This window comes from Amblyomma maculatum, chromosome 6, assembly GCF_055883805.1.
Source record: "Amblyomma maculatum isolate TAMU_Amacu chromosome 6, ASM5588380v1, whole genome shotgun sequence".
In the NCBI taxonomy this organism is placed as follows: Eukaryota; Metazoa; Arthropoda; class Arachnida; order Ixodida; family Ixodidae; genus Amblyomma; species Amblyomma maculatum.
The window spans coordinates 77,725,002-77,785,949 of NC_139349.1; the positions used below are offsets into that span (position 1 = coordinate 77,725,002).

At 46.1% G+C, this 60,948-nt stretch overlaps 2 protein-coding genes across 2 annotated transcripts; both read right to left on the bottom strand.

Annotated features, from left to right (window-relative positions):
* Positions 1-11,946: 11,946 nt before the first annotated feature.
* On the bottom strand, positions 11,947-58,542 carry MED16 (mediator complex subunit 16). Its single transcript, XM_084606974.1, has 22 exons — positions 58,387-58,542; positions 58,120-58,266; positions 56,824-56,929; positions 56,652-56,744; positions 56,217-56,351; positions 55,854-55,959; positions 53,901-53,984; positions 53,749-53,829; positions 53,586-53,657; positions 52,782-52,885; positions 46,682-46,824; positions 43,752-43,816; positions 36,012-36,140; positions 33,762-33,857; positions 33,238-33,349; positions 31,524-31,663; positions 30,190-30,380; positions 24,755-24,869; positions 24,050-24,136; positions 23,847-23,912; positions 22,953-23,142; positions 11,947-12,170 (listed from the first exon to the last, which is right to left on the bottom strand). The coding sequence occupies exons 1-22, from the start codon at positions 58,446-58,448 to the stop codon at positions 12,056-12,058; spliced, it is 2,439 nt and encodes an 812-aa protein (XP_084463100.1). The 5' UTR covers positions 58,449-58,542; the 3' UTR covers positions 11,947-12,055.
* On the bottom strand, positions 17,215-17,994 carry LOC146186059 (uncharacterized). The gene is made up of 3 exons (XM_084605619.1): positions 17,811-17,994; positions 17,540-17,737; positions 17,215-17,291 (listed from the first exon to the last, which is right to left on the bottom strand). Exons 1-3 carry the CDS (start codon positions 17,992-17,994, stop codon positions 17,215-17,217), a joined length of 459 nt encoding a protein of 152 aa, XP_084461745.1.
* Positions 58,543-60,948: the final 2,406 nt, after the last annotated feature.

Genomic DNA, 60,948 nt, shown 5'->3' on the forward strand with positions numbered 1-60,948 from the left:
CAAAGTATTTATTAGCAAGGCTCATGTTCCCTTCCATCTCGTCACACCTACTACACCAGTTTTGTTCGCAAAGTTTTACTGCGTAATCTTCAATCTCTTTGTTATATCTTGCTCTCCTTCGCCTAAGGTTCCTGTTCCATCTTTGAGACCGGAGACGCCTCTCCATGCCGCATTTTGCTTCCCACATATGAAGGAGTTTGCTGTCAACCGTCACCGGCGCATCGTCCTCCCGTAGGGTCGTGGTTGCTTTCTCTACTTGTTTCTTAAGCGTCTCTGCCCATTGCTCTATGTTTTGGATTTCATCTCCCGATTCGCAGTTTTCTCTGATTTGCCTAAACCTGTCCCAATCGGTGATTTTGGGTTTTTTGAGGCGACGCGTTTTGACGCTCCTGCTGAGGGTGAGAGCCAGAACAAAGTTGTCACTGCCAAAATTTTGAGCTGTGTTTTTCCAGACTGCGTCTCTCGTGTTTTTTCCTAGGGTAAGGTACGGGGTGGTGTCTGCAGAGACGCTGTTTCCCATCCTGGACGGACAGCTAGGGTCCGTCAGGAGGGTGAGGCCGAGCTCGTGTATGTCCTCCCACAGTTTCCTACCCTTGGGGTAGTGTCTGTTGTAGCCCCATTCTTGGTGGGCGGCATTGAAGTCTCCTAGAATTATAAGAGTATTGTTTCCTGCTGTTTTGATCGCTTTGCGGAAGAGGGCGCGGAAACGTACCTTTCTCTGCTGGGGGGTGCTGTACACGTTTAAGATGAAGAGACTAGCCTCTTCCTTGAGACCAGTGATAATTTCTATTAATACAGCTTCGATGTCTCGCGAGTTGACCTCATGATCGACTACCGCTATGTGTCTTTTAACTAGCGTGGATACGCGGGATTTTTCTCCCCGGTCAACGTGGAACGCCTGAAATCCCGATAATTTTGGTAGACCTTTTCGTGTTTCCTGAAGGGCTATAGCTAAAGGTTTTTCTTCGCTCTGCTCTAAGTGCTGTTGCAAGAGCGCTCGCTTTCGTTGGAAGCCGCGGCAGTTCCGCTGCCACACCAGAGAGTCTTCATTTTTACTGCACCTGTCCATTTTGTTGCATTTGGGTCAGTCTTTTCTAATGTAGTTAGCCTCTTGGTGAAGGCGTTCAGCATCGCGGTGAATTGCGTCTGCATTTGATTTACCGCACCCATTGATTGGGTGAGGAGGGTCTCGATTCTTTCAAATCTTGCTTCGTATTTAGCGTCCAGTCTCCTTTCTAATGCCACCAGCGGATCCGTCTCGTCCCCTTTACGTTTTTTGCGGGGGTGGCCTGATTGTTTCAGTAATCATTTTCTCCTCTTCATTATCCCTCGGCTCAGGGCGCGCGACTACGACTCATGTAGGCGGGGGAGAGGGCATCTGTTTCTGTACCTGTTTTTGGGGTACCAGTTGGTTCCTCGGTGGAGGAGGGGGGGGGGGGGGGGTACTCTTTTCCATTCTTAAATTTTGAATCTCTAGTGAGCGTGCTGAGCATGCTCTTGAGCTCTCGATTCTCTTTTTCTAGTTTTTTAGTTCTCTCGTCTGCCTCCGTATTTATCTGGGAACTGCTAACCGTGAAGCTTACCGTTTTTCGATCTCCGCTCGGACTGCGTCTGCGTGCAGGTGGTCCCCACGACGTCTTGGGGTCCCATGTAAAGCACTCGGAGCTGCTGGCAGTGGACGAATCGGCCAAGGTCCTCGGAACTGGAGCGCCTTCGTCCAGAGCTGGATCGGTCCCTGGTACCGGAGCTCGAGCGGCGTTGCGTAGAGTTGACTGTGGCTCCTTCCTCCAGCCTTGGGAAGTCTCCCTCTTTGGCTGTGAAGTGGTGGCAGTCCTTGCTGTTTGATCTCGATCTCCTCCTTAGTAGCCGGGAGTCCTCTTCACCATTTCTGGTTCTTGAGCGTCCCTCGCGCTCGCAGTTTTCCGTTGCATCAGCCATTTTCAGTTGTTCCTGCTGACCCAGTTTTTTCTCCCAACGTCTTTTTTTGGTGATGTATGGGGTTCTATATATCTCCCGGCATCGCTTGTCGCCGAGGAGGTGATTATTTCCGCATAGCTGGCACCTCGGTTCGCACAGATGACCTTCTTTCGGGTTTTCCATGCCGCATCCGCGGCACTTTTTATTCGTCGGATCCGGACAGACGTCGTCTCGGTGTCCCATGCGCCCGCACGCGTGGCAAACTTCATATTTCTTCTTGTACAAGACGCATCTTTGCACGAAAGGATATAGGTACACCCAGCGCGGTACCTTCTGATCTTCGAAGAGGATTAGTATTGTCTTGGAGGTTGCTCCCAGTCTGCGAACACTGAGCACTGAAGGGTTCTCCTTTCTCCTGCGTATTCGCTCCAATAGCTCTTCGTTGGAATAGCGTAGGGGGACGTCGTGCACGACTCCCTTGCCGCAATCTTCAGGCATAGCGGGATAGGCCTCTACTTCTATATTTTCGCTGCCGCAAAGAACTACGCGCAAAGCCGCGTACCTTCTTCCACGCTCTTCGCTAGTAGTGGCGATTAGTATGGACTGTTGCTTTATATTTGCCGAGAAGATGTCGTTCTCGGCGTCCTTGAGCTCGATGCCGGTGGCGCAGGCGATCGATTCAGCCAGTTCAATCATTCCACGTTCTATTAGGCAGCTGACTCCGCCCCGGGGGCGTATTATTTTTTCGGCGTCCTTCGGTATCTGCACGGACTGCTTCTCTACCGATTTTGCCTCTAGCTTTCTTCTGATGGCGGCCTTGTGACCTGTAGTCCGCCGCTCTTCCTCATTTTTGGTCACGGTTCGCGTTTCCTCTTTGAGGGGCACTACGCGGCCTTTCTTTTTCGTAATAAACCACGTACCCTTAGTTAGCTCCGCGGGGTCGATAGTCTCTCCCTCCACCAGCTCCATTGCGTTGCTCATACTCTTCTGTGGCTCCCGCCGCCGAGAGCGTCTTTCTTCTGCTAGGCCTACGGGTAGGCCTAGCGGTCCCGCGTGGGCCGCCGAAAAATAGGCAAATTAGTGTGCCTACCTCCGAACTTGCGGTCTCCTCGGACTCCACTTCACGTGTGTAGTCGAATCCAGCGGTATAATGCACGCCGTAGGTCGAAACTTGGACTTGAACGGCTGCGTTCGACGGAGCTCATCGAACGCGCGGCCGCTCACTCCTGCTGCCTAAAACCCCTTGATACTTTGAAAGTTACGCCAACGATTGAACTTTGCCGCCGCCGCCGCGCTACCTCCTCGCCTCCTCCTCGCCCCTTGCGCGCCCCTTCGCTGAAGGCCGGCTCTACGCCCGATTTCCTGAGCGACGATTGGTCTCCCTGCCGTTGCCCTTGGAAACCAACGCGCGTCCGGCGTTTTCCTTGTGTTTTTTTTTCCTTCGCGCCATTTTTCTCCTTGTCTCGGCGAGCGAATATTGCGCGCTGTACATTTATTGCAGCGTGCAAGCTCTATGCCGTGCTGTTGCGCGTACAACTGCAGCAAGCGGCCTGAAGATGGTTATGCGGTACTCATGATACCCCAAGGCAAGCGTGACGGCTTGCGCACGAGTCAATGAATTCAAAAGATTAGTCGAAAGAAGTTTATTCCTAGAAATAACAGAGTTGTTTGCGACGTAAGGTGCCTTTCTCACTCCCCGTAATAACGCGTCACCTGACGCTGCGTTTTTTATTCCTGCTTGCTCCTCAATATTTTTGCGGCGGCAACATGTTCATTGTATAAAAATAAGGTTGTCCTCTGCAGCATGCTGAATATTCTGCGAGGCTCCGAGGCTCCATCCTTTAACACGCTGTCGACTTCTTTAAGGTCAGAAATATGGCACTATAATCTGTTTTTTGCTGTCAGAGATAACTGGAAAATTACAGTCTCACGATTGCATTTGTCGCGATTATGCTAGGATCCCTGGCCTCCTTCACTAAAAATCAAAATTCGGGCTTGTAGAGGACCTAGTCTTTCCAGCTTGTACTTGTAGTGTGCGTCGGTTACTCGGGAGCAATGAATGCTGGCCCTGAAAAACTCTTTGGCAAGTAAACCCGAGGTATTGCGGGTAATCTGCACTAGTTAGGTCGTACGGCATTTTTTTTTTTTCAATTCTTGAATGTGTCTTGCCATGCTTCGACGCACGCGTGGGTTAAAAAGTATGCGTTCGTTTTATCAGGGATAAGGCCAATGTGCGGGAGGTGTTCACATGATCACACACGCTTCTTTAACCATGACTACTAGGCGTTGGCAGGTTACCTTCGCTTTGAAAGCTGGAGCTCTAAAACCGCGATTCCGCGTATTCATTTACTGCGAGAAATGTTTTCCCATCGATGTCAAATCAGCCGGAATCATTGCATCAATTTTCTGTATTTACGAAATTTAAACAATCAATAATGATTATAGTTATGATGTAAAAAATAGGGGAACATTTTTCGAGCAACTATTCTTAGCACTGTAACATATTACTCATTTCAATTGTATGCAAGAAGATTTTTTTCACCTTGCCTGAGTGATTAACTCATCGCTTTATATGTTCTAGCTACATTTCACTAAAGACCAGTTTGAGTCGCCAATATTGCACGAACTCGGAAAAACAAAAACTGAGGCCCAACGCAGTTCCATCAATTTTCTCTCACCGACCTGTCCTGATGTAAAGGAAGCCTCCTCGACAGAGACATGAACCTCGCGCTGATAGTAGTCAGTTATTTCTGTGGCTTGCTCTTTTCCCACCTTCATTTATGAGCAAACAAGAAAGTATAAGAATTAAAAGTCAATGTATAGTTGTCTCGTCAGATATTATGAGATAATAGAGATATGACTGACAACTAAGTCAATAAAAATTGAAGTATATCAATGGGTCATGGGACGGCATCAGATTAAATAGTGATGGTTATGAATAGTGATAGGTAATGATGGTGGCTGTTACGGATAATAGTAAATGATAATAATAGGCCCGGATAGTGAGGTGATGTTACGATAGGTCACTGGCATTAGTAGATATAGTGATAGATAGGATAGCGATAGTTAATGAATTGGCAGTTATATGCTTTCTCATTTCCGCACGTTGAAGACCTATGTGCACCCTGTAATTTTTTTATTTGATTGTTGCGTTCAATGAAATCACGCTCTTTTACATAGCGCATGAGGCCGCAGCATGCTTGCCCCAGAACTTCAGTGTGTCAGCAATAGGGCCCACCACTTCTCCCAGTGTACCCTGCTGTCCTTTAACCACACGCGAAGTCAGTGAGTGGCCACGTACTCATAAAATTATGTAATTCCTACATCAGCATCATATCAAGACTGCCGTGGCAAACCTGTTCCTTACCTCGAAGCGGCAAAGAACAGCTCAAAATTTGGTTTTATACAAAATGAACTAATTAACGCAGATTATCGCGGATCGCTAACTAGCACAGTGCCATTACACTTGGCCCAAGCTTGCCAACAGTATACGGTTCGATGTTGCAGCTAAAATTTAGATTGTAATTGCAATTTACTAAATATCAATTAATTTGGCTAAGTAATTGATCAAAATACAGGTACAATTAACCAATAATCAAATCTCATGGTTGATCACGTGACATATACTATGCTTAGAGAGATAGCTTGACAGTAGCGAAATAGACTAAGTCCTGCTTTGACCTTCTCTGATCTTGAAGTTCAAAGCACCAGCCTGGATCATTTTCCGAAGTTTTACCGTGGTGAAAGATTTCACGCTCTAAAAAAACACACATTAGGTGCACAAAGTAAAACCTTATCATGTGACTTAAAAAGTGTCTGCAGCACAGAACTCGCCCGAAAGCTTTGTTTATCAGTGTTCCCCATTCAAACAGTTCAAAGAAGAAACTAATCAATTCATGAACTTTACTTTCGGCATTCTCAATGCTTTTCTCGCAATTTTTCAAAAATTTTGTGCACTCCTGGAGCGCAGACCTGGCCCAAAAGCTCGCGCTTCACTCACTGGTGCGGCCGGCCGGCGGGCGACAAGGAGAAAAAGCGTGTCGTGCGCAGCGCTCGCCGCCGCCGCGCGAGGAGAATCGAGGAGGAAAGCGCGGCGCGGAGGAGTGTCGCTACTTTCAAATTATCAAGGGATTTTACTGCTGCCTGACCTGGAATCCTTTATGGTAGCCCATCTCCTCGCTTATGACGTCACACCACCTGTTAGACTACAGTGTACCAAGTGGGAGAAGCGCGAAACGCCCGGCGTGGCTACGAGCCACGCTACGCTGAAGAGCCGACTTGGTAGCCCAGCTAGTGGCTAGAATAGCCACTGTAGCACAGCTCTCGCGCTGGTATGACGTCAGTAGTCACGTGGTGAAAGCGTAACTACCGGACCACGCTACGCTGAAGACTCGAAACCTGGCGTAGTATTGCTTTCGCAATAAAAAACTATTGCGCAAGGTGCTATCAGAGTACAGCCGGGAAGGATCCAACGCACGTACAGTAATACAAGCTGTCTAGCGCCCGCACAGGCAGCAATACCAGCTTGCCCTTATGTGCGCCGCGGCCGCGCAGCTCGGCTCCCAGAGCCCGTCGAACACTAGTCGGCAAAAATAAAACGGATCTTACCGCTTTCTTCCTAAAGCTCCCTTAAAGGCCCACTGTCCACCCTCCGGTCGAAAATATTTTCTTCCCCGGTGACTGTGAGACTTCGCCCCTGGAACGCAAGGCCGCAAAATGTTTTTGAAAAGAGTAACTAATAACGCAGTTACAGCCACCGCAATCACCCGATTCTGTCATGCCTCTCTCCTTCCGTTCCCTCGCAAAGGTTTTTCACTCTCCTGCCCGAGGTCGTCTAGCCTCCGCAATACAAATTCCCCTTCCTCCTCCGCGTTTGGCGGGAGGTGGGGCGTGGCTCTCCGCGAGCGCGAAAAAAAGAACGGTCGAGGGAGCGCGCGCCGCTGGATTCAGTCTGGCCGTGGCGAAGGAAAAGCGCGCTGCGAGCGGTAGACACCCATCCTTCTTCCGTCAGTCAGCGAGACGGACCAATGGACGTCGTTCCCGGTACGTACGTCATTATCGGGGCCCGTCGGGCCAGCGCAGGAAGCGGTGAAGCTGGCTTCTCAAAGGAGAGCATGAGGGAGCTTTGAATTGTATTTTCGATGCTTTGCGGCGCGCGTGTCGCTGTAGAATTTTGCACAGACTATCTCCGGTACCTGATCGAAACACTGGGCTCCTTTTCTTAAAATGGCCTTCCCTGGACAGTGGCCCTTTAAAGGCCCACTGTCCACCCTCCAGTCCAATGTTATTTTTTTTTTTTTTTTCGCGGTGGCTGTGAGGCTTCGTCCCACAACGCAAAGCCGCAAGAAGTTTTTGAAAAGAGTAATTAATAACGGTGTTACAGCCACCGCTATCAACCGATTTGTCGCTTCCCTCTCCTTCGTCCCCACTCAGAGGTTTTTCACTCTCCTGTTCGGTCATTTAGCCTCTGTAAGCCAAATTTCCCTTCCTCCTCCGCGTTTGGCGGGAGGTGGGGCGTCTTACAGAGAACGTCACTCGCGTATGTCATGGCCCCGCCTTTGAGACTTTTTCTTCGCTTTTGCTGTCTCGCTGACGTTGGGCCGAGTCGCCGAACCTCTCTCCTAAAAGGGAGAGAAAACGAGAGGTCACGTCGGAGTGAAAGCTTCAGGTTGCGCGAAAGAAGGGAAGGCTGTAGAAACTGCGCAGCACACAGTCTCTTTACACGGCCGGCTTAACCACGGTTACGATTAACCGAGGTTAACGAACTTGACCACGGTTAACCGCCAATCGCGGTTAGCTGTGCTTACACAGCCCGCCGCCGTACTCGGTTACGGCCGCCATTGCCCATAAAGTAAAACCGAAGCGACGCGGAACGAAGCAGCATTTACAGATATTTCATTTATAATGTAGTTTCGGTAGTGCCGTCCGGCAAGGCGTCAACAATGCGGTTAAGCCCTGCACGATGGCAGCACCTCATCGACCATCGTAAACACCGCCGCGTTGGCCCCTCCTCCCGCAGACCGTACGCGAACGACATGGCGGTTCGCTAGCGCCGACGTCAGAAACAAAGCGTGCTATATTTATTGGCATCTGGAATACTGAGCCGAATATCAGAATTGAATCACTCCTGATCACTGACCAGCGGCAAATTGCTGGCAAGACCGATAACCGCGATACTATCAAGTGTCTGTCCAGGACAGCTGCCGCCGGTACATTGCGGCTCACCGTTCTGCTTGTACTAGCTCTGCGATTAATATATCGCCACAGTTTATCATATCGTTATTTTACGGCGGCAGAATAGGATTCACAATAAGGATGTTTCATGAGTACACCATTTCGACAGCGTTGATCAGTTCCAAAGCGTCGAGCGCCGCGCTTCGAAGAGAAATAATTTAGGCCTATGGACGACTAGGGGGTTACGCACCCCGCCGTAGTTCGCCGCGCTCACTCGCTTCACCGCCGCGGTAAGTGTAACGTACTACCTCAGCCTGCTCGCAGCATCCCGCACTGCAAGCGTTGCGAACTTGTGCACTTTCATTATAAAGCTAAGACCGCGCATTTTTGACGTTCCGCGCTCAGCACCAAGCCGCACAAACGATACTGCAAACACAGGACGGGGCTTCAGTACGCAGACGCTTGGCTGTAGGCCGTAACCGAAGACGCCGGACGGCACAGTAGACACCGGCTATTCAATACGGGCAAACGAGTAGACTGCTGAAGCAGACACGCTCGTACACTTCACGCACTCGAGTGCCGACGAGCAGCCTCCGTCAACAGACGCCGCCATAACCTCGGTAAACGACGCAAACCGAGGTCGCCAAACTCGGTTTGCGATAATCACGGTTAGGGGTGTAACTGTGGTTTATTCTGCCGTGTAAATGGGCTAACCATGGTTTCGCGTAACTGCAGCGAGTGGTGGACACAATTAGTGGTGTACGCCCATCCTAGCTTCTCCCGTCAGTCAGCGAGACGGACCAACGGACGTCGTTCTCGGCAAGTACGTCATAACTGTGGATCGACGGGCCAGCGCAAGAAACGTGGAAGCTGGCTCCCCGAAGGAGAGCATGAGAGAGCTTTGATTTGTATTTTCGTTAATTTGCGGCACACGTGTCACTAGCATTTTGCACAGCCTATCTCCGGAACCCGACCGAAACACTGGGCTCCTTTGCTTAAAAGGTCCTTCCCTGGACAGTGGGCCTTTAAGGCTGACTAGGCTTCCCACTGCATCGATGCAATTAAAATGGTCACCATGTCTGTGCACGTTAAAGAACCCCAGGTGGTCGAAATTCCGGAGTCCTCCACTATGACGTCTCTCATAGCCTGAGTCGCTTTGGGACGTTAAATTCTGCAAACCAAACCAAACTTACACCTAGGGAAGCCGGGTAGTCCGTCCCTTCTCTGAGGCTGCGAGCTATCGCGACAAAGTAGCTAACGGGCTCGACAGAACGACCATCAACGTGCACGCACAAAATTGCATACGCTACAGCATTGTCCGTCCTCCCATAGAGCATGGTAAGGTCAAAACACTACCAGAGAATGCCCATCACGCCAGCGTCCGCGTGTCCCACTGCTGCAGAACGGTGGAGTCGTGTGACCTCCAGCTCTCGCAGAAAATTGCAAGATCACAGTCACTAACGTCAGCTCCTGAGTTCTCGCAATAATAAGTTAAGGTGGTTTTGCACTTCTGCCGTTGTGCACTCACCACTGCAGTATTAGAAGCTACTGAAAAGTCAGTCCTGCTCACTTCCATGGCTAGTCTATGTCACGATAGTCGGATACACACAGACACTCGATTTGTCACACCTTTGGCCCCACGTTGGGCGCCAAGCATATGGGGGTTATTCTCGCAAGAATGCGCCACACGGGCTAGACGCTACAGTCGCCTTCTAGCCTCGCCATGCCAGCCCTAGCAGAGAGCTGTGACCCCCAACCCGCGGTGCGAGAAGTCGCTACTGTGGCGGGTTCGGGCCAGAGGGGACAAACACCGAGTTACGTACTCGAACAGTTTATTATGCTGGAGTACACGGCAAGGCACAGCGCTCAAATAAAACCGCCGTAGCGAGCGAACGTCCCGCTCGCGTACGGGGCGAAGTAAAAACCACGAAAAGCACAAACAAGAAGGTGAGAGGAAGAGTCTGCTCACCTGGCGCGGCTTCGCGTTCACAGCCCGTTGCGGTAGGTGCGTCTCGGTGATGGCGGTGGTCTCCTCGGCGGAAATCATGAGCCGCGCGCGTGCGCGCTCATCCGCCGAAAAGCCCCGAGCGAGTTGCGACAGACCGCTCCTTGACTCGGACTGGGGAAAGGTTTCCCGAGAAGGCTTGGAGAGAGGGAAACCCGCGCGGTGTCGCCGCGGGAGACTGAGAGGCTGAGGGGTGGCCAGTGTGCCCTCTCCTAGCAATCCTCCTTAGCAGCGTGCGTAATCACGCGTTAATTACGCGCGGCCTTTATAAAGGGGCGGGGGATTCATGTGTATCCCCACAACCTTGACCTCCTACTTTTGATTTTCAGACGATGCTTCCTGGAGGGGGTAAATTCCGCTTAGAAGACGATGCCAAAGATGGCGACTGGGACCACAAGCGAGAGCATGGAAGAAAAGGAAGTTTGAACGCGACTCGTTCTGGTCGATCATTCAAACCCTCTTATCTTTAGGCCCTCCTTGGCGTTCTATGCAGACATGACAATATATTGTTACGTACTGAGTACGTAACAAGGCATTTATTTCCAGTTGTAGAAACCGAGTCCCAAGGCCCACTAGCTTCCGTTTTTTTTTTCAACTTCTTTCTTCTCCTCTTCACTTCCGATCCTTCGCAGCAAGGTTTTCCAGGTTTCTCTACTTGTTACATTTTGTCCTATCCCTGGGGATTGTGGGCACTCCCAAATTGTGGTCGAGGGTCCTTCTTGCCCCAGTGTTTGCACTGGTCATTGTCCCTAAGCCTGGTAGCGCGTGAAACGCCCAGACCGGATTCATGAAGGTATTCTTTGTAGCCGCCTACACGCGACAGCCCCTCTATTATTTAGGCTAACATCTGGCGGGGGTACCAGTCTACGTCCCAATTTATAATGGCAGCCAAAATCCTCACCCAAATCACACTGAACAGGAAAATTCAGTCAATTTGGACACCCACTTGCACTGCCGACCCTGGTAACGAGGCGGCTCACGAGCTAACCAGAGTTCTCTGCTTCCGTTTAGCCGTCGAGGCCATCGACGGTTCGCCGTCTATTCACTTGTGACGTCACATATCGAAATGGCGCTCGCTCTCGGTGAGAGGAGTTTCCCATGATTTCCATTGCTTTTAGGGCGCAGCTGTGACGCCCGTTCCCGAGTTTCGCGTCGTCGAACCGTCGGCGTCGGCCTTGAAACCAGCTCCGCCACCCCTCTTCTTTCGTGGCACTAATGAGTACTAATGATTAACCAGTAATAATGATTAACTAGTCATTAACTACTTCTGATTAGTCATTAGTCATGAGTAAATAGTCATGAGTAATGACAGATGACTTGACTATATATGACGCCATCACATGGTGACGTCATTGGGCTGTGACATCACGACCGGATATGACGTTATGATGTCACATCCGGCCATGTCTAATAACTGGAAGCGATAATGCAGGGCGTTCGATTCAGGCGTCCGTGCAACGCCTTTCATTTGGCTCTTCCTCGAACACCGCACCACAGAGCATACAGAAAGGCGCTACAGTCGCAACAAACAGCAGCAGGCATCAGTGGCGTTTACAACTGGTTGACAGCAAAGAAACAGCGCAGTATCTGTCACAAATCTGCGCGTACACATTAATCGAGCTGTAAAGAAAAGGAGAAAGGTGGCAGTGAAAAAAAGAGAGAGATGCCGTAGTGGAAGGCTTCGGACGACCGCAGAGTTCCTTCATGACAGTCAAGAACTGTTAGTAGTGTTTCTTGAAGGAATGGGAGGTCGTCTGCATAAATGGCAAGTTGTATACATCACCAAATATATGGAAATGAGGGGCTGTTATGAGATGCATATAAAAGAAGCCACAGCCATCAACGCCAAGGAAAAGCATACAGTGCTATGCATTTTAATGCACAATGAGTGACAGTATGTACAAGGAATGAACAGTAAATGACTGGTGATATCCAGGGAAAGTGAGCAGCAATTCAGAGCTAGGCGACAAGTCTCCATTGGCCCCCACACGGACAGAATCGCACCCACCGCTGCTCCCAAGCTCGAATCGTGCCTGCTTTCACTCCAGGTCGCACCATCGACATGGAGAAGCACCTGCAGATCAACCAGCCATGGCCCAACATGTTATGCTGGCTATTCTGTTATAGCAGCAGCCACAGCTGCAGAGACTATGAACAAGATTCACAAATATATATCTTCCAGAATATTGCAGTTTGCATGCAAAAACTATGTGCAGCATATGCATATGTAAGCAAATAATCAGCCCACTGTCATGTGGTAGTGACAAAGCTGTCCACAACCAACAAAGACATTGGCATGGCACTGAAAAAAACGCTTTATCGGGCTGGCGTGCACCCTCAGATAAATAAGAAACTCGGCAGTGGTGATGGCAGCAAAAAGTCCGGCAGCTCCCAATTTAAACTCTGCGAAGAAACATCTAGGTAACCCGGCCAAAGGTGACGAGAAGAGCCTGGAACAATGTGGAAACAGATGCATGCAGTGGCAATCATTCCACATACATCTTGGCGCATGGTGCGTAACAAAAAAAAATGGTAAAACCCGCTCTCAGCGACACTGTGTGCAAACAAACCAAGAGCACAAGTGTGTTCTATGTGGTACAAGCAGTGATCAAATAAGGCCGCGTGCTGCCAGCTCTTGAAAGCAACAAATAAAAATTAAAATGGTTCATGGCAATACAATCAGAAATCTCATTCAAAATCCCTTCCCATAATGAACCCGCCACAAAATCATCGTATTACTATGCCTCTAACATATACAACAAAAACCCCTTCAGATTTCACAGGAGCAGAGAAAATTCCATGTTGAATTATTGTTATATTAAAGGATGTTCCAAAAGAAGAAACCATAAAGTGTCCCACATCAACATACTTTTATTTCTTGAAAAATCTGTAATCACAGGCTCCTTCACGTGAGAAATCAGCAGGAACACTATTTTTCATCTTTTGCAAAATAGTGAAATGCACAAGCACTAACGGATGAACGAACATATTAAATTATCCTCTAGGATACTGACATCATCGACAGCCTCTTCTATCAAACACACATAAAATAATAAAAAGTAGAGCATGCTTACATACACATGAGTCAAATTACGATTACTGACTCCGCAATGACCCAAAGAATGCTGAGAGTGAAACCAAAGAAAATGGCTGATAAACAAATTGTAGCACAACAGAAGACATAGATGCGTCACTATCAACCATGCATGAACAAGCCATGCTGCTGAAGAAAATTGCACAGTGCAGCATAAAACTAAAACATATTCTGTCGTACTTTCTTGACCGATGACGACAGCAATGAGTATGGCACCCTTGCATTTCAGAACTTTACCAATGGCCCTCTTGGTAATGAAAATTTTCATGATATCACGTCCTGTGCTAATTGAACTCACACAGGGTCTGAATTAACTGAAGTGATCAATTCCTACAAACTAACAAAAGTTTCACATCCCAGAATAAGATAAATTCTCAAATATAATGAACGCAGTGAGGCCGTCTCTTTGTTTCCCATAGAGTCAGTGTTCAAAATGAACACTTTGCACATGCTAACATAACAAGTAAAGGTGAGCTTTCATGGGCAACTTCACCTCCCCATTACCCCGAGCGAAGTTGTACTCAAGCATCTGCTCGGCACTTCTGAGGAAGGAACGCAAAAAAACGACAAAAATTAATGCCTTTCGGTGCAGGTGACACACGGGGACGCGGCATCGGCATCAGTAAATGCTTCTGCAAGGCGAAAGGGCCACTGTTTTGGCCACGTATTTAGGTTGGAGTCACTATCTATTTGCCGGAGAACCGGATTAATTGTCTCGCTCCCGTGACGTGGTGCGGCCATAGTCTTACTGCGTGTCCTGGTTGCCTTCATAGGCACACTATATTACCTTCTTCTAGAACCACTTTGAGGCTACGCAGGTACGTTTTGTCGCATAATTTACAACAAACATGACATGACACCAAGGCAGCTCGCAAATATTTTATTATGTGCTCAGTAAATGCTGCCAACTTTATTTGTCAGCATAGAAAGACCGAAGGAAGAGGAAATTATTGAGGGTTGTTGAAGTCATCTGGGTTCGATAATTACGAGAGGATATAATTTTGTACAGAAAATGCTCTCTCGACGACGACTTGTGTAGATGGCACAGCAAGCACTACTGTAGCTAATGAATACAGTTCTGGGTGCCGCAACTTCTCCTCCTCCCAAAATTTCAAAGCACTCGAGTCTTTGCTTATTTTGACTGGAACAGTACTGCGAACCAATTCGTAACTGTTTCCCCGATTTGTTGCAGTTAGGGATCAGTTCCAAGATGGAGAAAAAAAATTCGGGATCGGCTTGACACACTGCTTGCTGCGCTGTATTGTTGCCGAGGATGCAGTGGCATTTTTTACGGTCAGCAATCCGGCCCCAATCAAGTGCAATGCAGAAGTGGTGACAAGGGATTTAAAAATGCGTCAAGATGCTTCTGAGAGCACGAGTGGTCTTTGTGGTTTGACATTATATTGGATTGGATCTGAGGCACAGTGCAGTCAGCTTTTACATGGAATGCCTGAGGTTTGTCTGTAAAGCATTTCTGAAAACAATAGTTTGGGGCATATTTTTAGATTAACTCCAGTTTTTAAGCAGCCCACTTTTTCTTTCATGTCCAACATGCTTCTGAGAGCACATGAGTGGTCTTGTGGTTTGACATTACATTGGATTGGATCTGAGGCACAGAGTAGTCAGCTTTTACATGGAATGCCTGAGGTTTGTCTATAAAGCCTTTCTGAAAACAATAGTTTGGGGCATATTTTTAGATAAACTCCAGTGTTTAGGCAACCCACTTTTTCTTTCATGTCCAACAACCAGTGTGGAATTATGCTTGAATGCACATCGGATTACCCACAGCTTGGCAAAAGTACTTTAGTCCGTGCATAGGTAGACTAACTATAGAGGATAAGCATTGGCACCCACATGGTGCCCACTGCTCCACCGGACGCATGCTTACAGTGCATGTAGCAGACAAACTCCTGCCAGTCCTGCTCCGAAAGTGTGCTTTCATCGTGTTACGGTGGTTCGCATGCCCCATTCATGTTTTCTCTTAGAATCCGCATGCATCATAAATCATGCCTGTAGTTATTGCACGTCGCAAACAAACACCACTTAAGGTGGGCACATGCGCCGGTTAGTGCTGCTCAAGCCGAGGTATGCAAAAAGGGCGCAGCGACGAACGCTGTTTGTGAATTGGGTTTCACTCTATTCCGGAATGATAGCTCAGAACGAACCCAGGATGCTGCATGTAGTTCAAGCACATTAAAGGGGAAGAAGACGTCACCAGATAGCTTCAGCGGGTCTGCAATGCTCTTGCATTATTCTGGACAATATATTTGCGCAAAACACTTGACTTCCCACTCTACTACATGTATGACCTAGACATAGTATTCATATTTTAACTTCGGGGTTACCTGCGAACATTTGGATGAGGTGCACCCAGTATAAGCGCAGGAAGGGCACCAATTAAACTTGCCCAGAAGCTGTACGAAATTATATACGACCTCATCCTGTTTTGGACCTTGAAATGAGTCCTTGGGGCATGCGCTTTGTTTCTCGGGAATGCCGTGTGCACCTTGCAGATGATTCCTTTTCTTTATTCATGCACAACTGGAAATCTATGCTTGGTATCAGGGCGACAATGCAAGCTCGCCACATAGCTTGGCAACCTGCCAGCTTAACTCTTTCGCTGCCACGGGAAAAAGGGCAGTTTTTACTGGGTGCAAGGAAATATTTTTTGGCGACTAGACACTAATGCCTTATTTACATTGTTTAGTATCAAAATGTAGCTAAGAGAATCTTCTACTCAATAACATAAGCGTTGCATATATATTTATTACACAAATTAGTGAAAAAACGTTTAAAATTCAAAATTTTATACAGTGAAGGTATCATTCTTCTTGAAAAAACCGCAAAACATAAAAAAATATCAAGCGTAAAAAGTTTTGAAGATATACATTTTGTAGCTAATTATGTGACAAAAAGATGGTACAATTGTCGGAGGGTATTGCGCAAAAGTGTTCTTTCAGCAAAAAAAAAAGTTAGCGGGGGTGTGTTGCGTGCCATTGTCCAAAGCAGTCCCTCGTAGGGATGAAACACAAATACACACCACAGGGCTGACAGAAAACTCCAGTTTTCCTTTCAACTTTGCTTCTTTCATAGCAAAGCTTGCAGTTACGGTGCTTTTCATGCACCTGGGGCTTGTGCTCCGACTTCTTTGGAGGAGGGGGAGGGTGAACATATCTGTTATCCATTCCAAAAATCTGGTTGACCAGCTCAACTCGGAATGCAAGGTGGTCAAAGCCACTCTTTCTGGTGAGCTCCTCTCTCAGGGTGATGTTGCCTATGTCCTTGAAATATGATAAAGCTGTTGACAGCAGCAATGTCTATACAGTGAAAAAACAGTGTCTTCCACCACCTGACACACTTCATCAACACAATATAAGAAGCAATAAGCTGATCGGACTTATCGACACCAAGCATGCCATTATTGTAGTCCTCTATCAAGAGCGGCTTCCTGATGGGGATCTTTGTCCATCGGGCTCCTTGCTTTACTTTTCGCATTGCAGTAACGTGACTATTGGCAGTGTGTGCTGTGCTCATCATATTTACAACGCGCTTGTCTTTTCACTGCAAATACAGCACATCATGGCACCGCAGCCAGCGAATGTCCCCTCGAGTTGCTCTTTTCTCCCAAGTGGTGTCTTTCAACTGGGAGGGAAATCCCTGACGATCTTTGCGTGTTGTTCCACAAGAGAGGGTTTTCCTCTCAAGGAGATGTTCAAAGAGGGAGGTGGACGTGTAGAAGTTGTTAAGGTAGATAATGTAGCCTTGATCTAAATATGCATCACACAGGCGGGTTACAACGTCATAAGCTAGACCATTTGAGCTGGGTGTTTCTCGCTTCCCGGTGTAAACACTGAATTGCACAGTGTAGCCTGTGCCTGAGTCTGCAAGGACCCACAGCTTGTACCCCCATTTGACCCCCTTGTCATGCATATACTGCCGAATTCCCGATTGTCCTTTTGATTTAGCCATTCGCTCGTCCACGCACAAATTTCAGTATGGCTGAAATGCTGACGCGACACATCATTCATATGCTGCAGTAGATGTGCGATCCTGTGCAGCTTGCCATCGCGGACGGGGTCGGTCTTCTCCGGGTCCATGACACTGAGAAAGGCAAGGAACGCAAAAAATAGGCTCCTGGGCATAATCTTAGAAGGAATGAGGCCCGAAAATAACTTTTAGGTATTCCAGTATAGATGGAGGCGAGGAAGTTCCACAATTCCCATGTAGATCAGGATTCCTATGCACTGCATCACTTCATCGGGACCAAAATTTTTCCATGAGCTGTCCTTTTCTGCGTACGACTGCCTCTCTGAAATATGCGTCCACGCATATTTTGTTTGTGTTGTCGCAGATCGTGTTGATCAGCTCAGCGGTGAAGAATAGTTTGAAGACATCAAGGGCCCGCACGAAGCGCCGTGCATCACTCCGGACTGCACCGCCAACTTCGACTCCCGGGTTTCGCTTCGGTAAAAACTGCACGCGCTTCACAGCTGCTGGCAAGGAATCACGTCTGTATGACGTTGAGACCCTGAAAATAAATACCACAGCTGTGAGCACATGCTCCGCCGCTCATAACTATTTATTAGTAACCGAAATATGTGCCGCGCATAGAGCCGACACTCACCCCGCTGGGTGTTCCAGCTTGGCTTGACACATCCTCCTCATCAGTGCTGAAATCAGACGTGTCCACATCTTCTTCTGGCTCACTACTGCTGACTGAATCCGTAAAATCAGCTCCCGAAGCACTCAATTGGCGAGAAACACGACGTCTTCTAAGAGCGCCCTCGCGCGATGACGACGGCATGATCGAAGCGCGCGCTCGGCAACCCGAAACTTTCGCGGCACGTGGAGAAGCGCCGCAAAGCGAAAAACCAACAAAACAGGGCGGAGCACGTTGTTTGTTTCCCACTTTATAACCTAGATGGCACTAGGTGCCCGTAAACCGCGCGAGCGTGTGAGAACGCGAAAATTTGAACCGTCAATAAGATTGATCGATTTGAATGGGCGCGGTAGTGAAAGAGTTAAAGGGATCACGAAAAGCTATTTAATTAAATTATAAAACACGCACAAATAATAGGTAACCCATACATCCTCTCCACAATGCAAGAATTTTTAAGCTAGCTTCATTAAGGCCGAAAATATGGGCGATCAAAAATAATGTTCCTCTTCCCTCTCAACTCAGCCCATGCTTAACGTGGGAGTGTCCAACAAGCAGGCATGCCCAGCTGACCCACTGACGTCAGTGGGGAGGTTTGCCCGCGAGGATGTGTTGCCCAAATCACTTACATGTTGTTGCCAGGAGCACTTTATTATTATTATTATTATTATTATTATTATTATTATTATTATTATTATTATTATTATTATTATTATTATCAGCAGCAGCAGCAGCAGCAGCAGCCGGACTAACCCACTGCAGGGCGAAGGCCTCTCTCATTTTCCACAATTAACCCGGTCCTGTGCTAGCTGTTTCCACTTGACCCCTGCGAAATTCTTAAAGGTCCACAGAAACGGCCCCCAAGAAACCACTGATAAACGTGTTCAGTGTGTAGAACACATCCTTTTGAGCATTAACGCAAAGTATAACTCCTTGGAACAAAGCCAGCGATTTATTATTAATTTTTAAAAACAGCGTTTTTTGAAATTCGCGGGCAGAGGAAATGTCGCTTGGCGGTGTCGCATGGAACTATTTCCTAATCCCGTGACGTCACGGGTCGGTTGACTGGCAAGGCTTGCTAGAAGCTGCCATTCGCTGCGGTCACTGCAACCATGACGTCATGAACACACTTCCGGTAGCTGCGAAAGTCGTCTGCTCGTGCGCTGCTCGAACTCTGTGCGGGCTGTTACAGCTCGCCGCCCTTATCAGTTAGGTGGCCATTGCCCATTAAGTGCAACAACCGAACCGACGCAGGGATCGACAGAACGAAGCTGCATTTACAAATATCTTATTTATATAACGTGATTTCAGGAGTATCGGAGTGTCGTCCGACGAGGCGTCAACAGCACGGTCTAGCACCGCACGATGGCAGCACCTCCTTGACCGCCGCAAACATCGCCGCTGTGGCCCCTCCTCCCGCATACCGTTCGCGAACCACACGGCGGATTGTTAGCACCGATGTCCGAAATAAAGCGTGCTAAAATTTGTTGGCGTCTGGAATACTGAGCCGAACATCAAGTATGAAGCCCTCGTGAGGATCGCTGACCAGCAGCAAATTGCTGGTAAGAGCGATAGCCGCGATACAAGCTAGTTTCTGCTCAAGCCAGCTGCCGCTGGTGCATTTCGGCTGATCCGATCTGCTCGTACTAGCTCTGCGATTAATGCGTTGGCAGAGTTAATCATATAATTATTTTACTATGGCAGGATAGGAATCACTATAAGGCAGTTTCATAAGTAGACGATTTACGACAGCGTTGATCATGTTCCAAAGCGTCGACCGCCGCGGCTTCGAAGCGAAACAATAGGCCTAGCGACGACTAGGGACGGTCACGCACGGCGCCGGCGTTCGCCGCGCTCGCACGTTCCACCCCCGCGGTAATTGTGTAACGTACCTCAGCCTGCTCGCGGCATCCCGTGCTGCAAGCGTTGCAAACTCGTGTACTTTCATAGCTAAGGCCGCGTATTTTTTGGCGTTCTGCTCAGCAACAAGCCGTTCAAACGATACTGTAGGCACGACAAGGCTTCAGTACGCAGTCGCTGCGCTGTCGGCAATAATCGAAGACGTCGGGCGGCACCATAATCTATACATCGATCTTTAAACGTGATACAGTGGGCAAATGAATAACTTTGTGAAGCAGACCCGCTCGTACGTTTCGCGCACTCGGGCGCCGACGAGTAGCTTCCGTCAACAGACGCCGTCATAACCTCGGTTAACGACGCAAACCGAGGTCGTCAAGCTCGGTTTGCGGTAACCGCGGTTAGTGGTGCAACCATGGTTTGGTCCGCCGTGTAACATAGGATAACCACGGGTTCGCGGTTACACTAACCGTCGCTGCGCGAACTGGCGAACTCCTCAGGCGTGTGCGAGCGAGGATGGGTTGGCGCGAGCGTTGGGCGCGAGTACGCCAGCGAGCGAGCGCGCGGCAACCGGAAGTTCGTCGAAGTGACGTATGTCTGGGCGGAGCTTTGAACTTGCTTGTATTCTTTGTTTTTTTATGGCTCCCTTCGGCGTACGAGTTGAGGGGGAAAATTGGAAGGGTCATTTTTAATCACCGATATCTCTGGTGTTGCAGGAGCTAGATCGAAAATTTTTGCGGGAGAATGATGGGTGGTTCAATAACTATCAGTGTTATGGCGTTGTTTACCCTTCTTGGTGACCCCTTTCTGGGGACCTTTAATTTCATCCACCCACCTAATTTTCTGCCAATCCCTGCTACGCTTTCCTTCTATTAGGATCCAATTGGTTACTCTTAGAGACCATCGGTTATCTCCTCACACTACATGTCGTGCCCATGACCGTTTCTTCTTAATTTCAACTAGAATGTCAGTAACTTGAGTTATTTCTCTGACCCACTCTGCAAGCTTCCTATCTCTTAACAAAAAAACCTACCATTTTCCGTTCCACAGCCCTCTGCATTGTCCTCACCTTAACCTCCATGCTTTAGCCCCATAGGCAAGTGCTGGTAGGATTCAACTGTTTATACACTTTCCTCTTTAAAGATACCGGTAAGCTGCTAATCACAGTGTGTGAGTACCTTCCAAACGTGCTCAATCCCAATCTTATCCTCCTAGTTATTTCCCTTTCGTGGTCCAGATCCACAGTTACTACCTGCTCTAAGCAGACGTATTCACCTAACCCTTTCAGCACTTCGCTACCTATTTTAAGCTGCTGCTTCTTTCCCAGGCTACACCTCATCGCAGATAACGCTCGCAATGGAGGTGGGGCCGGTTGAGGTATGCCATACAGCAGTTGGAGTTCGTCGCGCACAATCGAACGCACGAGCTCCCGTGGCACAGATGTGTCAATGCCATGCGATAGGAACTCAGCAGAAACAGAGGCGGCGTGCACAATACAGTCGTTTGCCAAAGCTCACAGCTGAAGCATTTTCTCAATTGTGGATGTTTCCGCAAGGAATTCCGCGACAGTTTTTGGAGGGCTGTGGACCAGGCCTGCAAACAGCTGCTCTTTGACGCCACGCATGAGGCAGCACAACTTTTTGTTTTCGGACATCGTAGGGCCCGCACTCTTGAAGAGGTGCGTCATGTCATCGACATATGCCGCAACATTTTTGTTAGGCATCTGGACCCGAGACTGGAGAGTGCGTTCGGCCTGTTCGCGGCGATCTGAGCTACCATAAGTTTCCGCAAGATGATGCTTGAACTCGTTCCAAGAAGACAGCTGCTCTTCACGATTCTCGAACCCCGATCCTCGAACTGAAGTACATGTTTCAAAGCCGGGCGGCGCCGTCTCAGAGGTTGAATATAGCAAACCTTTCGTAGTACTACAACCGGTCGTCAACGATTTCAAAGGTGCCCAGAGAAAGGTTTTTGGGACGTGGGGGTTCTGAAGCGTCACGTAGGTGGGGGTCGCGCCAGGCATTGCGACGTCGTGTCTACCGGTAGACAAGCCAAATAGGAAAAACTCGGGTGATAGGCCTCGTTGTCTGCGGCTGGTGCGGTGAACAGGCATTTCCACGAATATAGGACTAGCATTCCGGCTTAGCAGAGGAGTATGGGACATCAGACCTCACCTCCACCAGATTTGTCACGGTGTTGGCGACTCGGGCTAGCTGAATAGAGCCAGTACAGCTAGTAATCCGAGGTCAGTTTAAAATATGTCCTGCGAGTGCGGAGCTGATCCACTTTGCCTTTGACTCCGAGCACGCCCTGTTATATCACCCTCCCTCATGAAAGTAGAGGCCAGAGTTGGCAGCTCTTGCAAAACGTGATGTCAGGCAATCCTATGGCCAGTCAGTGCTTAGCCATGTCAGCTGCCAGCTACCACCTACCAGCACCATGCTCATGATTTTTCCCTCACAATGCCAACACCGGCAGACAGCCACCGATGACGGATTTTCGGTAAACAGGGCCTTTAACGTTATCACATTAAAATATTTTTCCAGTATGGTAACATTAAGACTTCCAAAATCCAGCTCTCCGATTTCACTGAAGCGCTGCTGCCACGCTTCGGGACAGCCCACGACATCAACGGACCCGTTTCTCGACCTCGGCTCGAGCAGCGCTAAGCAGTGCACTGCCCATCCAGAGTCGTGTTCATTAGCAACATAGCTTTTTGCAGCTGTTGCCATGCACATCATTACCGAAGCATGCTAACAGAGACTGTCTGCTACGAGCACCGCAAGCATGGCTGCCAGCAGCACCATGCTGCAGTGGCGCGGTTGGGCTCCAGAGCATAGCACCTAGAAGTCAACCCCGAAATTTTAGAAAGTCAGCAAGTTTGTTCCTTGGCCTAGTTGGTAGTCTGCTCATTTTGGCGAAGATATGAAAATGCACACACATCCCTTAGTCACAATTTGGAATGCTTTGGGATGACATGATGCCAGCCAAGTAAGTGCTCCAACAGCCTCGTTCATTCCAAATGGTCTGGCCATCGATTAAGGCAAATATCATAACTCTGCATTGCATAATCAAGACATTTAATGCTTCACCCTTAAGCATTTCACTGAGTCTGTGCTAATGCATCGTAAAATAAAGGACGTCGCATGAGCAGGGGGAAGCTAGTATACGTAGTCGATTTAGGCCAACTTCAATTTGTTCTCAGCACCTCTTCCAAGATCGCTAAACTCCGAACTCGGACAACGTACCTGGTACAGTGCCTGGCCGAGGCAGGATTGGTTCCAAGGCTAATGTGACGCACAATGTCCATCTTGCTCGGCATGGACACCGATCCTTCAACAGGGTGCAGCTTGGAAGGCACGTGCAGGAAATCAGGAGGGATGCCAAACTCAAACTGCATGGGCAACGAGTTGAGGAAGAGAGCGGGACTAGCCACACCTGCATTGTTCAAAGAATCAACAATGAGGGCTAGACTTAATTCTGGAAACAAGTCAACACAACTGTACACACTGTATATGTGATTTTATATAACAAGGGGTGGAACCACTTAGATGCAAAACTACAGCTTCTTGGTAACAAATTTTTCATCAAACTAGTGCTGCCCATTTAAAAAATGGAATGTAAGATGACGGCCACTGGAAAGTGACCTAACTTTCTTCGTGCAATGAAAGGGAAGAAACGAAAACTGTTTTGTGCTGTATTCGGTGTTATATTCCTATAGTTTAGCAAACTGAAAACATGAATTATGTTACGACAGAAACTGGCATTGAGAATACTAATCATAAACTGAAAAAAATGAAAATTCTAACGTGCTATGAAAACACATGCGCTATACAGTATTTACTCTTGTCATTTATGAATTTAGGCTGAAATTTGTTCGGATCCACATATAATACAAGGCAGAAATCAGACATGACAAAATCGGGGGAAAAACCTCGTATTATGCGCAGGTTTTTCCAGTATTCAAACAAAACAATTATTCATTTCAAACTGTAAGTTCCCTCTTTACACATGCCTTTGCCTGGCTTTGCTTGCTTTGCTTCCTTTCCTTTGCTTTGCTTGCTTTGCTTTGCTTGCTTTGCTTTGCTTGCTTTGCTTTGCTTTGCTTTGAATTTTTCTTTTGAAATGAAAGCCATACTTGCCCTCTGTATGATTGCCAAGGTCAATGGATGGTATGAGTATCTGGCTGGGAAGAAGGCAGCACTCATCTGAAATGCATCACGTCGTGTTGATGCGCGGCAGCAAATGCAACTAAACAAGGTCCACATCATGACAATACAAGAGAAGCACATCAGTCAAGACAAAAACGCGTCAGTCTTTAAAGGTTCCATCTATCAACACTTACCGAGCAGCGTTTCATCAGGTTCAGAACCATGATTGAGCAAAGTCTTGGTCAGAAGTTTGAACAGAAGAGAGAGCACATCCAGATTGTCTAAACAGAAGGAAATCAAGACATTATAAACAGCCTAGAGAAACAGTACCAAATATATGCTCACAGTACTACTGATTGCATCACGAAATTAAATTTTTTAAACACAGGTAGGCAAAATCCAGTGTACCGGTGAATGGAAAAGGAAGGTTATAGAGAAAGCACTCAAAGCATTATTGGCCATCTGTGTTTAACGACAGCAAAGTTATTCTGGAATGACAGCTCTGGTTTAACGTGCCAAAGCTGCATGTGGGCATGAGGGATGTTGTAATGAAGGGCACATGATTAATTTCAACTGCATGAGGTATTTCCTATGCGCTCACATCACATAGCACGAGTATTTTTGCATGAAAATACCATCACAGCCAGGATTCAATCGTACAATCTTGACCTTAGCAGTGGAATGAAAAGCCAATAAGCCATTGCACTGGATACTAAGTTACTTTGAAGGCAGGAGTGAACAAATACTGGGCAGGTGTTTGTGTATTTCACAAATGATCACCTCCTGCAACTGTCACCTATGAATCCTATGAATTGGCCTCCAGATTTGGCTCAATATGGGTTAAGTACTTCTGCAAATGTTGTAATTTAAATCTGATGGACCTCACAGCAGGTAAATACCTGTCATCTTGGTGTAGGCTGGCAAGCAGCTCTCACTGATGAAGCCCCACATACGAAAGATAACGAGCAGCTCACGCAGCATGTTCAGGGACTTTGCATCTGAGATTAAACCACCCTGCAAAATTAGAGAAAGGCTCATTAGAACACACACCCCCATTGCAAAAAGAAGTTTATCGATGTAGCTTGCACCTTATCCTAAAACAGAAGTTGGTTGGTTGGTTGGTTTGTGGGGTTTAACGTCCCAAAGCGACTCAGGCTACGAGAGACGCCGTAGTGGAGGACTCCGGAAATTTCGACCACCTGGAGTTCTTTAACGTGCACTGACATCGCACACCACACGGACGCCACTCCGTTTCGCCTCCATCGAAAAGCGGCCGCCGAGGCCGGGATTTGATCCCGCGTCCTTGGGAACAGTAGTCGAGCACCGTAACCACTGCACCACCCCGGCGGGTAAAACCGGAGTTCTCCCACTTTTTTGCCTCACAGAACCCAGGGAGAGCTTGCGGGATCTGCCTAATCTTATCTCTCCTCATAAGTCGCTGCTGTTGCAGCTATAGTCATGCCTCGTTAATATGTACACTTTGGTTTCCGACCAAAACTGTCCATAAAGCGAGTCATCCATAATAACGAGTCATGAATAAAAGCAAAAAGGATTTTATTGAGAAAAGAGAATTGTAATTAACGACTGCTTTTGTACAGAATGGTGCGCACTGGACTCAAAATTTCACAAACACCGGCAAATGTGAGTGCATTATCCTTGCCATTGTTGTCTTCGAAAAATTGTAGTGCAGTCTGAAGCGACTCAATCACCATGACACCCGTGATGTTGGGCTTTGTGTTGGTCAAACTTTCGAGCACGAACTCCTCACTGGCCGATGAATCAGCGTCTGATTCTCTACTCACCGCCACTTCCAAAATGGCCTCTTCACTGAGCAAAGTAGCCGCTAAAAGAAGCTGCTTGAGATTCTCCTGAGGCGAGGAAACAGCTGAGCTGTCGATACTAGTCCCTCGCAGCTTGGATTGACTGAGATGGCTTTTGCCGCTTATATTCACAGATTTCTTCGCGCCTGCGTTCAACTATTCTTTTGTGTTTAACTCCCGCCATGCCAAAAGCCAGACTCAAGTTGAGGGTTACAGGCTCCTGATGCTGTGCACTTTTTTGCCCAGTTAACCTTTCTGCCTTTTCGTTCTTCTGATTCTTTCTTTTTTTTTGCCTTGTACTGCTCTGTAAGGAAGCAAGGAAGTCAAGTTGGCAAGCTGCTATGCAGAGGGTTATCGAGCATCCCATCTTCTTGGCGCCGTTTTTATGTGTGCCCATAAAACAAACACTGCAAGCTGAAGTATAGTTTAGAACGACGGCTAGCCGACTACGAAGAGCTCAGACCTTGTCAAGGCTGCATCGTTGACTCAAAGTGAAGCCGACATACGGACCGCCTAGTGTGCATAGTTTGGCAGTTAGGCAGCGCAACAGGGACTAAAACCAGGAGCATGAGAGGGAAGCGCGTCCAGGACGGGACGCCCGGTCCCGGTTGCGTGTTCGTACGTCGCCTTTCTTTTGTCGCTCTACTTTGCGAGTGTGTCTTAACTCTCACCGAAAAGCGTTAACGGCTTCATGGAACACACATTGCACTTTGGGAAAGAAAACTTCAGTTCTCACCGCCACTGTAGGCACTTCTCTTTCTTCCTGTCATTTCTTTCTTACACTTTTATCGGCCTCTCTGTTCACGTTCAGCAGAATTTATTGCAACTACATGTTGCTGTTTTCCCGACTGCGGCGGCACTTCCGCTGCAGCCAGAAATCTCCTGGTTCCCCCCTTTCGGGGTCTTTCTTACGTTGACCCTCGGTTTGCTGTGTACGTTCTTCTCCGCTGTTGCACTCCCCCTCCCTTAGAACGACGACACGCCTGCTTTGGATCTTTGCAACCCCACAGGACTCTTTCAGGCAACCCGCCGTATCAGCTGTCGCGTAGGTTCGCGGGCAGCATGCCCTTCTTTAACTTGCGTTTGAACTCCTCTGCTTTTTTTTCAAACACTCTCCATATTACGAGACAAAAATACATGGGCCCAAGTGGGGCGCATGCATTCTTCCCCTGTCCATTGTCCGGACAGCGAGCTTCCATATTAACGAGGCATAAATACATTGAAAAGGTTTCGTCCCCAGAAAAACTGCCCATAATTCGGGTCGTCCATATTAACGGGGGTCATATTAACGGGGCACGACTGTATACTTAATTTTCTCTTTTCGGATCCACTCCACTGCCGACTCTATGAGGCCATCAGTTATCTGACGTACGCAATACGTCCCTTTCATATCTTGATTTCAGGTAGGATGTCATTAACTTGTGAAGTGCATTTCAGAGAGCCACAATGACACAGTTCTCATGCAGTAGTTGTTCTGCCGCCTACTGACAAGTCCGGCTCCTGTGCCTGCAATAACCTGCCCATCACTTGATGAGATCATGGTCAGAAAAAGCTCGACAATTCATGACATGCAGAACATTCAGAAGACTAATCTACTGTTAGTAGAAGTCGCAACAACTTCATCAGCCAGGTACTGGCAGCGGTGAATGCAGGAAAGCACTCAATTATACATCAAAAGGTGCATGCATGTTTCACATGCTCTTTTTTTTGTTCCCTGTTGACCAGAAGTCTCCCAAAGGCATAAACTGTGCTGGATTAAAGCAGTCACCAAGAAAACAGCACACACAGACACGTGCCACAGGTACACTTGCTCCATGCACAATGCCTCTTCTCCAGCTTCCCCTTTCCACAGCCAGCTGCTTCAGAAAATGGAGAAGGCCCCTACGAGACAATCAGGACATTTCACACATGCAGGACTGCTGCAAGTGACAATCACTAGGCCCACAAACTTTCAGTAAATTTGAAGGGACAGAACACTGGAATTTAGGCATCGAATTCTTTTTAGCGCAATGGAAAGACTGCTCTCTAAAATGTTCAAGTCCATAGCGATTCTGGTAGAAATGCTGTAGAAAATTTTTACAGAGAATTTTTTTATCAGGGCATGAGTGCACGCTCCCGTTTTTTTATGTAGTCCGATGCTGCAAACCCTGAGCAGCAACCACGATGACGACTGGCGGTCGACAATGAAGACGTACCGAAAACAAATATAATTTCACTTGCCACCCAGTAATTAGGCATTTCTTGCGTAGGGTAGCGTCCTTTTCAGTTTCCACACAACGATGTTATGGCACATTAAAGTATGGCTCGTCGACGAAAGTTTTAGTGAGCCCTATCATCGCTACATCCACGCAATTCAAAACACTGTGGTGCTATCTAGTGACCAAAGCTGAAAGCATGCCTCTCGCGATGTGAAAGAAGTGGTGGTTTTTATTTAAAGACGCACTGGAGGGGGCATGCACCCCTTGTAAAATAATACATATATAATAAAATATGACAAGCACTTCTAGAAGAAAAAAGAACAAAGTGCAGTTAGAAAAATCTGCGATATTTTACTGACATGTAGTCACGTGGATATGCGGATGATACCACTTTAATGGCAGAAAGTGAAGTGGAACTCATGAGACTTCTGATGCGCGTACAAGAAGAGAGTGAGGAGTTTTGGCTTAAACTGAACATTAAAAAGACAAAGATCATAGTGCAGTTAGAAAAATCTGCGATATTTTACTGACATGTAGTCACAAGGATATGCGGATGATACCACTTTAATGGCAGAAAGTGAAGTGGAACTCATGAGACTTCTGATGCGCGTACAAGAAGAGAGTGAGGAGTTTTGGCTTAAACTGAACATTAAAAAGACAAAGATCATGGCGTCTTGCCCTATCAAGTCCTGGAGCATCAATGGACAAGAAGTGGAAGCTGTGACAGATTTTCTCTTCTTGGGCTCCAAGATTACCTCGGAAGGAGACTGCAGCCGTGAAATTAAGAGACGCCTGCTTCTGGGAAAGAAAGCAATGGTTAGCCTTGACCGCCTAGTAAAGAGCAGAGACATTAGTCTGCCAACCAAGATCCGTATAACTCGTGCTATGGTCTTTCCAGTTGTGATGTATGGATGCGAGAGTTGGACTGTGAAAAAGGTTGACCGCCGAAGAATTGACGCGTTTGAATTGTGGTGCTGGCGAAGACTCTTGAGAGTTCCTTGGAGTACAAGAAGATCAAATCAGTCGATATTGTCGACCATAAACCCTGACTGCTCATTGGAGGGTCAAATTCTAAAGTTAAAGCTCAGCTACTTTGGTCATCTGATGAGAAGAGAGGAGTCGCTGGAGAAAGATTTGATGTTGGGAAAGGTTGAGGGTCGCCGGAGAAGGGGTAGGCAGCGAACGCGATGGTTAGATAGCATCCTCGAGGCACTGCAGATGAAGTTATGTGATGTTAGGAAGATAGTGAGAGACCGGAAAGCGTGGCATGACATGGTCCATAGGGTCACGAAGAGTCGGACACGACTGAACGACTGAACTGAACTGAACTGAGTCACGTGGGGCACTACTGTGAAAGTAATAGGGTTTCTCTGCAAGATAGTGCTTCAGTTGTTTTTATGCAGTTCTCAATGGCAAATTAAAATTATAAAGCCTCTTTTCTTTGATATTTTAGTGCTAGATCTGTACTATATGAAGCAAGACCTTTTCATATTCATCATAATTTCATGACATATTTTCACCAGTGTTCTGTCCCTTTAAGTAAGCATTTTGCCATTGCAGAAAATGGTAAAAAGAAAGAGACATCGATGTACGATCTGTAGAAAAGAACTTGCTCACAATCTGCTGTTACAGCTGCTTGTTAAATTCATTTTCCACTGAAGTCCCTTAAAGAATGTAACAGTGACAGTGAAATATGCGATGCACCCATATTTCTGTTCCCCTCTTCCAATTCCTCATCAATAATTACTCATCTTTCAAGAATTTCTTAGAACCATGCATGACACATACAACTTTATTTCTGTATGTGTGTTGCTTTTTTGCATCATTTGTATCTTTTTTTTACTGCCAGTACATGCATTTGTGCTCAAAATTAACTTATAATATGCAACAATTAGCATTTGTTCCCTTGTCACTTTTCTTATCCATAGCTTGCACGGTTATATCAGTCCATGCATTTGTGCTCAGTAATTAACTTATAATATGCAACAATTAGCATTTGTTCGCTTGTCACTTTTCTTATACATTGCTTGCACGGTTATACTTTATTCAACTGCAATCGTCAGCACCCATACTTTGTGTTCATGCGTGTGCGTGCGTGAGTGTGTTGTGTTTTTTTGGCGCATCACGCCTGATGCGCCAAAAAATACAGCACACTATCACACTATCACGCCTGATATCAGTCCCCATACTTCGATGCTATTGAAATGACCCTAAACATGCACATTACAAGTCCATCGACGCAGCGAAACAAGGTCTGCATCATGGTGATGACAACCACCAGGAGGAAGAACGCGCAAAAGGAAGCAAGTCACACACCCCTGGGAAGCGCATGTGGTTGTAGACCTGCTGGGGCAGAGACGCCATGAGATGGAGTGTCAGGTCAGCCACCCACTGGGTGAGCTGCTGCAGAGACTGCAGGATTAAGGGCTCCACTGAAAACTCCTTGGTTTCCAGATGAAGCAGCACCTTGTCCAGGTTGGTGATCACCTCCCTGCTGCCCATTACCGCTGCGGGGCCAGAAGCAAGGTCAAGAGAGGAGGAGGCAAAAGCAATGAGATTTGCCCCTTAAGCTTGCTATTATACAAAAGAGAGACGACAAATTGCAATGAAGACACATGATAGGAGTGAGTCTGAAATGCAGGATAACTGATAGCTGTGAAATTATCCATTCGTTTAGGTGCCTTGGAATAGAACAGTTCAGTAACGTTCAAGGAGTAAGACCGACAGGAGCACTGACTTCACTGTTGGGAAGTTCAAGTTATGCTACTGCATCAGAGAAAGCTTTGTGGTGGTTCTGAAATATAGCATTCGGATTTAACATCAACGCTGGGGAAGCATGCAGCCACCACTCCGGCGATTGCATGGTGCCGCTGAGTCTGTCGTCTACATCATGTCGCTTGCGGCACCGCTCGCATATATCCCTCACAGTAACATTTGTCGTTTGCTTCTAACAGCTCGCCTGCCATGCTACACTGACTCCTCCCTGTATGCGCAGGTGCCCATGGAAACAATGTGTTTCACGTCTGTGTTTTCTCTCGTAATCTATAGAGCATTGTCCTGTGAGTATTGTGCACAATCCGTCTACTCTTCGCTTGTTGGTCATGACGGTCATACGATCAGGGCATTTCGTTTCGTGGCAGTATCAAGAGGTGGCGCGTCAATTAGACTTTCTGCAAGGAGGATAGGGTGAGGAGGAAAGTGTGCCCAAAGCCGCGTCAGCGAGCAAACAGGAGCGGAGGGAGAGTTTAGAGTGCGAAGTTGAGCGCAGGACACTGGCTCAGCGTTCAAGTAGCAAAATCGACCGATGTCGAATGCAGCACAGCGCACCGGATTCGGTGCTCCCCTCATCTTACTTTGTGGTCATGTTCCATGCCGTTACTGAAAATTCCTATTTTAGGTCATTTTTTTTATCCTGCAGTATCTCAAACACTCCACAAATGTGAAAAGAAGTCTGACAATTCTGCTTCTTAAAATTCTCTCGAAAATCTGTAACAAATTCTTTTCACCAAATTATACCCCTCATATGCCCCAGCAAAGGTAAAATTCTTTGAAAATAACATCACTGAAGCAGCATCAGCCAGCACCACTCCACTCATCAGATTACTAATAGCAATAATTGTATTATAATAATAAAGGTGGCTGGACTGTACCAGACAGCGTTTCAGCAGGACCTTTCTCATGACTGGACAGATCCCTAGGTCTCAATAATCCCTTCATAACAGCAGAAACGGCATTCAGCATTATCTGGGCATGGCAGTCACCAGCTTTGGGTTGACCATTGCTGAGGCACCTGCACGAACATAGGCAGCAGCGACAGCAGCATTATCAGCCAACAGTAAAAGACATGTTCATCAAAGCATGGACAAGAATGACACTTGAAAAAGTGCAACATAGACGCTGAGCTCTGCAGCCATTTGGTTGTACTACATAGCATTATTTCTATGTACCCACTATGTGTGTATTATTGTGCATGTGTATGTACCCAGCCCACTGCCACCTGCCCACTACAACCTGCCAGAGGTATGCTTAGTGATTTTTGTGTGCTAATGGGGGCATACATTGCTTTATCATTAATAGCGGGATACTATGGGAGTGTGAACGTTCGATATTTCAAACAGGTTACAAATAGTATTCACTATGAAATATGTATGCACAGCCCTTCCAAAGTCTCAACTGTCAACCTCCTAAAAGATAAGAAATTACAAACTTTCTGTACACTGAAACGTTTCCAAATGCCAGTAGCTAACACCTGTAACAAAAGTTGACTTCCTCGTGCCTCACAGAACTAAGTTCCAGCATGCACAAAATTCTGCATGCAGTAATGGTAATGCTAGACTCATACAATGCGCTGACGTCTATCAAGTGGCACTCGCAGGTCAGAAATAAGTGCACCATAACACAGTATATCATCAAGGACAAGAGACGTACACCAGTCATCATGGTACACCGTACATCACTGTGCTGTAGCACGAAGCAGTCAACTACTAGCTGTGAACCAGACTGCTATCAACCCTCTCATTTGAGACCATAAGGCACCGAAGTGATCCAGCTTGGACAGGGTAGCAAAAAAGGCGCGAAATACTCTTGCCCGTTATAAACTAAAAACTGTGAATGTCGGATCACACAGCACAAGAAAGAAGGTATATGACGGAAACATCAAGCACCAAGGCAGCCCGCGCATGCGCACTTCAAACGCATTGCAAGGGAATGCGGCGAAAGTGTGAATGACTTAGAAAGAAACTTTTTCACTCCGTGGCACCAACAGATTTTCTCAGAAAACAAGAATTTATATATTTTGATTCATACTCATCAAGAGCGTGATGCTGAATAAAACTTACAACAATTTATTGCTATCTACAGTGAGCAGTAAACAAGACTGTGTCGTTTTAAGCACTCAGTTATGCTCTTACATCTGGCCTGATAAGAACAAAACACGCTAATATAACCTCTTAGCAAGAAATCCTGACCAAACAGAATAAATGGACAGGCATAGAAAGCTGCTGTTTTAAGTTTACGGAGCGTAACTTTAGCAAATAAATATAATTTCTTAGCACAAAGGGCCCAATTTTTAAGATTCAAAGGTGTGATGTAAAATTCCCAGACTAAGAATTAGGCTGCATACATCTATTACTAGCAGCATGCAAAGACAAAAATACAGGGGGCAGCAAAAAGGTATTTTAAAAAAATGTTCCAGCCAATTCTGCACAACAAAGTGATTTCTTGGATGCTCATGATTTTTTTTTTAGTATTCAGAACAATTTCAGAGCCTCACTAGTCGGGAATATTAGTAGGGGATTGTACTCAGTTGTGCTGAACACAGCTTCCACATAATGTCTGACAAGTAATGAGTGATGTTACTCTGACCTGTACAAAGATCCTTTAATGGAAAGAAATCGACTGAAAAAGCACTGCTGGATTCCAGGTGGCTGCTTGTTGAAAATTTCAGTAAACTTGTCACATATAGTCTCTATCACACCTGCAAAAAAAAAAAGTGCAATAAACACCACACAGCTTTTATTCACATTGTCATTTACAAAAGCACCCCATGAACTAACGTTGAAACAAAAAACGATGCAATATCACCTTCATCCACAGTAATTATAGACTAAACAATTCAGTCTTAATTCGACTTGAAAACAGACCTCCGCTGCAGACTGTCCACTTCGCTGGCATAGTGTAACTGCTCAGGTTGACAACAAAAACACCTGAACTCCTGCTGCTTTCTTTTACGTTTTTCCCCCCATTATCGAGAATTGGTTAACACTAAATATGGCAAAAACGTGTAGTTAGCCACTACTAAGTGTTCATAGTGTTTGTCTGATATTAGCAATATGCAGATGCCCACCAGCAAACAAAAGTCAATGGCCATATATGCAAAGCTTACTTACCTGGCCGCAGACTGAGGAGAACATCCCACCAGTCTGTGCCAGTCATGAGACAGTGCTCGAGTAGGGTCAGGGTGTAGCTGGGACTGACAGGGGTGCCTGTACAAGAATGCCAGCTGGCTACAAACCCTTTCGCACACAGAGATGAAAGACATCCACATTCTCCACTTACTAGCCATGTTGATGTGAATAGTAACCACACGCAAGAACACAACTGCATGATCAGCAGACTTCCCTGAGCTAGTTTCAAGCTTCCAGCTCTGTTCACAAGGACGTGTGGAAAGTTGGGAAGCAATCAATAGTGCTGATTTAATTCTGCCTCCGGCCCAACAAGATATATAAAGAAAGGCATGCCCATTTACACTGAAGCAAATTCAACCATTTTGTAAATCCAGTAAACCTTACACTCTAGTCACAGTGTATAGAAAAAACCAGCTACGATAACTTTGATACAAAGTGGAGTTATTTTTTCTTGTTCAAATTTTGCAATAAAAGCCAAATCCGGTCCAACCCCAGTAAATAGGCAAATTGTGAGAGCGAAAAACAAACTGTCAGTTTCCCATCACAATACGTTCTTAGCTCAAAAGAAACTTGAAAGACTACTACTCCAGAAATTTTTATTCACACAAGTTCATGCTCTTTAAGATGAATGCATAGAGCATTAGTATGAAAATTTGCTAGGGCACTGCAAGAACGTGCAGTGCAAGCATGTGTTGTGTTGAATGAATGGTTCCCCTGTTACTGCCTACAGCACTTAGGCCTACACTCTTCCATCACTAAAAAATAAAACTGGGAGAGCACTCAAAATCTGCCCTTAAGGGCGTGGCATAACGTGTACAGCCTCATCCACTTCTAGCTATAACATCGTCACTGTCTTCAATGCAACATTGCGTCCAATGCATGCACATATTGATGCAAAGCGATCCAAGCACAGAGGTACTGAAATGTGCTGCTTCACATGGCTTGCCATATAAATTTATCACGTGGGCGGGTCGGACATAATGTCGCTTTGAAAGTAGTGACCGTGTTATTGTTAGAAGTGGATGAGGCTGTACACATGTTATGCCCTGTACATGCACTCTGCTACTTGCTTAACCACTAATCCCTTAACTGGTGCCTCAATAATCATGCAAATTCATTAGCATGCTGTCCTAAGCTACTATACTATGTGAAAGACCACCCATCAAAGATATAGTTCCCCACTTTAACTAGGCCGTACAAACATGCCTGCGTGGACTGGGAGTAGCGTGTCTCGGGTTTGATTCCCACCTCGCCCTCCCATTCAAAAGGAGCTACCCGAGTTGGCACCCACGTCATGTGGTCCCATGGCGTTACCATCCCAGTGACCTATCAGTTTTCAATGATGTCACCTACCCAAAGCCATCTGCTATGGCATGCCCATGACGTTTTGCCCACAACACCAACAATGACAATGCAGACGTCAAATTTTCTAAACATTATCGCCAACACAACCAGACTTACTGCAACCAATGCAGAGCAAAGACCTCTCCCATATCCCTCCATTTAACCCTGGCCTCAGCCAGCTGCACCTATTTCATCCCCGTAGACTTCTTGAAGGGCCCCTGAAATGCTACTTGCAGTAATATTCTAACACAAGAAGTCTATAGAGGTAACTCATATGAGTATTCAAGTCAAATTTGAGAGCTTTGCATAGAGCGTATAATTTAAAAATTATTTCGAGTATGTGCTACTGGCGATTGCTTGTGAACGATTGGGGCTATACATTCCCGCGTGTACCGTGCACAAACCTCCCATGCGATGTCACATGGGCTTGCTGGGCACGTCCGTTCATTGGGCGCTCCAAAGTTATGCGGGCGGGAGGGGCACGCTGGGGTGCCATCACAACTTGTATAGTACTTATTTTTTTTCTTGAGCGCCAGCATTGGCTGTGTTAAGAGGGAGAAGAGCATCATTTTCAGTCACATCACCCATATCTTCAGTGCTGGTAAAGGTAGCTTAAAAATTTCTGCATTGTGGTGATGACTGATGGGACATCAATTGATCGTGTTCTAGTTTTCATAAATAGACTTTCGCGGGCCCTTTAATCTCATCCCTCCACCGAGCTTTCTGTCACCACTTGCTACGCCTGCCTTCCCTTGAAATTCTCTCTGCCACCCTTAGACACTCCCAGTTTATCCTTAACCCTGCTGGGTTAGAACTGCTGTTGCCGACTTCTCTCCCACTTTCTTTACTCTTCTTTCCTGAACATGATGATGCAGGTATAAATCTCACTGGGCTCTGTGACTGGTGCCAGCCTGAAGAGGAACAGCTGCGAGAGGGAGTCAACGGCCACCAAGACACCGCTGGTCCAGCTCAGCTGCATGTGAGACACTGTGGCGCTCAGATGCTGGTACTTGATGCCTGCTCAGAGGGACCGAAAAAGAGAGTGTGAAAACAACACTGCCGCTCAGCTGTTATAAACTGAGGAAGCTCAACAGGTTAGAAATAAAAGGACAGACACATAGATTTCCACCAAGACACACTACATGAAGTGCTTACATCCCTAAGCCTCCATGTCACAACACTACACAGCATTTAGACAGGGTAAAGCATGTGACTAAGCTATTGCACTTATCTGCACACTCTGGTTTAGTACGTAATTACACGACAATTAGAGACCTGTTGCAATAACTCTGTGAAAGTACATGGATGCAACCTTGATGACAGTTTGATGCTTATATTCAGAAGCAGGAGATGCTCATACTGCCCAAAAAAGAATTTCTCCGTCGCATGGCATGTACCGTACACCCGCGTATAATACGAGGTTTTTTTCCAACTTTCAGCGTTCCAAATTTCCGCCTCGTATTATTTGCGGATCCCAACCAAAATGTCAAAGTTTTGCGAGAAGTTCTGGTTTCGTTGTTGCCGCGTGGCTACGGCTTGGCTTTGTTATCGATGTGCGGCTACGGCTTGGCTTCGTTGCCCTAACGTGGCCGCACCCCGCAGTGGCCACGACGTCGAGGTGTCGTCTCTTCGTTGTTGAGTCGTCGAGTGCGCACAGCATCAGCGCATGTGCTCTCGTGCAAACCACGGTTCGCGAAAAAGTGCACGCTTTTTTCTTTAAGTGAACGAGCAAGATGCCAGGGTCTCGGAAACAGTACTCGGCTGCTTTTAAGAGAAAGGTGATTTTAGTTGCTGAAAACATCGGCAACAGTGCGGCCGGGAGGCAGTTTGGCGTCACCGAGGGAAGCATTCGCGGATGGCGACGACAGAAAGAAGCCCTTTTCGCGTGCAAGGGAATGCGAAGAAGCTTTCGCGGGCCAAAGAATGGCGCATTCCCGGAAATTGAACTCGCTCTGACGGAGTTCGTACGAGAACAGCGAGCATCGCATCTAGCTGTGAGCGTAGAGCTTATGCAGGCAAAAGCTAGGGAGCTTGCAAGGGAAAAGGGAATTCCGAGCTCCGCCTTCAAAGCAAGATACATCGCTATATGTGCCGTGCTGGATTCTCGCTACGCCGGCGAACCTCGATTTCACAAAAGCTGCCCGAATCCTTCGAAGAGTTGCTGGTGGCTTTTCAGCGCCACGTGATTTCTTTGCGAAAGACCAAAAACTTTCAGCTGGGGCAAATAGGCAATGCTGACCAGACTCCGGTTTACCTGGACATGCCATCGCCCCTCACCGTCCATGAGAAGGGCTCTAAACAAGTTTGTATCCGGTCTACTGGAAACGAGAAGACGCGGGTTACAGTCATGCTATCGTGCACGGCAGACGGCCGCAAGCTCCCGCCCTATGTCATCTTCAAGCGCAAGACAATGCCGAAAGGTGAGGAGCTGCCGAAGAATGTCATCGTGAGATGCCACGAAAAAGGTTGGATGAACGAGGATCTCGTCCTCGACTGGGTGAAGTCAGTGTGGTGCAAACGGCCCGGTGCGCTGTTGTCCTTCCCATCCATCCTCGTGCTGGACGCGTTTCGTTGCCATTTGGCCGACTTGGTGAAGAGGCTGCTAAGCGACTGCCGCACAGAACTTGTTGTGATTCCGGGTGGGATGACCTCACAACTTCAGCCTCTCGACGTTTGTGTTAACAAACCCTTCAAGGACGCAGTCAAGCGATGCTACGCGGAATGGATGCGGTCAGGTGAGCCTGCAGTGACGCCGGCCGGGCGGCTGAAGCGAGCATCGCCAGCCACGCTGTGCAAATGGATTGTGGACGCGTGGGCAAGCATCCCAGAGGAGCTTGTGCGCCGTTCGTTTAAGAAGTGCGGCATCTCAAACGCCCTCGATGGCACAGAAGATGAGTACCTGTGGGATGATTTGTCCGACAAAGAAATTTCCGAGGAAAGCGCTGCTGAAGATGAAAGTGATTGAAGTGTGAGGTCCTATTTCAATAAATGTCTTGTTTTTTCTCTCTCGTATTATATGCGGTAAAAACTTTTTTTTTCCATTTCGCGTCTCCAGAATTTCACCTCGTATTATATTCGGGTTCGTATTATACGCGGGTTTTTACGGTACTTTAATTTCACTGCGTGAATGCAAGCTTCCCGGCAGTCTAAATCAACGTGAGGAGGTAGCGTGTTGCAGAGAATCCAGGTGGGTGCGGTGCTGACACCAGCAGTCAAGGCCTCCTGGGCATCACAGACTCATGTTCTGACCCGCACCGCTACAGAAGCGACGATCTATCATTTCTTGACCCCTTGGGTGCAAACTTCAGGCAGCACACAAGCCGTACATCAGCAGCCAGGATTACCCCTTAAGCCGAGCCCCACACTGACAAGAATCTGGACATATGGGCCCCGACACAGAGCTTCGTTGGCGTTTACAGCCAACACAGTTCTGCATTTCTTCATCTAACTTAGAATGATGGTGGAAGCCCTTCGCTTAAGCTGGAGGCTGCACTTTAAAGGGTGCTTAATTTCTAGGCAGGCAGTGACATTGGCACCAATTTTCACGCGTCAGCGGTTTTGCCGCTAAAATTAACGGGCTTTTACACCGTTAACGTGAAAAAAATTTGTATTAAGGGAAACGGAATTTTTAGTGGTTTTTGGGTCCTGGTAACTTTTTCTTTGGTGGTTTGGGATACTTCGGATAGTCGATGTTCTTTAAAATTACACCCATTTCTTCAAGCAATGCATTATATCATTGAGATGTCAAGGTGGCGAATATCGGAACACGACCAATACACCCTGAATAGATTTATGCGGCATTCTTTAACGTAACTGTCGACTTTGCTATTGCCAGGCATCTACTCCGCTGGGCTGGGACTTGTGAAGGGCATGCAAAGGTTTAGAAAAGAGTGGCTGGGGAGCCCTATGTTTTGAGACCAGGTACTGAAAGTTCAAAATGCAAATGGTTGTTTTATGGCAGTTAGTGCTTCTTATGTACCTCGTTAGTACCTCTTATGTTCATATGTACCTCGTTAATAGAACCTCGTTGATACGTTCCCGGTTCATACAATTTCCCGCTTCATACGTTCAAAATCCCAAGCAGTAAAACATCTCCATAGAGTTGCACTATTTTTCTCCCGGTTAATATGTTCCCGGATAACACGATCTCCCGGTTACTATGTTCAATATTTTGAAAAACTGTGATCGTATAATATGCTTTGCGATCAACTGGGCATGTGATAACGAGCACTCACGAAGTGAAAAACTGATCAGCGGCGATCACCCGCCACAGTTGCTTTCCTGCAGTGCAGAGGTGCTACGGGGCGAAGCATCAAAGAAAGCCAACGAGCCAACATACGAGGTGCCCGTTCAAGCGGAAACAGGGCTTCATGAGGACAAACGCGGTGGCTTCTTTTGCAGTGCCTTATGAGCATAACACAATTTGATAATTACAACTGCAATAAAAGCTCGTTAATTTGAAAATGCGCCATGACCGTCGCGGCGGCCGGCGGCACCAGAGGCAACGTTCTTAAAGACAGTTGGAAAACTGTGCTAGCGTGCCGCGCTGCGAATTGCGCCCAAACAATCGCCGGTCCGGCGTGAGTTGATTGCAAAGCGACTGCAGCGCCTCCCCCCAAAAGAACAAATCTTTACAAGAGAAAAACTTTTTTTTTTTTTTTTTTTTTTTTTGTGGCAGTCGTTCATCCTTTCACCCATAAGTCATCAACGAAAGCCCGCGATCAGCCGCGATCATGATGCCGGCTTTCAGCACCTGTTCGCTTCAAACGACTTTTTTTTTTTTGTTATCCTGCGTTCCGGTGTGGCAGTGGACGGTGCCCGCCCCAAACGCGACATGATAAAGTGAGAATGAGGCCTGCACAACCGGATGAGTGCTGGCACTCTGCCATGTTGCCCCTCCCCACCCTTCCTCTTGTCCCTTTTTCCTGATAGAGCTAGCGTGATAAGGGAAACACACTGTAGCGTTATCGCTGCGCAGCATCTTGGCACACTGCCAAGATATGCACACTGGAATGTGACGATTACAGCAGAAAACGAAGGTACACACTAACGAACGTTTTTTTTATTCAAATTCACAATGCCAAAAGTGGGGGGTTCATTATGCGAGGAGGTCGTTACGCAAGTAAATGAGATAAATTTACCATAATACAAGTGGTTGCCCATTTTTTTTTATTTTTTTTTTTTGGGGGGGGGGGGGGGGGGCATTCAATAATTCTAACTTTTTTCCCTGGTCCGGTGAAGTTCAAATTAACAAGCTTTACTGCACTTGCTTGCATACGAGCCGGCCGGGTCCCATGCAGCAAGAGCCAAAGCGCGGCAACTGTAAAAGCCATCGTGAAGGCTTCTCCACATGTCACTGTATAAGGGGGCAAAGCATCCTGACACAATTAAGGAAGAGATCCCGGCTGGTCATTCCTTTTGCGAATCAAATCTGTTGATAAACCTCTTCCCGTATGTTGATAAACCTCTTCCCGTAAGATACCGCTAATGCGGTGTCTCAATTTTAAATGCCTTTGTACTTCATTCAACAGTTAATTTGTTTAATATTAGGCAGTTTGGATCATATACGTTTTTTTCCTGCGATGTAGTGGGATCAAGTGAACAACTACAGGGGCACTTCTGGGGCACAACGGATGGGCGCATATTCAGTCAACTGAACATTACCAAACATAAAAAGAAAACCAGATAGTGTGGTCTGGTATGTGGTTTAACTGGTTTAACACACCAAAGCGACTCGAGCTATTAGAGACGCCGTAGTGCAGGGCTCCAGAAATTTCGACCACCAGGGGTTCCTTGAACGTGCACTGATATCACAGAGCACACCTCATCAGAGAGAACCTAAGTAATGGGAGGAAGGAGGGAATGAAAGGAGAGAGAAAGGGCTGCTGTAGTGGAGGGCTCCAGAATAGTTTATATCACATGGGGATCTTTAACCAGCAATGAAATCACACCATCAGCCCCCAAACGCAAAGGTGTCTGCGTGCTGTGCAGTCAGCACACATTAAAGATCCCCAGATAGTTTATATTATTCCACAGGCCCCCCTAGGGCATCTCTTTCCCTTATTACACTCCTGCCTTCCTCCCTTCCCTTAAAGCATAGTTCAGGTGTCCACTCAGAAGTGTGACAGATACTGTGACAGATACTGTAACGGATACCGCAACAGATACTGTAACGGATACCGCAACAGATACTGTAACGGATACTGTAACAGGTACTGTAACAGATACTGCACCTTTCCTTCACATGGTGCACGCTGTTTCTAAGTGGTAAATTCATTTCATTGCTACAATGGCAGCTATTTATTTACTATTCGCAGAATAATGCGACAGTAACACAAGGGAGCAGCAGAGCTAATAAACTAAAGGTAAATCTAATGTGAACACAGGTGACAAATCCCTTCATGACTATTTGAGCCAAACACTTAAGGAAGACTAAGTGCAGCTCAGGATACCAACTGCTCGAAAATGCAATCCAAGAGCTTGGCTCAGTATGGAGGTAAACATTTGCAGAGGCGCTGGAATCCTGCCTAGAACCAACGTAGCGCACAATCGCCTGCAGTGTGCTCGGCAAACCAATATGAAGGAAGCGATGCCTTTAGCGAGTGAAAGTGCCTACAGTCAGCAGTTTATAGCCAGAATAAAAATATAAGCTCTTTTGCAACTTTAATTTAAGCCTACAGAAGGCAGGTAGCATATGCTTGAGAATAATCTATTTGTAGTCCGAAGTTTCAAGCTAAAGGGCAAATATCTGCTTCTTATCAATATTTAGGTTGTTTACGCACTGAATAGCAGAATAACATTCGTGAAAGCCAGCTTTTTGACGCAAATATTAAATTCAGCCGTTTCTAGCAGGTTTTGGGGCTTCCTGTTGCAAGTTTTCTATGTTTGAGTAAGCAACTCTGGCTGGCACTACTTTCATAGCAAAATAATGCACTTTTAAAATCTGATTTTAGTCAATCTCATGTGCACTCTTTTCAAATCTCTGCCCCTTTAACATGCCTTTAACTCCTAAGCTACCCAGTCAAGCATTGCACCTTTAAACATTACCGTATTTACATGCATAATGCTCACACTTTTTTTTGCGGAAAATTGATGCGAAGTTGGGGGTGCGATAATTATGTGGGGAGAATTTTCTAGGAAATGTTTTGGAGCACTAAAAGCAAATTTAAATAGGTGTGAATCAAGATTCTTAGGCCAGCTATTGTAAACATAACCAAAACATTACTTTCAAGCAGAACTTGCCATGAAGAAGAAATGATGTGTGCAGTCAGTGCAGTCATCGCAGCCATGGAACAGCGGTGGCAGTCATTTCATAGATATTCATTAGACCGCAAAATAGTCTCGCCACTCTGACGATGATGATGATACAGCCTCTCCCTTTGAAGCGCGCGGTCACTGGCGCCACCTAGCCACTGCACATGTGATCCGCTATCATCACCACATTTCGTGCCCTTCAGCTTTTTTTTTTTTTTTCTGCCGCTGGTTTTCGTTTTTACCGAGCAGCGTGCAGACCGACTCGCCTGGCGTAGGTTTCCCGCTGCGCGCCCACTGTGGATGCACATCCATGCTGTATCGCACGGTAACACAGGAAAGTCTGTAGCCCTCATCCTCGAAGTTCTCCGAATTAATGAGAGTCTGCCGCCATTGAACTATGCACAGTCTTGCCGGGCCCGCGCAGCGAGTCCGAGTTAATTGAATTTTTGAGTTAATGAAATCCGGATAAGCGAGGTTTTACTGTATAATATTCACAGCAGACCATACAGTTCTACTCTTGATCAGAAACTTGATTCGAGTCAGTGTCGACACTGCAATCGCTGTCTCCAGTAACGTACTGTGCAGAACTCGACGCTGAAGTGCCTGCTGGCAGTGCGGTTGCTATGCCGTAGCGCGTACTCGAAAGCTTTCAGCTTAAAAGCAGCTGTATAGCTTGCGTACCGCCCCATCGCGATGTGTCACCAAGAACACTGCAAACGGTGGAACAAAGCGAGTAACACTGACGGAATAAAGGAACAATGCCAATGAGACATGGAGGCACCTCTCAAAATGACGACGATGACTACAAGCGTCATGGAGGTAAAAAGAAATGACGAGTATAACCTACGATGATGATAATGATCTACTCGAGCACACTCTCGCCGCCTGGTAGCGCGCGCACACAACAAGGCCAGCTAGATTCAGTAGCGCTCCAAGGATGGTGCTTACTACTAATAGCAGACAACTCTCGTCATGGTAATAATGGTGATGCTATGATTATGCAAGAGAAAAAAAATTGAAATTTTTGACGCCCAATGTGAGGGGTCTGAGCATTACACGAGTGCGAGCATTATGCGAGTAAATACGGTAAATACAATATCAGCAAGATGTCTCAAATCATTGCTCTTGCTATTGTGATCATCAACAGCCAGGCAACATTCACCACAGGAGTGACTTCTCCCACCGATCCTCGATCAGCCCTGTCCTGAGCCACGTGTGTCCGCCTTGTAGACGCTCAGATCTCGTATGCTTTCATAAAATGTAACTCCACAAAGGAAGATAACCGACACCCAGATGCCATGTCCTATGTGTGTGGCTGAACAAATTAAACTGTTGTAGCTTTCTGTGGTTACAAATGCAGAGACTGAAACCCACCGTGGTCATCTCGTCGATGAGAAGCAGCATTGATGTTGATGCAGCACAGGTAGTTCAGGTACTCCCTGTACAATAAGAACATGAAAGCGTAAGAAACTAAACCTCAAAGAGACTGTGTGTTGAATGCATAATAATAATTACACCCATCACCACCAAAAAAAAAAATGCCTCCTGTGCTTTGCTTTGTGTCAGTGGCTGTCAGCTCCTTTCTTAAGTATGTCATAACAAAGCCCCTCATTTTCCCCGCAATTTGCTATTAAACCTCAGACATAAGGTGTTAAATAAAGATATAAAAAAAACACTAAAACTATGAAGCCTCAATGTAATCTATGTTCCTTTTCCAAATACCTGAAAAGCCTATGCAAATGAAATACTATTTATCTTCCAAATATTGCTGCAAGAGTTCTGCAACAAATATTTGTATGTACTTTTTATTTCTGCCACAATTACTGCAAATAATGCTATTCAGCAACACCAACCAGGTGCAGACAACAAAGATATGTAGTGCCAAGGTTTTTCCTTAAAGCCCCCATACCCCCCCTCCCCCCCCCCCTTTCACAACATAGTCTGCTATGCTTTATATTAATCCTTTACGTCATGCAGATACTGGCTCAAAAATAATTACAGGAATCGGTACATTGAAACGTGAGTTATGGAAATAAATTTCAAAATACAAGCAAACTGAAAATTGCACTTGGCTCTATTTTCCCTGTCTTTCTCTTTCCCATTTCACTCGCTTAATGACGACATTTGGTGGGACCTAATCAATCGAAACAGCCCACATGAGCACGTCACTACAATGTTGTGGAAGTTTCCATGGTTTCGCAGTCGCTATAACATGTTTTTGCTAAAGATGACCTTTCTTTCATGGCTAAGACCGCATGGGTGCCTCGCAGAAATAGAATGAGGAACAGGAAGACTGGAAGCAGGCAGTGGAAGGAGAAATTCCTTGATCACCATGCGCCCCCAAAAATTGTGCTTTTCTCATGAGACCGCTCCTTGACCGCCCCTTTCTCTTCATCCGCAGGCATCACACAACAGTGAGAAGCGACTGGCGAGGTTGTTCAATTCTTTCTTGCCCATCTCTGGCTGCATAGCCACAGGTAGCTAGCTGTCCATATGTATAGGTTGTGAAATTCTTTAATGCAAAAGTAATAACGAGCACCTCTGTTAGCGCTTTTTATGTCACTTGCTTTGCAGCGCCCTTATATAAACCAAACATGTTGGATTCATTCACTTAATATGAAATAAAACAACGCAACATAATATATTTTTCCGAATGGACACAATCTGCAGTGCGTTGGCTATGTATCCAATCATCGAATGCCCACCAGTTGAAGTCATATCCACTGCAAAGAACCACCACTGTGAGCCGAAACACCGTCAGTATCATGATTTTGGTTCTCGAGCAAATTAAGATATCAGATACCGAAATATGCATGTTACGACTGGTGGAAACAGCATTCCCGTAACCCAATTGCAACAAACGAGCGAAACAATGCACTTAAATTATGCTGCAGAACCCCTCTGCCATGCAACATCCTGGACATTGGCAGCACTTATACAAAGAAAGCCACATAATATAAATAACTCGTAGCCCATTTCTAACATCTGAAAAAAATGTGCGCTAGGTTTGCAGCTTAGATTTTTAAACCCACTGTGAAACAGTGCTATATGCCAGTCAAAATTACCTCCTTTCGCCTCTCCTTTCGCATCTAGCAAGCCATTATTAGTGCAAGAAATCACGACTGAAATCATTTCATCAGAGCTACCCACTCGATAGAAAGCAGACACCATAGAAAGCCCAGTTGTCTTCATAAACAGCATCACAGTGTACAAAAACTGACTAATTATCTCAACCAAGAAGACAACAAAATTTAGTGAAAAGCATTGAAAACAGGAGTACGAATTCACAAACAAGTTGGCTTTACTTCTTTATTTATAAGCAGTAAGCTGGATACTGAAAGATGGCAGTGAATATTGTTAAGTGGTGACAAGCAAAGAGATGGCACAACATGGCGACAGGATGAACGATTTAATATCTGGCCTAGCGCGAGGGCTCCTCTCGCGCCACTGCCGATCTTCTTCGCAACACTTCCCGGGGCCACCAAGCGATCGTCCCGATCGTTTCGTTGATGTTGATGGTGACGTGATGGTGCAGATGTTCAAGAAAAGATAGAAAAGAATGATGCGCTTGCCACTCCAATGACGAACACGATGATGCTTGGGTGATCCGCCTCCCCTGAAGCTGTTCAACCATCCATCACCAGAGTCCATGGGACCGAGGGCTCGAGGTCACGACGAGCGGTTGGGCGGGGGTTGCGTTTACATGTCCGGTTCCTTTGGGTCCTTTGGGTCTTTTGAGTCCTTCGTCTCGGGTCTGGTTGGTGTGTCTATTCTCCTTATCTTCAGATCTGAGCTGGGGGCTGAGCGGTGGTAGTTGATCGGGTTTGGGCAGGAAGGGCTGGGGCGAAGCTGCTCGGCGATGTCCCAGGGCTCTCAGTCGATGGTCTCGGCTTACAGATGGCGTCGATGCTCCAAGGAAAGGATGGGGATGACGTATGCCGTACCTCCAACCAAAATGTTACGTGGTGACAAGCAAAGAGATGGCACAACATGGCGACAGGATGAACGATGATTTAATGTCTGGCCTAGCGTGAGGGCTCCTCTCGCGCCACCGCCGATATTCTTCTTCACAACAATATACTTACTTAATACATTTTCATCATTAGACTAAGAGTGCACTTCGGTCACACCGTATCAAGTTTTATAAACCCTCATTGATAAAAGTGCTACCCTAAATATCTCACCACCTCACAACGTCTTGGCTGAGACAACTGCCAGATAGCAGGCTAATCATAGCACAGGCAATAGAGACATGCACGAACAATTGAATGATCTCTTATTCAATGCGTAAATAAACCGCTCACCTTGAAAAGCATTTGATGACATTGTCCTTGTAAGCAGCTATGATGTATGAAGGAGGAGGGCTCATGTCGTAGATGGATAGACGAGGGGTGCACAGAGCCATCACAGGAGAGCTGTATGAGGTGGACGCATGGTGCTGCCAGCCCTGCGAGAAGGCATCGTACACAATAAAATTCCAAGGAAATGAAAAAAAAATTATGTAAATTTGTCAACCGCACAATACTGCAACGTTTTCACAGCATCACATACTGTACACATGTACAGCCTTTGTCAAAAATATATGGTCCAACGGGTTCACTTCTAAGCCCTGTGACGAAGCCCCTGGAAGAGATACCGAAATATATAGGTAAGCTAGAGAAGAATGAGGACGAGATGTGTGATCTACGAGATTTTGAATGCTATAGATGCGCAATGAGCTTAGTTACGGGGCTTAGAGGCAAAATCCCTGGGCAGTATTACATGGATAAAGTTTCCTCCAAGGAAGCAGTAGAAATCCAGAGCTGGTGTGAAAGGTCCCGAACCTAGCCGTCAACTGAAACATGCACACTGAGTTGTTACAAAGAGCAAACTGCACTGCAGTAGTATAGTGCATGACAGGCCACACTGGGTACAGCTACACATAGTTGGTGCACTGTAATCTACTTATATAATGATGCCAAATGTAGGAACAGCTTGCTTAAAGTAATGGACCATTTGCAGAAAAGCTTCTGCGCATGCGCGACAAAGGCACAACTAGCACCCTCTGTAGGCCATTTGGTTTTGGTTGGAAAACATGACCCAGCCCAGCGCTGCCTAGCCACGCATTCTTGCACTGTAGTGCAGCGGTAATGTGAACAGCAGCACTGCCACATGCTGGCACATTTTGCTAATCCTTGAATAAAGAGCAAGGAAATTCAGTATTCTTCACTATTGTATACAAAGCCTCAGGAGAGCCATTTAACTACAATGCGTCTCTATACAAGCTACACAAACGCCTTGCAATGGCGACACTTGACGTATATATAATGTGTGTTGTGTTGTGCATAGATAATGAAGGCCACGAAATACACAATGCAAAAAAGATGAGGCCCTTGATGGGGCCAGCTCTGCACGTCCAGCCCATTACAAAATGGCCGTCCTTGCTGTATTTCGTGCTTGCTACCAAATGCACACATCACGGCTCTATGAGAGTTCTACCATCAACAAACATACGAATTCTGAGAAAACTGAATTTTATATAGTAGTACGAACTTTTAATGCAAATGCGACAATAGCAATTAAGGTGTGCAATCTGAACAGTTGGAGCACGGCAGACTGCAGCCCCAGAAAGCTGCAGCAAACCGCCCATCACTATGTGAAGCTCTCCCGAATCAGCGCGAGCATGGTTGAGATAGTACACCGGATCTTTATTTTAAAACAGTGCTAAAACACAGATAGAAATAGACAACCACAGATTACACTGATACAATGTGTGATTATCTTTTTCTATCTGTCCGTGTTCTAGCGCTGTTTTAAAATAATGTTCAACCAACTCGCTCAACAAGCCACTCTACAATGGGTCATTAACTGATCAGTAAAGTGTGGCTAACGTTAGACGGTCCTTTACGATGTTAGCAGGAACTCCTGCCCTATCAAGATAGCGTAGACATAAACATCTGCGCATATCACAAAAGTACATCTCATTAGTCTGTTACAATAGTCAGTGCATAAATGCCCATAGAATACATGTTCATTTGGTCATTCAGCATTCTGCAGAAGAGAGACAGGTGCGCACGCCACTCTCACAGAAACTTACTTCTTAGGCAGCGATATGAAGATTCATCTCCAATTTTTTGACATGACCTTCCTTCTTTAAGCATCAGCCGCGACGCAGCTGGCGAACAGTTAAGGTAACAAAGTACACGTATATATTACCCATACGTGGTCATTCTTCAGGCTACAATGCGAAAAGTCTATGCTCCACATCGTTTCTAAACACGAAGATGAGATATTATTCTTCTATATCATCCTCTTTTGCCAGCATACATATTTTGTACAAAACAACAACACTAGAGCAACGATTCAATCCTATGTGAACCGCTGAACTATAGCTGAATGCTGCCATACACATGTTAGCTCCAGAATCTCTCTCCAACCAAAAGCGCTGGCGAAGCTTCCCATTTAGCACTCGCTTTTTCGCAAATGGTCAATTAGTGCATTATGCGACACAAAGTTGCACATTTTATCTGTTCAAAATGAGCTGCATTCAAAAATGCATCTACCTTTCACACAACAGATATATATGCTCACTACTTTCTTTTTTTATTGCCTACAAGATACCTGTTGTTGCAATTTCGCTAAACAAATGATGGGCAGCATACACCATCTCATGGAACACTGCACTAACTAGGCTTGTTATGTTACCTTGCTTTGATAGAGTTAACCTAAAAACAACTGCTTGAACAATGTGACAACAACCTGTGTGAGCAACAGATGTGATGAAAGCACGTGGACTGACAAGGATAGTGGTGACAATGATTTAGCCTCAATTCCATGCTTACTCAATGCACAGGTCGTCTGTTAATTTCATGCAGTCAGTTCAAAAAATTACCAGCACAGTATGTTCAGGCACTCAGTGCAGTTTTTTATTATTTTCACACAGATTTCACAGCTGCCACTGCATGCATTCACCTTACCATGCTTTACACGAATAGTACGTAGATGACAACAGAAGCTTAGAAAGCTTCACAACTATTCAGTACACTCTTTTGTCATCTAAACACAGTCTGTTGCATCAAGCACTTTTCCCTAAACATAATTACTTTATTAATTAGTCACTGTTATGCACAAAATCCCCCTTCTCCCTCCCCTACATAAGGCTCAATAGGCCCCAAGGAAACATACCTAATAAATGACAAGTAATAAAAAATTAGGTACATGTTTATTTTCAATGCTCTATTCTAGAAAAGGAGCTCCTCTATTCATTTAAACTACCTGTAATAATAGACTATTAAAATGTCTCATTACCTATACTCCTATCACAATCAAAAGCTTGACTTATGTATGTAGAGGGGTTGAACCCCTTTATAAGAGACACGTACGGGAGAGCAGTTTTTGTCTCTTATATGAGAGGTCTCTTATAAGCAGGGTACCATGTTTTTATTCTCTGATCAGCCCTTATTTCAAAGTAAATACTTTTAGTAGGGACAGGACACCTGCGATTCTTGATTGGGAGCTGTGCGAACGAGAGTGCCCACCTCACGCTCCCGGTATTGCTGCCTCGGGCAGACTCCCGCACGTGCGGTCGCACTCGTACCCTTGGCGGTAAGTTTGAAGTGCTTTCCTATGTTACATTCCCATTGCAGGGGCTTCTCGTCGGTATTTTATAGCTGACCTACCCACTCTGGCTTTGCTGAAGTTATAATAAATAGTGACTGCGCACTTCTATCGTCCCCCTTTGCTTCCACAATGGGCGCAACTGCGATTAGCGACCGATGGCACTGCATCGAAGGTTAAAATGGCTGCTACAAGCGAGAGTGTTGACCAGAATGCAAGGATAACTTGTCCTTTATAACCAAATGTCTTCGATGTCCGATGTCCGTTACAAAAGAGGTCAAATTAATGGGAGAGATAGGGCAACCAACCAAGTGGGTGAAGAGTGTCTCCTATACCCGATTGTCTCTTACATCCATGCCTCTTATAACGGGGTTCAACTGTATAACACGGTCAGTGCTTTTAGAGCAACTCTGCACCCAACACAGGTGCGTATCGGTGCAAAGTGATGCAAGCATAGAAGGACCTGGGCATGGTGCTTCACATGGCCTGCCACTATGCTTTATTGTGTGGCCAGGTCGGACGCAATGGCGCTTTGAAGGCAGTGACCGTGTTATTGTTAGAAGTAGATGACCCTGTATATGTCTAGTTTAGATATAGGTAGATGCATAACTAAAATTGCACACAAGAAGAAAAGGAAGAGTTGGCTGTCAAGTTACAATAGCAGGTCACTCACAAAAACTTCGGAAACATATTTTAAAACCCTTTAATGGTTTCATCCACGGAGGCAGATTTCCACCCAGCATGGTTTTTTGCTGTACAAAAACAGTGCGGTTTGAAATTTTGTGCCCTACCAAAGGTGTGTGCTCACAGGGAGGTGCTGCCACTAAGTAGGATTTACAAGAGGCATTTGAAAAGATGTGTCTGACACCGTCTTACGGAGAGAAAGACAACTGATTTTGATCTTCAGTGCAACACCCGGTTTACAGGGACACTGCTTTAGTAGCTTGTTTCTCTGCACGATTTATCTCCAGGTGATTGCAAAGAAGGCACGCGAAAATTGATTTTTATCTTTACTAGCACTCTACTGCAAACGCCCATGAATGCCGAATTCTATGATTATTATTGCTTTTTACTTTGTTACAGAAGCTCATAGGGCATCATTACTCTCCAGGTCTACTGAGTTTTCCTCAAGTTGTTCAGATGCCTAGTTGCATGCCATCACGGCCACATGCAATATCTTTTCGCTTGACACTAGCAGTAAAGCTTCTACCAGCTCCATGCTCAGAGTCTGAATCGGATAATAACTCATCTTCAGGCAAGCCTTCAGAAATACTTAACATTTTTGCCTTTTTAAATATTACTGTAACCAAATGCTGTCTGTAATATTTTTCCTTTCTTTCCTGTCGTTACTGATGTTATTTGTTCAAAATCAAAGTAATTTGATCACAAGAGAAAGTATTTTTTGAAGAGATTCGGGCATCAAAGGGGTAATATGCAAACTTCAATGCTCACAACCAGTACTTTTCCAAGCTTCTTATTTTTATTGCCCCAAGAACTTTGACGAATAGTGTAGAATGTAACCAATTTCACTCGCTCATGAGTTGCCATCTACAAATATCTTCATCGCACCAGACTAAGGAGTGTACAAAGTTACAGGGACTTCTATATTTGGAGGCCGGACTTTCAAAGATTCTTGCGCGCAAACTACTAACTTAGTGGAGGGTACACATCGCTCTCGAGATACCACATTATGGTCTATGTTATTTAAGATGTTATTTAACATCATATTTAACATCAGTACTTGCCTGCATAGTCTGCAATTGAAGATAACAGCTGTACACTACGAGTACAGTTGTCACAGATGCGAGCCAAGCAGTTCATCTGACAAGCTGCTCTCACTCACAGACGAAGCGACTAAAGCACTCAATGGGCGAGCAAGTTGGGAACTTGTGCTGAAGGTTACTGTTACATTTTGTCGACGTTTTAGTCAGATGAGCGAAAGCTCTTTCTCTTGTAAAGGTTCCTGAAATGCTACCTGCATTAAAATTCTAATGGAAAAAGCCCATGAAAGTTGTGTTGGTGAGTATTCGAGTCGAATTCGGTAGCCTTGCATGGAGCCGATAAGTCAAATAATTTTTTGGAAGTGTTCCTGCAACCGCTCCCATTCAATTTGAGAAACGTATTTATGTGTGTAAACCTCCCCACTGACATCAGTGGGGCTACTGGGCGTGCCCGTTCGTTGGACACTCTCAAGTTTCACTTTTGGTACAGAGCGTGGTGGGGCGCCATCACGACTTTTCTTTTTTTCTTGAGCACTGGCATGACCTGAGTTGAGGGGGGGGAGAGGAGGAGCATCATTTTCGATTGCACATATGTTCGGTGCTAATGAAGCTAGTTTAAAAATTCTCGCGTTGTGGAGCAGACTGATGGGATACCTGTTACTCCAGTGCGTTTTCCAGTTTTAGTAAATAGCTTTTCATGGGTCATTTGGGTTTGTAAAGCAGAGGAAATGGCCTCCTCAACAAACTGCAAACCTGCCGAGCCCGCAGCCGGTAGCATCACCAACTGACAGGAAGCGCCGCCCGTTTTTTCAACTACTCAGCCTGCCTTTTCAGAAACTGCACTGGCAGGTGTCACCAGTTTTTTATTCATTACAGATAATCCTAGTGAACGCGAAAGGTATATCACTGCTCAAAAAACGTAGGCCATAACATGCTACATGGTGAGTGGCATTTGCACTCTGATAGGCAAGTAGTTTGCACAAAAACTAAAAGTCCCCTCCCCTCCCACCCTCCCTTCTGCCCCTCAAAACGCAAGTCCCTGCATAATGGATACATAGTGAAAACAGAACAATTCAAATGTCCTTACAACAGTCTTGGTCGAAGTGTCAACTGAGGGTGTGTGGAACATCTTATGGAACCGCACTGGCTTCTCTCTCAGCTCCCACAGCTCAATTGTGCTGCCAGCAGAACCTGTAAGAAATTTTATCACTGACCAATGCAAATACATTCCACTAGTCTTAAAAACAAAGATCAGCATGGCTAGCAGTAACGCGAGAGCATGAGTTGGTTAAAAAGCCACAGCTTTTTGAACCACACTATGGATGACATACTACCACAATAGACCCGAGAAGGCAAATCCGACACATATTTCCTCAGCAACAGGCCAGTTACTCCAGTTAGGAGCCAGAAGCTAAAACAAACAACTACAAGGAACGAGCCTGCAGACAAGGGCATCAACACAACAGCAAGTCAAACCCTAGCTCATGCCAAAAGGGATTCAGGAGAGAGGATGCGCTCAGCAAAATACCTTAACTCACCGAGATAGAAGCCCGGCTTTAAATACTAACTTGCCAAGGCCCAGAAGCTACACTGCACAATGCCAAGAAACAGGCTGTAGCAAAAGAAACAACTTTTGCAGTCCATCACTGCAAGTATGAAAACTAGGCCCATTAAACTGGAAAAATGTACCCTCAAGTATTATATTCAATGCGCATACGTCCAGTGAACAACCGCAACCAGATGAAAAACCCAAGTGTTGCCACTATACAGTTTTTTTGCCTCACTTTCTGCAGGTGCGAAAAGGGAGAGTGAAAGGTATTTAATGAAAGAAAAAGGCGGAGAGGGCAGCCGCTGGTGAAAAGACCATGGCCTGCAAAAAGGCAGAACTGACCTGAAACCGACACTGCCACTGCATCTGCTGCTTCTCGCAGGACAAAATTCAGGTGTGTTACACGAGTGTGAGCTGAAACAAAGATTTTGTGCCAAAAATTATTGCTGCTTTTTAGGCTCAGTATTGCTGTACACGAGCTTCACCTTTCGCTAGGACTACTTACGTGGCTTTTCACGGGACTGAGCAGAAATGTGACAATTGAGGTAGAAACTTGAGAAGGGGTGGCAAGTGATGACACATTTATCTGCAGATATTTAACATTAGTGATGTTCAGTATCTTAAATGCCAAAAGCAAGCATTATGATAAAATCATACCTTGGTTCAGTTTCAATGCTATGCGATAGCAGTGCACGGATGACTGCACCAGTCCATCACTCGTAACGACAAGGAAGTCACCATCTGAAACAATGCAGCACCCGTTAAAATTGTAAAGAAACGTGATCAACAGACACTCACTGCATAAGACACAACAATGTGTCAATCTGTATAACAACCCGCCGGGGCAGCGCAGTGGTTCCGGCGCTCGACTACAGTTCCCAAGGATGTGGGATCAAATCATGGCCTCGGCGCCCACTTTTCGATGGAGGCAAAAAGCAAGGCACCCATGTGATGTGCAATGTCAGTGCACGTTAAAGATCTCCTGGTGATAGAAATTTCCGGAGTTCTCCACTACGGCGTCTCTCACAGCCTGAGTTGCTTTGGGAAGGTAAACCCCGCAAACCAAACAAAACCAATCTGTATAACCGTCCCAGCTATACTATACATATTATTTATAAGGCCTAGAAAAAGCATGAAGGTAGAAGATTTTAAGAGGCCCAACTTCAGGCGCACGTGCCTGACGCAGGTGACCAGCGAATGTCATGGTGGACAGGGAAAACACGCAGGTTTTCTATGCTCTTAGCACATGGCACTACTGCGTGGTGTCCTAGAACACTACTCAATCTCGCTAAGTGATCATGCGACGTGCGCGTTTAGCAGCGCGTGTATGCGGTTACGGGCTCAAGGATTGTTCTACTTTCTGCCGCAGGCTTGCAGGTTTTTATTTTTATTATGTCGACGTTTCTGCTACGGAGCGTCATGTTCAGGGACTTGTGCCGTTGCCTCTCCAATAGGTCGACGCATGACTCGATCACTGCTTTCACTCTCTCTTGCTGCACCCTTGCTTGCGGCTAGCAGCAGCAAAGGAGGTTGTTTTAGCCTCTTTTCATCTCCCTATCAGAAAAGAAATCAGAAATCGTAAAATGTAATGGTCGATTCCATGGTGCTTGCAGCAGAATTTGGGCACAGGCTCTAGCACTGGAACCACTTTATTCGACATGCTAAGCACCAGGCCGCAGTCCTCTGAGAACCAAACTCCTATTTTTTGCTTTACATTATATATGCTATATACGACAGCCACATCGTTTTCAGCAAAGCATTGAATATGTGTCTCTCATGTCCCTATATAACTAAAGGTAAGTGCACAGAGCAAAAATATTTCACACTTTAAGTGCTTGCAGCAAATTTTCTTCAACAGAGGTCATTTGAAGAAGGCTCAGGCAATTTCTCACATGATGAAAGTCATATATAGTAAGCATTCCAAAAAAACAGGGTAGGCATCCTGTACTGCAATGGCCCATCAAGGGATAGAATTTGGAAGTAGTTTCCTCGCATATTATGAACCCGCATTTGAACGTATGGTAGGAGACAGCAATGTGACATTACTGTGGAGGAAACGTTGGCCACACATGTGGAATACTCTGCCAGGAAAGCACGAAAATGCATGCCGAATTAAGTGCACACCATCCGTGGGGAATGCGACTAGGGAGGCATCTGACAGCAGCCATAGGAAACAGGCAGTGCCTGTGACTTTTTCTGGTCACGGGAGAGAGTCGTGTCTCTTCCTAAAGACTTCTTGCTTCACGAAGAAAAGTAATAATTAAATGTGTCAAAAATAAATGGGCCATTTGCCCCATGCTTCCAAAGTACCTGCTTACGCTAACTTCGATACCTCTATCCTCTTCTTGACTCTGATAAGGCCGAAACCAGAGACCGTAACTCCCATGAACCTCTTTTGTACCCGTACTTCACACCACTGGCCTTAATTACCACAAAATGTGGTGTCTAAGGGTCAGAAGAGTTCACCATTCTTAGTTCACTTAGCCCTTTTTAAAAAAATACTTGAAATATTACCAATTCAGAAGCCAAAACATTACAAATAATTTTAAGTAACTGCACCACATGCCACATTGTATGTGTAGAAGACAATCAGGTTGGCAATAAACTCACTTTTTCCATAGCAAAGATCGACAACTTTAAGCCGGCTTCTGTACTGGCCCAAAATTTCTGTGCCAGTTATCACAGTCTCATCAGACTGCAATATCACGACACACACCTGAAAGACAGGGAACACTGCTCATGTACACAGCACTCCAAATTCATCTTGAGCACAGTGAGCATAACAAATTATGATGTGTGGAAATCCTAAAAGATGAGAGCAGCTAATGCACCCCAAACTTAAGGCTAAATATTAGCACTTAACAAGCACTCACCAATATGAACATAACCAAATAAAGCAAGTGACAAAGCCAAATCAGAGATACAGGAACTAAAAGAATGCAAAAATATTGGCAACTATTGAGTAAGCCATACCAGCCCAGAGCTAGTCACCGCAATGCAGCCTTCACTTGGTTTCCCGCCAACCTGCCGAACTGAAGGGCCAAATCGTACGTGCACATACTTTTCCAGGTACAAAGCACTGTCTTTCTTCTCCATGTTCAATCCAATCTGAAATAACGAGAACGGGCATGCATTTAAAGGCACTGAAGCAATGCGCAAATAAAGAAAAACATTTGTCACCGTTTCTGCATACAATGCTGCAGCCAAATATGTGGGCAACTTTGATAACTGAAACCTTTGATAACACAAATATTAGACTGCTTTCACGTCTCTCACTGCGCAACCATACTGCAAGCGAGGTTGCTGTGGCACACTGTAGTAAGGGGCTCCACAAAAATTTATTTGGGCACCTCGTTTCAAACATGCACTAAACAAAACTTTTAACCAAGAAAGAACTTTGCTACAAACCTTTTTTCCATTGTGGAACCAGGCACCTGTTAGAATGTATTCACCAGGGAACGAAGTGGAAGCGATCATAGTCCAGTCATTTAACAAGTAATTCTACAAAAGAGCGAGTAAAGTGATGAGCGAGATACATATCCAAGCAAAACATTTCCCAGCTAAAGTATCAAAAACACACCTTCATTGTCCATAATTGTATTTGGCCAACGGCATCTGTAATGAGTAATTTCGATGCACCGACATCCCACTCAATGCAGGTGATCTCTTCGGAATGCGTCATGACTCTGTAAATTAAAACACGAGTACAATTAACAGCCTGCCGTGGTGGTACAGTGGTTAAGATGCCCAACTACTGTGCCGGAGTTTCCTAGTTCGATACCGACCGTCGCCGACTGCGTTTCGATGGAGGTGATACGGAGAAGCGTCCGTGTGCTGTGCGATGTCAGTGCACATTAAAGATTCCCAGGTGGTCGATATTACACCACAGCCCTCCACTACGGCTCCTTTTTCTCTATTTCCACTTTCACTCCCAGCTTTCTCCCTTCCTTTAGGGTGCGGTTCAGGTGTCTACATAACAAGTGTAACAGATACTGCTCCTTTCCTTTTCCGTGAACCAATTATTATTATAATACAATTAACGGGATGCCAGACGCGAGTGCAACTAACTACTTTGGTGGATAAAGATGGAACTGGGTTGAGGGAGGGTGGCTGCTCCTGGCCCTACAGGACTGGGACTGGTAGATCACTGCCGCTTGCGGCGGGGGCTAGCCTGCCACAGAATTTTTATCTGTTGTAGGTCGTCACTGTACCTACTTCTGTAGTGAACGACGGCTGTTGCGGCGCGCGTCTTTCTCTCCCTTTTCTTTTCCTTTCTTCTCTATTTTCTCTTCTGGTTGGTTGGTTTGTGGTGTTTAACGTCTCAAAGCGACTCAGGCTATGAGAGACGCCGGGCGACTCAGGCTATGAGAGACGCCGTAGTGGAGGACTCCGGAAATTTCAACCACCTGAGATTCTTTAACGTGTCCGCACGAGGCAGCGGAGGTGGCTCAGCTACAGAGCCAGTAAAGAGATCCTACCCCTGATGGGGCTGGGACAGGTGGGTCACCGCCGCTTGCAGCGGAGGCTAGCCTGCTACCGAATTTTTATCTGTTGTAGGCCGTCACTGCACCCGCCACCGCTACGGTGGTGGACGACGGCTACTGTTGTTCTCTCTTCTGTCCGTACAAGGCAGCGGTGGCGGCTCAGCTACAGAGTCAGTAGCAGGCCCGTGCATTTTCTTTTCCATCTTCCTACAGCCACAAGAACAACAGAGCCAGTAGCAGGCCCGTTCATTTTCTTTTCCTTCTTCCTACAGTCGCAACAACAACAAGCATGTGCCATAATCAAAATGCACGATGTTCAAGTGCTGAATACCGAAACGGGGCACGCGGACAGCGAGGCGCCGAAAATGACAAGCACGCTGTTGCAAACTTACTTGTACGCATCCCAAGGCATGTTGAGGTCGACGACGAAAACATGAAAGCATGTGATTTTTCCGACAGGTTCGTGGACGTCTGACGACGACGTGAATGCCAGTGTATTGTGGCTCGAAACGGAGCAGACAGTCTTGCTTTCCGTGAGCCTAGTGTAGAGAACATTGTCAAGAGACCGTCAGCCTTTCCATGGGTTCAGGCCCCAATCGCCGTGTCGGCCGACATGGCAATACTAAGTACTACAGTGGAAGACAGTGACATAACCTTACCATTCTGTGCTTGGCGACACGGAGCTCGGAAATCGCTTCAGAACTGAGTAAACGTGATCCATGGTCGCAGCAGCACGCCTAGCCAGCCCGCCTTCTGAGTCCGCACCGAAACGATGCGACGACGCGACTACTATCCTTGCTACTATTGGCTACTTACAGTGCTACTTACTGGCTAGCTGTTGGATGGCTGCGGCCGGCGTTGCTGCGACCCAGTTGGAATAAGCTAGAAGCTTGGTGCAACCGGGTGAAAATAAGCAAATCGTTATTGCAACCCATGGATTGGCTTGGCTTTGTTTATTATTTTCGGATTGGGGTTTTTGCAGGAAAGCCAAAGGCAGATCACGTGTCGTGTGTTTGTAAACGACGTTTGGAATGTGTGGTCGTGTGAATCGCGATTTTTGCGCCGTGCACATTTCGTGCCTCAGTGCTCATCTTGCAGTTTCTTCATGGATTACGTTAGTAACGACAGAGGCGATAGACGCAGTAGAGAGTAGAGGCTTCGTGCATCCACGGAAGTTGAAAGAGTGCTCCGACCTGCGGACCCCGTCGGTCTCTCCGTTCATTCTGCAACAAATCATATTTGCGTGTTGCTTCACGAACAGGGCATCTTGGATTTATTTTTGAAGCATGAGTGGTGCACAGTGTGGCATACTAGAAACCAAGAGCGTATGCAAAACGCCTGTGTATGGGGATCGTGATTTGGTTTGTGCTGCCATAGAAGAAAAATATTCTCAACGTGTAGGTGGTCTTGGCTTTCGTTTTGAAGGTTGCGATTTTTATGTAATCACCGTATGTGATCGCTTGGCTGATTCTGGAAGGGTGTTTATGTGCTCTTTCTTTTGCAATGCCGGGCACTCCAGATAAAACGGGTCTTTTCGAAGCTGCGAGCAGTTTTCCCAAAACTGCCTTAGCGAAAGGACACTTCTATTTCGCGTTATTCACGAGGTGTGCGCGTTCGCGTAGTGTACAAGAGTGTGTAAAAAATATTTAGCATTCACCCGTTCCTACGTTCCCTGAATCACACAGGGTATAGACACTAAGATGGAGCCGAAATGGTGCCTTTCGCCCTCAATATATCCCAATATTAACTTCGAAAAAAATATCCAGCAGGTTCGGTACTGGATTTTCTTTTACCGCTTTTCTCAAGTTGCGTCGCCTGTCTGCACGCATTTTTCACGTTGCCCGCATTCTGCTGAAGCTGCCTGAATTGAACAAACCTCTATCCACTAGTTTGATCCAAGGCTTTCTGACCGACCGCTCGCGGTTTTTATACTGCTAATACTCAGTCCTTTTTTTCAAAGTTTTCTTTCAGCTATGTGTTCCACAAAGCACTGTCCCTTACTCAACAATCTCCCTTCAGTAACTTCTACCATCCACATTTTAGTTGATGACTGTGTACTTCGCTGCTCTGTAACCAACTCATCCGACGCCTCTGCCTTATATCTATATCTAATTTGCATACAATAGTGATGTGCTATGTGGCCTCCGTCCCTGAGAATCTTTAAACTGTTGATTTCTTCTCACCACTGCCAAAACAACACATCCTACTTACAAAATTAACACTAGTATTACTTTTTCAAAGAATTCGTTTAAGTACCTTGGTGTTCACCTCACTAATGGCTTAACATTGTCTTACCTTGTAAGCCATGTAACTAATTACTCTAATAAAACTGTTGGATACCTCTATCGTAACCTACCCATGGCTGGCACCTTCTTGTGTAAAATTACTAGATTACAAAATCCTTGTGTGATCACAACTTTAATATGCCAATGATATAGTTGATCCACACTACTGTAATTTTACTGAACCTTATGAGCCTGTTCAAAACCATGCCACCAGCTTCATTCCCTCAAATACTCCTTCAGCATCTCTGCCATGAAATCTCTGTTACAGTCTCTGTTCTCATCACTGTACTTCATGCCCCTGCCTTTATCACAAGCTTTTCATACAAGACCTCATGGCAGTCGTCTCGGCTAACCTGTGTATAGAACACCTCGCACAGGTCATCGTAAAAGTGGCGTTTCACCGCATGCCCGCCCAACTACATTTCATGAGTCATTCTTCGCAAGCACTGTTCACAACTGGAATCATCCCTCATCAGTGATCCTGTGAGCTTCAATACTGCCATCGAAGAACCTGTCTAATCATAGCCATGTATACCACTAGCCTGTCGCCATTTATCACTGTGCACAAGCCCAATCCTTCTGTAAAGTCTTGCATTAGGACCTCTGAGGTATCAATAAACACATAAATAAAAGCATGGTTGATAAAGATTCCTTACAATATGGGAACTGTGATTATGTTCGGCAGGAATATATATATATGTAACTGGATCATGTTGAACGGTGTTAAGCTGTCTTTCCTGTGATATTGAACTTAGAAATTAGGATACTGAGTGATAACACTGGCATGGTGGCTTGTCTTTTGAACTTAGAATGAACTTAGAATTTAGAATTTGATTGCAGTATTCCTTTATTTGCATTCATCCTCAATGCAGGGGTGGAAGTGCTGCTTCATTCTGCTCCAGCCTGCTTTCCCTGCTCCAAAATTGCTCCAACTTG

Coding starts and splice junctions, on each gene's coding strand:
- LOC146186059 (XM_084605619.1), bottom strand. CDS start 17,994: ATGCCGTCGTCATCGCGCGAGGGCGCTCTTAGAAGACGTCGTGTTTCT. Junction 17,738..17,810: donor TGGAACACCCAGCGGGGTGA/GTGTCGGCTCTA, acceptor ATGTGCTCACAG/CTGTGGTATTTATTTTCAGG. Junction 17,292..17,539: donor TGAGCTGATCAACACGATCT/GCGACAACACAA, acceptor TGCCTTTCTCAG/TGTCATGGACCCGGAGAAGA.
- MED16 (XM_084606974.1), bottom strand. CDS start 58,448: ATGGATCACGTTTACTCAGTTCTGAAGCGATTTCCGAGCTCCGTGTCG. Junction 56,352..56,651: donor GGTTCCACAATGGAAAAAAG/GTTTGTAGCAAA, acceptor TCGTTATTTCAG/ATTGGATTGAACATGGAGAA. Junction 23,913..24,049: donor ACCTGATGAAACGCTGCTCG/GTAAGTGTTGAT, acceptor GATGCATTTCAG/ATGAGTGCTGCCTTCTTCCC.